General features: G+C 52.4%; 2 protein-coding genes across 2 annotated transcripts; both read left to right on the plus strand.

The window, feature by feature from the left end:
- The first annotated feature begins 9,930 nt into the window (after window positions 1-9,930).
- On the plus strand, window positions 9,931-36,747 carry LAPTM5 (lysosomal protein transmembrane 5). The gene is made up of 8 exons (XM_052663737.1): window positions 9,931-10,077; window positions 26,330-26,423; window positions 27,270-27,346; window positions 28,989-29,123; window positions 29,825-29,947; window positions 31,086-31,181; window positions 34,016-34,108; window positions 35,360-36,747. Exons 1-8 carry the CDS (start codon window positions 9,991-9,993, stop codon window positions 35,447-35,449), a joined length of 795 nt encoding a protein of 264 aa, XP_052519697.1. The 5' UTR covers window positions 9,931-9,990; the 3' UTR covers window positions 35,450-36,747.
- Window positions 36,748-52,596: 15,849 nt separating this feature from the next.
- Window positions 52,597-62,157, plus strand: MATN1 (matrilin 1). The gene is made up of 8 exons (XM_052635875.1): window positions 52,597-52,696; window positions 54,419-54,765; window positions 55,884-56,106; window positions 57,021-57,146; window positions 58,121-58,537; window positions 59,693-59,845; window positions 61,436-61,516; window positions 62,108-62,157. The coding sequence occupies exons 1-8, from the start codon at window positions 52,597-52,599 to the stop codon at window positions 62,155-62,157; spliced, it is 1,497 nt and encodes a 498-aa protein (XP_052491835.1).
- The last annotated feature ends 7,575 nt before the right edge of the window (window positions 62,158-69,732 follow it).

Below are 69,732 nucleotides of genomic sequence, written 5' to 3' on the forward strand. Positions count from 1 at the left end.
ACTAAGATCATGGCATCCGGTCCCATCACTTCACGTTAAATAGATGAGGAAACAATGGAAACAGTGAGAGACTGTTTCCTTGGGCTCCAAAATCACTGCAGATGGTGACTGTAGCCATGAAATTAAAAGACACTTATTCCTTGAAAGAAAAGCTATGACCAACCTAGATAGCATATTAAAAAAGCAGAGACATTACTCTGCTTATAGTCAGGAACTTTACAAAGCTCTGTATAGTCAAAGCTATGTTTTTCCAGTAGCCATGTATGGATGTGAGAGTTGGACTGTAAAGAAAGCTGAGCATCAGAGAATTGATGTTTTTGAACTGTGGTGTTGGAGAAGACTCTTGAGTCCCTTGACAGCAAGGAGATCAAAGCAGTCAATCCTAAAGAAAATCAGTCCTGAATATTAACTCAGTTAATTTGCACTCAGCACCAATACTTTGGCCACCTGATGTGAAGAACTGACTCACTGAAAAAGACCCTGATGCTGGAAAAGATTGAAGGCAGGAGAAGAGGACAGAGGATGAGATGGTTGGATGGCATCACTGACTCAATGAACAAGAGTTTGAGCAAGTTCTGGGAGTTGGTGATGGACAGGGAAGCCTGACATGCTGCAGTCCACGAGGTTACAAAGAGTCAGACACGACTGAGGGAGTGAACTGAACTGGACAGGGGTGGGGTAACTGAACTCAACTGGATGGGGTGATACTTACCTTTCACTTTGTATCTTTTTGTATATTTTAAAGTTTATGCATGTTATCTATTAAAAAATAAACTTAAAAAAGTGAATGGTAAGAGTTTTACTTTACCCATAGGGAGAATGTACTCCCAGAAAACCCACTCTCCCCTGGAATCCTCAGTATTTTAGTCTGTAAAGTGGAGACAAGAACAGCAACCTCCCAGAGTGAAAATGAAATGATGCGTGTGAAAGGCCAGCCCTCCAGAGGTGCCCTGTGATGCTGCCCTACCAGTTTCCCTGGACCTTATCAGTACCTTCTGTCATCCCTGGGAACCCCCGGAGGGGGATAGGACTCAGCCCCCTACCCTTCCGAGGCAGGAGCACAGGGCTGTGTTACTTGGCAAAGCAGCTTGGGGGTGGGGTGGAAAATGTCAACATCAGATTAGCCCTGATGGGAAATAGCACGCTTCTCCAACCACAAACACCCCCACATTTCCCTCCAGTGCAAGGGGGTTTTGGGGGAATGGGGTGGGGCTGAGGCTGGTGATACAAGTGACAGCTTCAGGCCTTGTACCCCCAAGGCCTCGTACCAAGAGATCCCTGGGGTGGGGGTGCAGAGTGTGGTCCTCAGGCTGCCTTGCTCTGTGGGATCCGGAAAAGCTCGGCCTCAGAGAAAGTCTTAGCTTCCCTGGGGAGCTGCAGACAGAGCCCCTGATTAGCGGCTGCCAAAGAATGGAATTTGCAGGCCGTAGGAGGCCACTGAAAGTTCTTGAGCCAGACAGGAATTGTTTAGAATCAGCCTTCAGGAAGTGTGGTTGGCAAGGGTAAACGTGATGAGTTGGGGCAGGTATAAATGCTTCAGAGGCCACCTGTACAGTTCAACGTCCTAATCATTATCTTATTATTCATGGCAATTTTGCCGGAAAAGTCGTCTTATTGTTATACCCATTTTACAGATGAGAAAACTGAGAAAGGCCGTTAGACTAGACCTAGGTTACACAGCTTACCAAGGACAAAGAGGGGTATGAACCCAGACTTGTCCTCCTCCAAGGTCTGCGGATTTCCCCTACGCCTGATGCCTCTCGAACTGAGGGTCTAGCTATTTTTAGACCACCGGCGTCATCTCGATTATGCCTTTTACTAAGAGGTGGTATTGTCACCTGTCCCTTTGATGCTATTAATAATGCTGTGAGTATTACTGGCCTCTCCTTTCCCCGGTTGGGTTTTGGCTGGAATCACTGGGGCTGCCACCTGTGACCACAGGCTCGAGGCAGCCCCGACTGGCAGGAGGCCCCACTCCAGTTTTTTACAAGTGGTGGGTTGGGATCTAGCTGGCACCCTCCATCAACAGCCCCTTGCAGACTGGGCCTTTGTCTTGCTCACTGCTTGACCCCTGAGGCCTAGCACAGGGCCTGGCACACAGTAGGCACGCACTAAGTGCTCGTCAAATGAACTCACACACGAGACCTGTCAGATTAGCATTTCCACACTGTCCCCTTGGAGGAGGCACCAGAGCAGACTGAGGTTCTCTGGACCATAAGGCCAGCGTGGATGGGGCTGCAGAGTCTGAACACGGCATCCTCATAGGCACAGTACTGGACTTCAGGCACTCGGGCAGACTCTGTGGGAGGAGGTGGCCTTCAAGTCAGTCACATGTCCCACGTGGGCTTCTCGTCATTTGTCCAGTGTTTCTAATGGTTTTTAATGTAATTCAGAATCAATGGATAGATAGCATAGCAGGGACAGATAATAATTCCATCTCGAGCAAAAGGGATGATTGAAATGTATATGTTTTGAATATATTTTTGAATATATTTCAATTATCCCTTTTGCTCGGAGGTGGTATTATTACTTGTCCCTGCTATGCTATCTATCTATCCATTGATTCTGAATTTGTGGCCTGGACCACCTCCTCTTCAGACATTTGGAGGAGGACAGAGGGCCCCAAAGAGCAGGTCTGACAGCAGACCCAGCCCTCTGAAAGCCTTCAGGCCAAAGAAACACCTTCCCTCCTGGGAGAGTGTGGGAGCTGGGCCGGGGCACCAGCCCTCAGAGCCTGCTCAGCCCCAGGGGCGGGGAGGGGGGCCCTTTCCCTTCTGCCCCAGCCTCTCTCCACAGGTAAGTCCAGTGGGAGGTGGTGGTCCTTGGGCCCTGTATGTGGGGATGGAGAAAGGCAGAGCAAAGGGAGGCTGGATCCACAGGGCTTGGTGACTGGGAAGAAGTGAAGGTGAGGGGGAGGTGAAGGGGTGTTGTGTGAAGGGGAGGCCGCGGGGGGTGTTCACACCCAGAGGGCCCTCTTTGTGGGGTGCTGAGTACAAAGGGGTGTGTGGGGTCTGAGGCACAAAGGGGGACCTGGGCAGGAAGTTAGCAGCAGCTGGGGTCCCCAGGACAGGGACAGTGGCCTGGGATAGCAGCCGTGGTGGCTGCAGAGTACAGTCTGGCCTCTGCTGGCCCGGCTTCCCAACCTGCGCAGCGTCGTGTCCACCGCTGGCAGGGAGAGGCCGCGACCACAATCGGGCCCTTCAGCCACAGGCTGTCTGGGCACAGATCTTTCAGCAGTTGCTTGAGATTTACTGGTGGCTCTGAAAGGGCTGCAGTCAGGAGGTCTGGGCCAGGGCCCCCCAGCTGTTTACCCAATGCCGAGAAATTCGAGGGCAGCAACAGCCCAGTCAGCCTGGAGGGTGTCCAGGCTCTGGGAGCGGTTTCTTAGAGTAAGTAACCTGCCTGGCATTGGGGCCTGGCTGAGGAGGGCCAGGCCTTAGGGAGGATGACTTTGGATCCCTCCCTGATGTTATAGACAGTGATACAGAGGTTAGCGTGGGTAAGTGATTGTCCCAAAGTCCCACAGAAAATCTATTCTCTAGTTGAGACCAGAAGCCAGGCTAGCAGAGGCAGCAGAGCACAGTGATTGAGAATTATTTCTTACTGAAATGACCTTGTTTTGCGGGTCCTTGTTTACTTCCTGTCTCCCTTATTAGAATGTTCACCCCATGAGAGCAGGGACCTTGTCTGTCCTGTCTACTGCTGTGTTCCAAGCACCCAAGGCTTGTGCTCCAAGCCTCTAGCTGAACACATGAATTAAGTCAGAATTCCTGGGTAGGCTTCTCTTTCTTACAGTTCAAGATGGCCAGAGAAAGGGAGTTCAGGGCTGATACACAGGTTTCATGATGCCATCAGGGCCCCAGGCTCTTTCCATCATTCTCCTCAAGTATTCTTAGGGTATGACGTTTGTCCTCATGCCTCCAAAATAGCTGCTGCTCCTCCAACCACTAAGCTTGCATTCTTGGCAGGAACAGGGGAGTTAGGACAAAGGGTAGAGAGCGAATACTTATCAAGTCTGTCCCTTTTTGATCAGCATAATCATAGTTTTCCTAGAAGTCCATTAACAGTGCATTGGCCAGAACCAAAGTCCCAGTTTTCAGTCGTCCTTTATTATTATTTTTTAAATCTCTTGTAGTGACTTGGCTCTTAGCAGGCCCTATCAATTTTGTTGTTTGGTTGTTGTTGTTTTTATTTGATTAAGGAAAAATCCCCTAACTTGGGGAGATGCCCTAATGAGGTCATTCTTATTGTGGGGTTAATGGCAGGTGTGCAACTTTTCAGGGACCTGGATCTTTGAGGTTCTTTTCAAGGGTGGGGTTGACAGCTAGAAGAAGGGAGATGCTGCCGGAGACTGATGCTTCACAGAGATTACCCTCCAGTCCTTACAGCAGCCGTGAACACAGTATGACAATCCCCACTCTATAGACTCAGAGTGAGAAAGAGGCAGATTGGAGACCCAAGAGAGAAGAGGAGTTGGGTTCCTAGATCTGGGATCAGTGATCTTGTCCCTGTAGACAGCATCAGTGGTACCCCTGGTCTGGGATGCTAGACTTTGGGGAATGCCCAGAGCTGACTTTCTGCCAGAAGGCAATGGCATGGCTCTTCCTGCTATTTCCAGCCAGCACCCTTTCTGAACGCAGTGCCATCACCCTAGAGCCTCCTGCTCAGGAGTCTTCTGCCCACAAAGACCAGAGCAGCACCGACAGATCTGTATATGGTGTGATTGTGCCCCTGGGGGCAGCCAGTGACAGTGGGATTGCTGGCCAAGAGATATCCTCTATGATGGAGTGTTAGACAGACAGCTTCAGGGCCCCTGCCTGCCTTGAGGACTGACTTGCTGGTCATTGGAGGGCCTGCTCTCCCTAAGTCCAGGCCTTTGGGCTGTGGTAGCCAGGCTGATCCTCTGAGGTCAAGGCCTGACCCCCTTTTACAGGACAAGGGAGCAGGGGAGGGATATCAGGTTGCATATTCAGGCTGTGGGTGCTGGTGAGTCTGCTCAGTTGGAAGCAGGAGAAGGGGAAGATGGGATATGTGGTTTCTCATATTTTCCAGACCACTGGCCTTGGCCCTGCAGGTCCCAGCTCCAAATCTCAAAGGCAGGAGTGAGATGGTGTGGGCTGCCAGGAGGGAATTACAGACCAGTGGTCTGGCAGGAAGCTTGACCTTGCGGCCTGGGCAAGCCACAGAGGGTACCCAGGAGCCCCCTGGGGAGGAGAGTTCTGGTGAGTTACCCGTGGTTGCACCACTCACATGCTTCCCAAGCCGCTATCCCAAAGTGGGACCCCACTTATGGTTCTGCTGCTGCTTGGCTGTGTGTCTTGTGGCAGGCCACTCTCCCCTCAGGCCTGCCAGAACCATACCAGCAACTTCACTCTGCCTTCCTCTTCAGGCGGGGTCTGGGTCAGCTAATGATAGAAATGATCATCAAAACAATCACAATCAAAATAGCTCCCAGCATTAGGGCTTTCCTGTGAGCCAGACCCTCCAAAGTGCTTTACCTGGTTCATTGAAAGGACACAAGACTCCCCAGTTCTTTGTTTAAATATGAAACCTGATAGAGTCATGGCTTTTATTTTTACCTCCAGGCATGTGTGTGAAGAGGGAAGTTCCAAAGATGTTCTTCTGGCTTCACAAAGAAAACCCGCAAGTAACTCTGCCTTTGAGGAAACAGAGGTGTCCATTGCAATATTAATATACCACAGCAGTAAATAATTAAGCAAGGCAGCCAACCAGAATTAGAGACTTTTTCTGGATGAAAGGTGACTTTCTAGGATATGCGAATCATCCTTGAAGTCAGGGAGTCTTCAGAAGACTCTTCTGAAAGAAGTAGAACTTAGGAGGACAGTTTCATAAGCAGGTTCATCTCTGCAGAGATGTGGAACATTTCTTCCTCCTTATTTTGAGGAGTTTGGAAGGCGTGAAATTTTCAAGGGTTCTACCTGTTAACAAAGGGAGTTTAAAGAGTAGCCTGGAGGAGCGCAAAACTTGGTAATGGAAGAGGACAGAATTGGAGTCGGAGCATCTGCAGCATTGTCAGCTGAGTGGGCATTTTCTTCTTCTCTCTCTCTCTCTTTTTTTTTGCCACATGGCATGTGGGGTCCTAGTTGCCCCCACTGGGGATCGAAAACATACCCCCTGCACTGGAGGCACAGAGTCCCAACCACTGGACCATCAGGGAAGTCCCTACGTGCATTTTCTTATTTAATCGTCACAGATGATGAGATGGGTGTTATCATTATCTGCACCCTGTGCAGGAGGAAACTGAGACTCAGAGAAGTCCATGACTTCGCCAAGATCACACAGCGAGGAGGTCAAGGGCTGCACTTGTGAAGATGGGGACTGGGGCTCCCACGGCGATGGAGTGTACTGTGATTCCAAAGGCAGAGACTTCCGGGTTGCATTGTGGACTCTGCTGAGTAGCTGTGTGAGTTACCTGTTGCTGCTATAACAAATTGCCATAAATGCAGTGGCTTAAAACAATACACATTTATTATCTTATAGTTCTGGAGGTCAGAAGTCTGAAACAGTGGTCACTGGGCTAAAAGCAAAGTGTCAGCGGGGTTGCATTTCTTTTAGAGAAAATCTGTTCCATTGCCTTTTGCAGCCCCTTGAAGCTGCCTGCATTCCTTGGCTTGTGGCCCCTTCCCTATCTCATGAGCCAGAGGTGTAGCATCTTCTAGTCTCTCTGCCTGACTCCGATATTCCCACCTCCCTCTTTCACTTTCGGGGATTCTTTAGATTACATTGGGTTCACTTGCATAATTCAAGACAACCTCAAGATTCCTAACTTAATCACATGTGCAAATTCCGTTTGCCATCTGGGGATTAGGACGTGGGTACCCTTGGAGGGCCTTTATTCTGCCTACCACAGTGGTCTTGGCCAAGGGACCTAGTTTTGGGATAATAGCTATCCCTTCCCTAGGAAGTTGGAGGGAGTGAAAAAAAAGAGGATCAGATTTCCAGCCCCCAGGAAATTACTGAAGCTCCACCCAGGGACCAGCGTGTGCTGGAGGCTGGCCATCCAGTGAGGGATAGAAGATCCATCAGAACTCTGATGTTTCCGGAAGGGAGACAGACAGTGCTTGGGAAATGCCACCTGCCCACAAAGCACATGTCCCTTACAGTCACTGGACCCTCCTGGAGGCATGTCCCAGGACTCGGCATAAGACAGATTAGAGTTCAAATTTCAGCTCTGCCTTCTCCCAGAGGCTTGGGTGTGGTTGAGATGGGGGAGTAGGGTGGGCCGGAAAGGGAGAAACAAACAAGACGTGTGCACGTGACCTCATTTCATCTCCACTGAGGTGGAGCTTCTGCCTCCATTTTGCAGATGTGGAAACAACAGCTCAGACAGAGAGATTAGGCGCCTTGTCTGAGATCACATAACCACTGTGGGATTTCTCATGCGCCAGGATTCCCAAACCGGCGACGCCCTTACCCTCTCCGAGGCTGTTGGCCGCGTATGCCTGGCTCATTGGCTGTGGCTCCTTGATAATTTTCTTTAAATCAACTTATTGCTTTTTTAAAAAAATTAAATGCTTCTGTTTTAAACTGAGACTTCATATTACTCCCATAAATGGAAATTAACAGAATCCATGGGGTAGTTTATGTATATTTTTATAATGTACATGAAAATGAATATTTATCACCATAAAAATGAAAAGCATTCATCCCTATGCCACGTACAATGAGTTCTTGGCTCCATTAGTACACTTGGCCTTCTCTTTGGGAATTGACTCCATACCTGCTCTGGTTTCACCAAATCATAATATTATTCATGGCTATCATTTATTGCAGTATTAAATTTTCAAATGTCTTCCCAGCACCATTAAATCCAGACTCGTCGGCCTGGCCTCAGGCCTCTGCTGTCCTCATCTCTGGCAGTCTGGACTTGTTATTCTTGGGGAAAGAAGGGTTTTTCTTGCTGTACTGGCTACCCAATTTTGCTGGATTGCAAGGAGATCCTGATCCTATAGGAAATCAGTCCTGAATATTCATTGGAAGGACCAATGCTGAAGCTGAAACTCCAATACTTTGGCCACCTGATGCAAAGAACTAACTCATTGGAAAAGACCCTGATGCTGGGGAAGATTGAAGGCGGGAGGAGAAGGGGACGACAGAGGATGAGATGGTTGGATGGCATCACTGACTCGATGGACATGAGTTTGAGCAAGCTCCGGGAATCGGGAATGGACAGGGAGGCCTGGCATGCTGCAGTCCATGGGGTCACAAAGAGTCGGACACGACTGAGCGACTGAACTGACTGAACTGATTGGTTACCCAGCTGGGAGGGGCTGGGATTTGAACCCAAGGCATGAGCCTCTGAGCCAAGCAGTTAACCTCCACTCTGTACCACCTTTCTATGATACCTGGTCTCAGCAAGGCCTGTAACAACAACAAAGACAGGCTTGAAAATTAAGTAGGGAAGGGCTTGGCTGGGCCACCCAGGAGCCCCAAACCTGTAGAACCCTTTTTGGTCTCATTGGCAAAGAGAAAGTTTTGATCAAGACCCCCAGCCAAATTCTGTAGGTCTAATAGAGCAGCTTCTGCTGAGAGGGAGGAGCTAGAGACCTTTAATAACCTCTCCTGGTGTATAAATGATAGGCAACTGTCATAACCAATTCTAACTCTGTGATCTCATAAGAGGCTGGGGCTTCATGGCAGGTCTGCTTAGTTTCTCCACTGGAGGAAGCTTCACATAGCAAGTGAACTCTCAGTGTCTGGACCAAGCAGACTTCTTGCAGGAATTCTGCAATGCCTCCTATTCCCTTCCTTTATTGCAACACAGATAGTTTCTCATCCGAGAAGGGAGTATAGATCCCAGTGTAACTTGTTTAATAATTTCAGTAGATTCATTCCAGCTTTTCCTAAGAGTGAGGCAGAAAAATCCCTGATTGCATGGGAGCATCAGGGGCCTTGAGGCTTGCCAAGGGGAACTTGATGGTGGGTCCCCCAGATTGCTCTGACGCATTGATGACCCAGCTGTGGGAAGAGCCTAGCCCAGGACCTGACACCCAGTTGGTGGGTTTGTTTAGTAATTATTCTTGTCCTGGTTTGGGCTTCTCTCTGAGGCTCAGGTTAGAGTGAAGACACTGATTTCTAGAACCAGTCAAGCATTAGTTCAAATCTCCATTCCTCCACGGGTAAAATGTGTAGCCTCGGGCAAATCACTTCCCCTCTCTGTGCCTCAGTTTCTTCATCTGTAAAGTAAGGATAATAGTACCTCCCTGAAAGGGCTGAGGAGAAGATTAGAGGAGTGTTTAGCCTCCCTGATGGCTCTGAGGGTAAAGCGTCTGCCTGCAATGCAGGAGACCCAGGTTTGATCCCCGGGTTGGGAAGATCCCCTGGAGAAGGAAATGGCAACCCACTCTGGTATTCTTGCCTGGAAAATCCCACGGACAGAGAAGCCTGGTTGGCTAAGGTCCATTGGGTCGCAAAGAGTTAGACACAGCTGAGCAACTTCACTTGAGAGGATTAAAGGCATGGATCCAGGACCATGCTTAGGAAACACTAAACAAGGCAGGGGACACTAAGCAGTAGCCATTTTTGTAGCTGAGCAGACCTGGGTGTGAGTCCTGCCACCAGCACTAACCGCTGCGTGACTTTGGGTGGATGCCTTGACCTCTCTGAGGGTCTAACTTCTGTCCGGAAATGGGGTTGATAAGAGTCCCTGCATCCAAGGATGGTGGTGAGCATCCTGTCAGCGGGGTTTTGTGAGTGAAACTGCTTAAAACCCAGCCCTGAGCCCTGGCAAACAGCAGGCGGTGGAGATGTAAGGGAAGCCCGGAGTGGCAGCGGCGCCCCGCTGTCCTACTCGAGGCAGCCCGGGGCCCTTCCCCTGCCGCCCCGCCCCAGCTGTGACGCCCACACCCCTGCCTGTCTGAGGGGCAGGAAGGAAGTGAGGAGGGCAGCCGGCAGCTTCCCCTTTTCTGCCCCTGCTCCAGGCTCCTAGTTCCTTCCCCGTCAGTGCCTCGGAGGAGGGGAGGCAACATCATGGCCCCCCGCGCGGCCGCCATCCGCCAGACCTGCTGCTGCTTCAATGTGCGCATTGCTACCACCGCCCTGGCCATCTACCATGTGGTGAGTGTGCTGGAGGCCCGGGCCCTGTGTGTGTGTGAGACGGAGGGAGAGAGCCCCACCCCCCATCTACTGAACCCCCTTGAATGGGAGGATCGTGGCTCACCACCTCTTCGGAGAACCCCGGTCTGTCCTTTCCATGCTCTGGGCCTTGGGGTCCCTCTCTGTCCGAAGTGCCTGCCGGGGGTGAGGTTTGGGGGCGGGTGGAGCTCTGCAGCAGTGGCAGGAGTGGAAGGAGGGGGTCCTTGTTCTAAGCGAATATAGCTCCCATTCTCTCTGAGGCTCAGTTTCTGCCTCTGTGAAATGGGACCTTCAGCTCCATAAGCTCATTCAGGAGCAAACAGCTCCAGATGTGAAAGTGCTTTAGAAACCCGGAATCTCAGGAGGAACGTGAGCCAGGAGTGTTGTCAGGAAATGGGGTCAGGTCACAGGCACAGCTGTGCCGACTCTCCCTGGGGCCTGGGCCACTGGAAGGGATGGGAAGCGGGAATCTCCCTTTTGTGCTTCCAGAGGGGACAGAGGGGCCTGAGTCCTCTTGGTTTGGCTTGCATATGAGCAGGGTGACTGGCCTGGACCTGGAGACTTGGGCCAGTTGAGGAGGAACGGGCCCCTGGTACCCCTTTGGAGGCTGGTGCGCACAGCTGGATGTTGAGTCTTGTCTCTTATAAACTCAGAGTGACTGATTCTGGGCAAGTCATAGCCCCCGGGGGCCAGAGGCTCCCCCTCTGTCTAAGTGGCTGAAGGTTGGGGTTCTCTTTTTGGGCCCTGTCCAGACCCATCCCCCCAGCCCACAGCTCTGAGACACACGCAGCTCACCAGACCCAGCTCACCCTCCCTCCCAGGGTGACTCAGGGCCTGTGGTTAACAGTTCTTTTATGAGCCTGGAAGGGCTTCCTTAAAATTAGCCTGAATCCGGCAATGCTGTGGTGGGCTGCTATAAACTGTTCAGACCTGGTTGCATCTGCTTCCTGTTGCAGGCAGAGCCGGCAGGGCTGTGGCCAGAGCCCAACCTTCAGAGCGCTGGTGCCGCTCAGGGTTCAGCACAGTCTCTGGATCTGGACTCTGGTGTGCCAGTCCTGGCCTCATCACTTCCTACTTGTGCAGCCTTGGGCCACTTACTTAACCTCTATGAATGTCTGTTCCGTCTAAAAAAAAAATGAGCTTGAGAATAATAATACCTCTCTAATGGGGTTGTTGCGAGGATCAAGGGTATAAATATCTACGAGGCACGTAGTGGGAACTATTACCTGACAGGTTCAGTTCAGTTCAGTCGCTCAGTCATGTCCGACTCTTTGCGACCCCATGATTCGCAGCACGCCAGGCCTCCCTGTCCATCTCCAACTCCCGGAGTTCACTCAGACTCATGTCCATCGAGTCGGTGATGCCATCCAGCCATCTCATCCTCTGTCGTCCCCTTCTCCTCCTGCCCCCAATCCCTCCCAGCATCAGAGTCTTTTCCAATGAGTCAACTCTTCACATGAGGTGGCCAAAGTACTGGAGCTTCAGCTTTAACATCATTCCTTCCAAAGAAATCCCAGGGCTGATCTCCTTCAGAATGGACTGGTTGGATCTCCTTGCAGTCCAAGGGACTCTCAAGAGTCTTCTCCAACACCACAGTTCAAACGCATCAATTCGTAGTTGAAGTTATTATTAGCAGGGCCTCAGACACAGAGCCTGAGGCTGGCACACCCATAAGTCAAGTGGTCAGATCCCCAGAACACTGGTTTTGGGCGGAGCTCAGAGGTTGCTCCGTCAGGCTCCTGCCAATGTGAGAGTGATTCTGAGAGAAGTGAAAGGCTCTTGACTGTCCCCAGACCAAGTCCTTAGGGCCTCTTCAAGCTCTGAGATTATATCATGTTCTTGGAAACACAGTGTCCTAAGAAGGGATGTCCCCGTGGGAAGCAGGCCACTGGGTCTCTACCCTTGCTCTGCCGCTAACCAGCCATGCAACCTTGGACAGGCTGCTTGATTGGGGCTCAGTTTTTCCTTTACAAGATGATGGATGAGGGGTGTGGACTGGCTCAATTGCCATGCGTCCAGGGCCAGGAAGCTCCTGTAAGTGAGCACCCTGGGGCACGCGGCCCTTGCTGTGACCTGGGAAGACTGTTCTGCGTCTGTTCCGGCAGCTGCTCTCCGTTTCCGCCGATTGTTGCTATGTGGGCCCCAGCAGCCGCTCTTGTGGCACTTGGAGAAACAGGAAACACGGGCTTTTATGTCACAACTTCTGCTGTCTCCATGTTAGTGACTGATTTGAGGAAAAAAAAGAAATCCCTGGGCAGGCCGAGTCAAATCTACTTGCAGGCTGCAGGGCCCAGAGTCTGCCTCGCAAACCCCTGACTTTGTGACTTGAGGTTTCCTTCTGCTCATGCCATCCGAGATCCTCACCTGTACACAGTGATATGACATCAGCCTCTGCCCACAGAGCTGGAGAATGTGTGCGCGGGTGATCAGGAAGCCTTCTTGGAGGAGTGCCACTGGCAGACGTGTAGTTTGGTTATGGGGAGGGTGGATCTGGGATGGATAAGTGTGCAAAGCTGTGGAGGCTGAGGACTGTGGCTTGTGCTTGGGACCCTACACAGACCAGCTGGAGGCTTTAGGTTGGGGAGTAGGAGGTGGGAGGGGGTTGGATTGATAAGCTAGAGGTTGGGCCTTCACAACAGGGCACTATTGATATTTGGGGCTGGTGCATTCTTTGTTGTGGAGAGTGAAGAGTATACTGTCAGATGTTTAGCAGCATCCCCTGGCCTTTATTTACAAGATACTAATAACTCCCCACCAGCTGTGATGACCCAAAATATCTCCAGACACTCTGAATGTACCCTGGGCGTGAAATCACACCCAGCTGAGAACCACCATCTTTCATGTGGGTCATGGGGAGCCATGGGATGTCCTAGAGCAGAAGGCAGGAGAACGGAAGAAAAGTCTGGAAGCTGGCTCGGGCAGTCTTCTCTGGGCTGGGATGCTTGATTGACTCCAGTGGGGGATGGTCCTCCTGCCGTCTCTGTGAGAGGTTTTGCTCCTTCCCAGAAAGGGCAGGGCTTTCTCTGTGGCCTGGCAGTCACGTAGCAGGTGTACTGTCAGGGGTCTGAACATCTGGATAGAAAAGTAGAAGCTGCCCTCCAGATGTATTGATCACCTAGACTGGTGTCATCTGGAGCCATTCGTGGGTGACAGCCCTGCACACGGAGAGCTATTCGTGGACTGGGCCCCTCTAGGGAGGGTTAAATCGGGCTCTTGGCATCCTGAGACAGTGCCACCGTTTATTGAGTCATCGGGGCGTTATTACTGCAGGACCTCCACGTCCAACGGCCGGAGGACCTTCTTCCCCACTTCCCTGGGTTTGTGCAGAGGATTCCCTGGGTCACAAATGATTTTTGACCCAAAGTGGCACCCCTAGAGGAGTCAGAGAACTTTCGTAAATTGGTCTCTTTGGTTCTGGTTTATCTGGCAGCCCAAAGCATGTCTGTCTCAAGTTAATGGCAGGAGATAAGGACCCCAGAAGACACTTTTGCCCAGAAATATCTCCCTCCCAAGGTGCCTGGAGTTCCATTAGAAATTCACTGTCTGATAAAAAGCTTCCACCCACGGTGATTGCAGCCCCGTAGGGAGAGGATTCACCGAAACAAGCCCAGGAGGAAATGAGGCTGGTGCTGGCCTTGGCTTGTCTCTGGGTTACAGGTTGTGAAAGCTCTGTTTGTTGTTGTTGTTTTTTTTTTCCTACTTTTCTGTATTCTCAGTATTTGCTACAATGAGCATGTATTACATTTTAAAAATAAATATTTTATTTTAGAACAGTTTTGGATTTATAGGAGAACTGTGAACAGAGTTCCTGTATACCCGCTTTCTGGGTTCCCTGATTGACAGCATCTTACATGACGCATTTGTCACAGTTGATGAGTCAGTACTGATATACTATTATTAGCCGCCAGCCAATACTTTACTCAGATTTCTTCAGCTTTCCCCTAAGATCCTTTTTCTCTTCCAGGATCCCACGTTGTATATAGTCACCACACCTGCTTAGGTTTCCCTTGGCTGTGATCGTTTTCCAGGTTTTCCTCATTTTTGATGACCTTGACAGTTTTGAGAAATATTAGTCACGCATTTTGTCAGATATTCATCACATGGGACTTGTCTGGTGGTTTTCTCCTGGTTAGACTTGGACAACGTGTTTTGGGAAGGAGATCGCAGAGGTGAAGTGCCCTTCTCCACACTGCACATTGAGGGTATATGCTTGCACGTGTCTTACCACTGTTGATGTTGACCTTGGTCACCTGGCTGAGGTCCTGTCTGTTGTGTTTCTCCACTGTAAAGAGACTGCTTTTCCACAAGTATTCTGTTTGACTTACAGGTCTGCTGGCAGCAGGCTCCATGTCTGAGGCACTGCTAATGAAGCACTCAATCTCTATTACTTGAAGGACCCTCTTGTCAATGTGGATCCGCTCTCAACATGTCTTTTTTTTCCATGCCCTGCCCCAGGCCAGCACACGCGCCTGACTCTTTCATGGCCTCTGTCCTCTAGGGGTTCCAACCTACCAAGGAAAATTTGTGATAATGGTGCTGAAGGATAACAGTGCTGGCTCAGATGGGGGCACAGACGAGCTGCCTTAGCTCAGCCCTGGTGTAGAAGCTATGGGTTTCTCTGGTTGCTCAGTGGTAAAAAAATTCTGCCTGCAAGGCAGGAGACACAGGAGACATGAGTTCGATCCCTGAGTCACACAAGAGACATGGGTTCAATCCCTGAGTCAGGAAAATCCCCCAGAGGAGGAAATGGCAACCCACTCCAGTATTCTTGCCTGGAAAATCCTTTGGATAGAAGAGCCTGGCGGGCTACAGTCCATGGAGTTGGAGTAAGAGTTGGACTCCACTGAGCACGCACTAGGTGGAGGCTGGGGATTCAGGAAAGGCTTTTGGGAGGAGGCCTGAGTGCTAAGCAAGAGCAGGACTTTGCTTGAGAACGTAGAGGAAAAAAAGGGCATGCTGGCCGAGGGGGCAGCAGGTGAAGCTTTGGAAGTACTGAGAAGCTCATGGAGCTGGGATGGAGGGAGCGATGTTTATGAGGTGTGGTAGGGGAGGTTGCTGAGGTCAGCAGGGGTAAGAATGAAACAAATCTCCGGCTTCTTTCATGGATCTCTGCTTGCCCTAGTTCTCTCATTTCGTAGAGGAGTGAACAGGCTCCAGAGGGTCCCTGACTTGCTCCAGGTCACACAGGGATGTGGGGGAGGGGCTTGCTCCAGACCTCGGCTACCAGCACACAGGTGTGTGGGATGAGCCCACGGGTGCACAGATGAACTCCTTACCTGGTCCATGGCCCGGGGGTGGTCCGTCTGTCTGAGAGGCCCTTCTCTCACCCAGCGTTCGTTTCTTCTTCATGGTCCTGCTCATGGGAAGCTTCCTCCTCCAGGAAGCCCTCCTGTTTGTCCTCCTGAGAACTGCAGTGCCTCCTCTCTCTCTGCTCCACTTTGGGGCCTGAAAAGATTGTGGACTTGTCTCCTCCACTCACTGACAATGTGACTGAGCAGGCAGTTGCCTTTGCTGTCTGGGCCTCAGCTTCCTATCTGTTAAATGGGTCCCTGTCTCAAGGGTGATGGTTTTGAAATATTGAGCTGATGTGGCCCTACAAGAGACGGGGGCTGGCAGGCAAGAGCCCAGTGTGGGCTGTGGGATGTGACCAGAGGCCACTCCCCTTTCTAGAGCTCATCTGTTTAGAGTCTAAAAATAGGTCCTAACTGTTAGGTCCATCTGTTAGAACCTCTGCCTTCACGCCCAGTGGCCCCATGCGGGGCAGAAAGAACTTGCTCTGTATGCTGCCTGAATGGTGGGGGAGGCCAGCGGGGGTAGGGTGGGAATCATGGCCCCTCTCCAGAGCCATGGCCAAAGCGCCCTGGTGGGAACTCAGTTGTGCTCCCCATCTCCACGGTGTGCACCCTGCCTTCTAGCTTATAAAATGTCAGAGGCCTTCAAGGGGCCCCCTGGACCAACTGGGGCCAGTGTGGGGTGGCAGACAGGGCCTTCTGGGGAGCAAAGTTAGTTGGGCTCTTCTTGCTACCCCAGGCCTGGTGGGCTGAGTGATGGTGGCCAGTCATCTGTGTGAGGTGGGCCTGGAGGGCCAGACCCCAGACTGAGCCTCGTCCCATCCCCACTTCCTGGTTCTCAAGCCCAAGGAAAGAGAAAGAAAGAGCTTCTGGGAATGGAAGGTGGTGAATGGTGGTTCCATCCATTGAGGGTCACCTTGGCTGGAGGGACCCACTGTTGTCAGAGAGCCATACCAGCCCCGGGGAGGGTTCTCCCTGGTATAGGGGCTGGGGCCTCACTCAGACCTGGCCCTATGGCTGGAGGGCAGGGCCTGGGTGGGCCAAGGTTCTCGGTCAGCACCCTAGTCCAGAGCCCCGCCGCACCCCCCCAACCGGAAGGGAGGCTTTTATTTTGAGCCCAGGGCAGTGGCTCAGAACCAGGACTTCTATCTGAGGCCTGCATTGGCCTCCCAGGGGACCCCACACCACCGGGGGCACAGAGCCTTTAATGAGGCAGGAAGCTGAGCAGGGAGCTTGCACAGCGGAGGTGCTGGCTCCCCGCCTTGCAGACCTCAGCCCTGCTGCAGGCCCAGTGGGTCCCTCTCCTTCTCCGAGCTTCAGTTTTCTCCCTCGTCAACTGGGGGCCAATAACCATGACCGGCATCGTCAGAGACTCAAAGGGGACCAAGTGGGAGACCCAGCGAGTGCCCCACAAATGGGAGCTACCTCTGGGGAAGAAATTTGACAAAGGAGGAAATTGAGGCTTGCACAGGCCAAGCGACTTTGCAGCCTGGGGTAGATCCAGAACAAGAGCCCAAGAGTCCTGCTCGAGGCCCAGGCTTCGCTGCTACTGCTCCAGACCGTGGCGGGCGAAGGGCAGGCTTCTTGGTAGCCATGGAGTTGGATTCAACAGTAGTATCCGGGGAGCATTGTTCTTAGAAACACAGAGCCCATGTGCAAAGATGCAATCTCTATTTCACCTGTAAAAGGAGAAGGAATTGATCTCTCCTAAATGCTCCAGTCATAGTAACACCTATTATCACAGTGGGGGCGTTTGCCCTGAAGGTAAATAAGGAATTGATGCTTTGTGGGAATAGTTTGGGGGTGTTCAGACAGTGAAGGGGGATGGGAGCGTGGACTCAGCTTGGAGGTTCATTCTGAGCCCCCAAATGGGTGCCCATAAAGGATGCCCACCCCCCATCCTCCAAGAACAGCAGAGACCCCCTGGGATTCACCGGGTCAGAAAGCTCACCTTCAGTGCCTCTTCCTTCAGGGGAAGGCTTGCCCTCCTGTCTTCTTTCACAGGGGCAGGTCTGAAAGGTCAAAGGGCAGAGGGCAGAGGACAGGCCTTGCTGGGCCTTCACACTTGAAGCACAGGCAAGGGACGGGGCTCAGAGGTTGATACACTGGTTTTCCCGGACGTGGGCCCAGAGCGAGCTGCTCCCATGCTGGCACTTTCCACTTTCCCCTGCGGGATAATGAACCATGGGGCGTGCAATCCCAACCATGTTCTCTGCCAGCTCCCGACCTGTGCGTGAGCTGTTCCTTTTTTCCCTGGAGTGTTCTTTCTCCCTTTTCTGCCAACCTCGCAGTCACATCCCTGGAAAACCACATGTCCCCTTAGCATCTTCTGCATCCCTCCACCAGCCCAGCCACCCAGCAGCTGCTGCCATTTTCTGGGGGCCTCCTGTGTGCCGGGCATGTGCTGAGCCCAAGTCGCAGTTCCCCAAGAGAAGCTTCTTGCAGTTTCCTAAACACACCTCATCCTTTTCTGCTTTTGCTGTTCCCTCTGCCTGGAAGACCCTTCCCACTGCCCTTTGGGGGAAATCTTTAGTTCTCACCACCTCTCAGAAGCCTTCCTGGAGCCCCGACTCCTAGACCCTGAGTTCTCAGCGTTTCCCCCTATCTCAGGGTGGCTCCCACCTCCCCCTGTGGGGGTCCTGGGGGTCCTGTGGTCTGGCCTGGAGGCCTGAAGGCCAGGGTTGGCCCTGCCTGATTCATCTTCATCATCCCCAGGGCCTGACATGGAGTAAGTGAAAGTGAAAGTGAAGTTGCTCAGTCGTGTCCGACTCTTTGCCACCCCATGGACTGTGGCCTATCAGGTTGCTCCAACCATGGGGTTCTCCAGGCAAGAATACTGGAGTGAGTTGCTGTTTCCTTCTCCAGGAGATCTTCCCAACCCAGGGATTGAACCCCGGTCTCCCGCACTGTAGGCAGACATTTTACCGTCTGAGCCACCAATAGAGGGAACTGACATGGAGTAGGTGGCTGCCAATCTCAATTGTATTTTACTTTTGCAAACCTTTTATTGATGCATAATTTCTATAAGTGCATGTCTTGATGACCTTTTTCAGGGAGCAACATCCAGGTAACCTCCACACTGAGAAACAGGACGGGACCAGCCCCCAAGGGCCTCTGGTGGGGCTCGTCACTATGCGGCCCTCATTGACTTCTTTCAACCCTTGTAGTTCTAGAAGCACCTGGGGATGAGTTTACACATCACGGGCGCTTCTTTTCTCTCAACACTGTGTTTGTGACCTTTTTCTGCATGACTGTGTGTATCCACTTTGTTTCCCCCTTGCTGTTTACTATTTCACTGCATCAATATATCAGAGTATGTTTGCCTCTTGTAGGGAGGGGGAAGACACTGGGGCTGTTTCCAGCGTGGGGCCCTTACAATGGGCACGGGGACCTGTGGCTTGGTGTCCGCCCTAGGCACAGTCACTTGATCTTTCTGAAGATCAAGTCTTTGGTAGCAGACGTCTGTCAACCTCATCTGCTCTGCACAGCAGCCCTGCTAGTGGGTGGGGCCTTCTCTGTGTTTTACAGACGAGGAAACCAGGAAACCGGGCGCAGAGGAGTCGAGGGGCCAGGTGGGGCGAAGGAGGGGCAGTTAATAGGAGGAGGGGGCAGGGATGGGAGGGAGGCTGGTGCACCTGGGCTCCCAGGGAAGTGAGGGGGCCTGGATGGGGCAGCTGCTGAGCTGTGGTTCTGGGAAGGCGCACTGTGATGGTATCTAGGCCAGCTGGGGAGGTGTCTGGGGAGATAGCGCTGGCAGAGGTGGGAGGGGGAATGGCCCCCACCCAGTTGCCCCTGATAAGCTGTGACAGGAAGTGTGGGGTGGGGTTGGGGGAGGGAAGCTTCCTCCCGACGATGATGCATCTGGTTCTTTTCTCCCATCCTCTGGCCAGACAGCCCCAGGGGATCCCCCCCTCCCACCCCCAGGGAAAACAGGGTGGGTGGGTGAGGTGGAGGGGAGTGAGCTTCAGGGAGGGGCGATGACGATGATGATGATGGGAAGGAGAAAGATAACAATAATGACAGCCTGAACATGCAGGAGTCCATGAGCTCCTTGGCCCCCAGAGACGGAGGACCCGGGGTCAGGTTGGAGCAGCCCTGGAAGGCTGGAAGAACTGTGCGCTTGGGACCGGTTTCCCATTGTGCGAACCGCTTCATCTCTGTTGGCGAGGGCGGAGGACAAGCCGGGGCCTGACTCCTTGTGCAACCTGGGCTGAGGCACCCACAGGCCCCGTTCTCCTCGGCTGGAAGCGGGTCAGCAGTTCTGACCTCACAGACCTGTGAGGAGGAGTCAGTGGAGTTAACAGACAGGAAATGGCCCAGGCACCGGCTGTCACATAGCAGATGCTCACTGAGTGTTAGATCGCTCTGTCAGTTTTACCCCCGGCAGCTCAGAGGATAGGTCTCTGCCTGCACGCTTGTGAAAGGGTGGGTCCTAAGCCCCCTCAGGAGGTCTGAGAAGCGGGACTCCCATTCTTGACTGGGAAATGGTGCTTGATACCCAGAGTCAGGGGATCTGGTGTCATCAGCACCATCGCCGTGATCTTCGTCACCACCATCATCACATCATGCTGTCAGGAGTGCCGTGGACATCAGCAGCAACAGCATGGCCTGACAGTCTTTGCAGTTATTAATTACAATTCCCAGCAGGCCTGTGGCTCCCTCCATCACCACCAGCCTGCCACCTCCACCGTCGCCTCTATCATCACTGCCCATAGGATCATAAGCCAGCCGCAGGGCAGCCAGTCCCCGCCTCCCAGCTCCCGCACCATTGTCAAGCCCACCCGACCCCGTGTCTACTCCACTCAGCTGCGGCATCACCGCCGTTATGGCCCCGGCCATGTTCAGTGGTGCTCCCATACCCCTGCCCTCCTGGCCGCCTCCTCTCCTCCTACAACGGTAGGTTAAGGGAGTTAGAGAAGGCGAGGTTCGGAAAAAGAAGGAGACGGGCACTGTACGGAAACAGATCACCTTTAATGAGGCGAGAAGGGGCAGCAGTCAGATTAGCGAGCTGCTGCACTTACCCAAGAAAAGAGTTAAGTATATATGGCATGTATGTGGAAAGCTACTGTCTTAACGGGGCCTGTTCTTCTCCAGGGTTGTTCAGAGTAGTTCTCTCTTAAACGGCGATGGGCCAGAGGCTGGGACTGGCTGGGAGCTGGGGGTAATCAACCTTAATGTCCATTTTTTTTCTTCCTGAGAGAGAGTTCTTTGTTTTGCATAGAATGTTGGGGAGGACCTGGAGGGGAGTTTTAACTCCAGGCTGTTTTGAGCTGTGTACCTTTCCTTCAGCTGCCCTTTTATTTTAGCTCAGACTGTTGGTTTGCTCCTCAAAACCGCCAGGAAAACAAGCAGAAATTCTCCTGGCCTCCTGGCCACTTCCCCCATCACACGGCTTAGGGAAGTTGTGTGTTTGTTTTTGAGAAAGAAGAGCTGGGGTGGGGATGAAAGTGGGAACTGAAACCAGGGAGAAGGCGAGGGAAGAGGTGAGAAAGAGGAATGGAGAGCGAAGGCGGCAGTGGGCGGCTGAGCGTGGTCAGAACTCACGCGGCCACAGAGCCCGCGCCTGAGTGCGGTGTCTGGAGGACTCAAGCTGATTCTGACTCTGCAGTCTGTTTACTGTGTGGCCTTGGGCTGGCCACTGCATCTCCTTGGGCTCCACGTGCCCATGGGTGACATCCCCTCTCTCAGGGAAGAGTCATTCCTGTCCCCGAGTTTCCCTGGATCTGTCCTGCCGCGCTCCAGATCTCTTCCGGGAATGCTTTTCTCTCCTCTGCTGGAAAACTACTTCTTCAAAGCCATGATCAAGCTTTTTCCTGTTTGTGAAACCTTCCCGGGGCCTTCCAGACAGCTACGATCAGTCCCTTGTCAGGGACTCTCAGCCTCCTGCATGTCCCATGATGTGGCTCTGAACACTTTGGTCACCTGTTGGGTTCCCCTGGGGACTGTGGCACCTGCAGGCCAGGGTCAGTGACTTTTCCAGACAGGGCTGGGAGGTGGTGGGTGCTCAGAGAGTGTTTACTGGATGAACAAACAAGGGAGCAGGTGTATGCCTGCCCAACAGTGTGTACTGATGGGCACTTGCTGTATGCCAGGCTCAGGGCTGGAGGGCCATTTGACCGATAGCAGCCCTGCCAGGCCGGTCCAGTTATTATCCCATTTCCCAGAGGAGGGGACTGAGGATCAGAGAGGTTAGGAGCTTGCTCAAGGGCACAGAGCCGGGGTTGGGGCAGGGTCACTTGAGTCCAGCACCCTGGCTCTTAACTGTGACTGACCAAAGATGCTGCGAGGGGAGAACAGGTGGGCAAGTGAATGCCGTGTGCCCGGGCACTGCGGGAGGAGAGAAGCCCCATTCCTGTCCCAGAAGGGCATGAATCACGGCCCAGGCGGGCGCTCAGACTCAGGGAGAGGACAGCTCTGCTCTGGTGGGAGGAGGGAGATCAGGGGAAAGGGAGGGCCAGGTGGCCTGGGTAGTCTGGACTCTTGGGGTTTCCTGGCCTCTCCCAGCTTATGCAATAGGTAAGTCAGGTACTTTCTGGAACTACAAACAGCTCTTGGTTGGGGACTTGGGTGGAGCAGTGAGGACTTTCTGATGAGTGGGGTACGTTCCGGGGTGGGAGACGCTGGGCAGCCTGGGTGTGACATGCCATGGTTGGCAGGACTTCAGTCATTCCCGTGAGAATGGGGGTGACTCTCTTCATTGACTGGAGGGGATAAACTGTGATCAGGGAGGAGCCAGGACTTGGCCAGGGTTATCTAGCCGTCAGACAGTGGGAGAGGCCTCTTCTACCCCAGCTGTTGTCCCTTGAGCTGTGGGTGTGGGGTCAGTGGCCTGGGGAGGGTGGGTGGATGGTTGGTGAGACCAGGGCTGGGCCCCAAGTCAACCACTCAGCCTGGAGTGGAGCCTGGACTCTGGGAGCCCAGGCAACAGGGTTCATATACCAGCCAGGCCACGTGACTCAGGGCATGTGAATTTTCCTCTCGGAGTCTCCATTCCTCATCTCTAACACGGGGAAGATGTTGGCTTTCTTGCAGGGTTTTGGGAGATGGTGGTGCAAGCCTGTGGATACAGGTCTGAGCACAGAGTAGGTGCTCAGGGAATGTCAGTTCCTCTCCACTTCATCTCCTACAGAACTGAGGTACCTATCTTCCTCCTGGATCAGGGACTGGTGTCTTCCATTGATGGTCAGAGGCCAGCCGAGGGTCTGAGTCAGACTGAGGTTGCTCTGGGGTTGGTTCCTGCCTCTGTGCGCCTCCAGGTTCTTATCTGGCAAATGGGGACAGGGTTATCACTCTCCTACAGGATGGTCGGGTGAGAAGGTGAAACTGGGTAAAGGAGGAGCTTGGTTTTAAGCACAGGTGGTTTTTTACAAAAGTGGAAATGCTTCTAGTGTCTGCTGCTGCTTCTAGCACAAGCTGTGGGAGGTGGAGGAGGCGGCAGAGGGAAGGGGAGGAGGGGCCCTGCTGGCTCTGCTGGGCTCTCGCATGGGAGCGGAGGAGGGCAGACCTCAGGCAGAGCCAGGAGGTGGGGAGATGCTGGGAGGACACTGGACAGGGGAAGAGAATCAGATTCAGTGCCCATTGCCCTGGGGTCCTGCAAATGATCAGCTGATAGGCCTTGGACAAGTTACCGGACCTCTTTGAGCCCCACTTTTCCCATTTGTGAAATGGAGGTGGGAGTATTACGACTAGTCCCTTTGCTGGATTTGGGAGGATCACAGGGATGGTGTGAGTGGTGAACCAGGCGTGGAATCAGGCTGCATAAATGTCTCCCCTCTTCGCTCTCCTTCCTGGGGTCCCAGGATATTCAAGAGGGGGTGGTTGAAGAGGGGTAGTTAGGACGCTAGTGGCAGGATTGCTGACGTGGCAGCAGGGCTGTGGGAGAGTGTTAGGGCCAGAATTGAGAATCTCGGGAATGGTTTGTGGGTTGGCACCGGTTTCCAAAGTGGGGTGATACCCAAGGTAACTGCTGGGGCCTCAGAATGACAATATTAAAATTTCTAAAATTTTCAATCATGTTCTTTATTCATTTCTGGGTATGTTGTGTGTAGGTTTTATGATGTTCACTCTAAACCAGGACGGCAGCACATGGGTATAATCTGGAAATCAAGCAACAGAGAATAGTGTGTGCAAAGGGTTTTATTGACACGGGTACATGGTCAGAATATCTGAGCCCTCTGGAGTCAGGAAAAGCAAGGCCCCGAGTTGACTTGGGATTGGGGTGTGTGGGAAGGCATCAGGACAGCCCTGGGACACTGGGACTCCAGGCTCCTCTTTGTCCCCAACTTGCTGTGTGTCCTTGGTCCAGCCACCTAACCTCTCTGAGCTTAGAAAATGAGCAGAGGGAGTTTACAAAAGAAGTGGACAGACTCTTTCTAGCAGCTAGATGTCGAGACTGTCTGATTCTGAGTTTCGTCCTAGACTCAGACAATCCTGGACTCTTGGGACTTCAAAGGGCTTCCTGTTATCACGGCTGACAGATACTCATGCGTTTCTAAGCCCGGCTGTGGCGAGTCATCTGTGCTCTGCTTGCACATTCCAGGGAACCCCAGAGCTTACCATCTTTCAGGGTGCTCTGTTCTGTCCTCAACTGAGCCATCACTTGCCTCCCTTTCTCTTTCCCTCGTTACAGGGGAAACTGGGGTAAGAGGGGCTGGAACTCCAGTCTTCAGGAGGTGAGGAAGCAGCCTTTCTCTCTCCGAGCTGCTTCCTGTGGGTATCAGCCACAGCCCCCACCACATCTGCCTTCTGCTGTGAGGTGCTTTCCACCCTTCTGGTGAAACAAAGCCTTTTTCACCAGGTAAAGGGGGCCCATGTCAACTCACACCAGCCAAAAGCAGCTTATACTTGCTGAGCACCCACTGCAGAGCTTGAAGCTCAGTGCTTTGCAAATACAGTCCAGTTTACTTCCCATTAAATCCAGTGCTTGCCAGTTTCCAGGTGAGGGAGTTCGGAGAGGTAAAGTGACTTGCTCAAGGTCACATAATGACCTGGATTTGTATCCATCTCTGCCTGACTCTGGAGCCCAGCTTCTCAGCAGTCTTCTTTGCTGTCCCTTTCTGGCCCCCTGAACAGGATGTAATATGGCAGGAAGACAAATTGAAACCTATGTCTGAGCTAAAAAAAAAAAAAAACCCATCACAAGTCAGCCGGGGGGAAACAGATGGTGAGTGTCTAGCTGTTTGTCAGCTGAGCATCAGTTACTAGTGCAGGGCCGCCTAGAAAGCCCATGCAAACTCAGGCCATATTAATAGAGGTAGGCCATCCACTGCAAGGGAGGAGACAGTCTTTTTCACAGTGTGGTCAGATGGCACTGGAGAAGTGTGTGTGTATGATGGGGAGAAAGCTTGCTGTAAGGACATGAACTCAATGAAGATTAAGTTTGCTGTGGTTGGAAGCATTCAAGTAGAGGCTGCATGGTACAGGATCCCTGCCTTAGAAGATGGAGGGCAGGGATAAGGTGACCTCTAAGGGCCTTTGAAACAGCAGCTTTGTGGCTGAACCACACCTCTTGCCAGGACCACAGCAAAACTCATGTCCATCAGGTTTGCCCCTTCTCTGTCATTCTTAGCAAGGGTCCCCTGAGGAAATAGGGTTTATCCGTTCATCCATCCATCCATCTGTTCATTCATCTATAGCAGCTAGAACAGTGAGCGAGAGAGACACAGTCCTTTCCTCAGTTCAGTTCAGTCGCTCAGTCATGTCCAACTCTGTGTCCCCATGGATTGCAGCACGCCAGGCCTCCCTGTCCATCACCAACTCCCAGAGCTGACTCAAACTCATGTCCATTGAGGCGGTGATGCCATCCAACCATCTCATCCTCTGTTATCCCCTTTTCCTCCTGCCTTCAATTTTTCCCAGCATCAGCATCTTTTCCAATGAGTCAGCTCTTCCCATCAGGTGGCCAAAGTATTGGAGTTTCAGCTTCAGCATCAGTCCTTCCAATGAATACTCAGTACTGATTTCCTTTAGGATGGACTGGTTGGATCTCCTTTCTGTCCAGGGGACTCTCAAGAGTCTTCTCCAACACCACAGTTCAAAAGCATCAATTCTTTGGTGCTCAGCTTTCTTCACAGTCCAACTCTCACATCCATACATGACCATTGGAAAAACCATAGCTTTGACTAAATGGACTTTTGTTGGCAAAGTAATGTCTCTGCTTTTTAATATGCTGTCTAGACTGGTCATAACTTTTTTTCCAAGGAGCAAGCGTCTTTTATAATCCAGAGAGAATAATAACAACAACAATAATAGCACAGACTGTGCTTATTATTTGTCAGGTACTTTAAATGAATCATGCCATCTGGCCCCACTACAACCTTATGAGATGAATATTAGTATTATCTCCATTTGCATATGAGGGTTGAAAAGCCAGGAGGACTGGGATTCATAGATCAGAGACTCCCAGGTCTGAGTTGATGAGCCCAAGAACTTGAATTTCTGTCATGCTCAGATGCTGTGACTAAGATCCCGTGATGTCCAGAGCCTGTCATTATAAAAGAGGGTACATGGCAGGGGCCCAGTCCCTGGTGAGAGCCCTCCATTTCCCCCACTTCCTCAAGCCTGACCTTCAGTAGCCACAGTTACCGCTTTGCTAAGAACTGGGTGTGGTTCTAAGCGCTGTCCTGTGATGTTCTCCTTTACTCCCCGCATTAGCCTCCTTAGGTAGCTATCAGGATTATCCTTATTTTACAGATGGGGAAACCGAGGCACAGAGAGGTCAAATCATTTGCCCAAGCTCACACAGCTAGGAAGGAGAAGGAGGGTTAAGAGCTTGAGCTGTCTCTCTGTCTAGGCCACACTGTATCCAGGATGCCCCACTGCCCGGCATTCCACCTCCTCCAGGACCTCTCCTTACAGGCCCTGACTGCACACTGTTGGGGTGGAAGCGGTTGGTGGTGGGACTGTGGGGACCCCGGCTCACTGATGCTCTGTTCTGCCCCCAGATCATGAGTGTGTTGCTGTTCATTGAGCACTCAGTGGAGGTGGCCCACGGCAAGTCCTCCTGCAAGTTCTCGAAGACGGGCTACCTCAGGATTGGTAGGTCCAGGGGAAGCCAAAGGGTGGGGAGGGGCGCCGGCCAGGGGTAGGGCAGCTGGAGTTGAGGCCTTGCCACTCGTCCTTTCTGACGTCTGCAAGTGGAGAAATTCCCACGTGTCTGTACGAAGTCTCCCGGTGTGAGAGCAAACAGGAGGGTGCTAGGTGGCTCAGACAGTAAAGAATCTGCCTATGGTGCGGGAGACCCGAGTTCGATCCCTGGCTCAGGAAGATCCCCTGGAGAAAGGGAATGGCAACCCACCCCAGTATTCTTGCCTGGAGAATCCCATGGACAGAGGAGACTGGTGGGCTACAGTCCATGGGGTTGCAAAGAGTCAGCCATGACTGAGTGACTGACCCACTTTGCAATCCTAACCAGCCTTTCTAGGCTGGACCAGTGGCAGTGGCAGCAGGACTCTCCCCTGCTTAGCCCAGACAGGCGCCCATCACTCTGCTCCTCACCGTGGGCTCCAGCCCCCTCTCTGGTCTCACCTGTCATCTCTTTCTGCTCCCACCACACTACCCTCCCCCTGCTGCACCCACCACACTGAGCTGGGCCCTTGTCTCGGGGTCCCTGCCTGGCCTCCTGGCTCACGGGCCACCTCCTTAGAGGCCTCCCCAGGGCCCTGACACCCTGCTCCCTTTCTTCCACTGTCTTTGTTACCTGAAATGTTCTGTTTGCAACTTGGTAGCCTCTCAAGACTGAGAACAGCAGGAGGGCGGGGCCTGGGCTTTCTTGCTTACTGGCATAGTGCCCACACCAGAGGTTCCCAGAGTGTGGCCCTTGGAACCCGGAATGCCTCCCTAAGGGGCACTTCTGGGCCCCTCACCTCTCTCTTTGCCTTTCAGCTGAACTGGTCTCCAGCTTCCTGCTTATCACCATGCTCTTCATCATCAGCTTGAGCCTGCTGGTTGGCGTGGTCAAGGTGAGGGCCTGATTGGGGAGGGGCAGGGGAGTTGGGACCTGGGGGGTGGGCATGGAACCCTCGCTGCCCTCCTGCCCTCTCCTATTCACACCAGCTACGTCAGCAGCCCTGGATGCTGAGAGGTGGGAGGCAGGTATTTGGTGGAGATCCAACTTGCACCCTGAGATCTTCAAACTTAGCTTTTGGAAGCCTCCCGCCTTTTTCCACGCCAGACCCCTTGGGCTGGAGGCCCCGGTTTCCTATGAACATCTGTCCTCCACAGGCAGGGGTGTGCTCAGCCAGCTGTGGCCACCACTCATCACTGACACTTAGGCTGAACTAGCTGCCAAACCACATCCTTTTGAATTGCAGATGGTGGCAAGGAATTTGGTAGAGAGAAAAGGAAGGGGCATTTTGAGGCCTAGGTAGAGGGGAGGAAAGCAGTGGATTCTGTAATCAGTGAGAGGAGCCCAAGCAGAGGGGAGGGTGCAGCTGCGTCTAGCTCAGTGCCACCCAGCTAGCGGATGAGAGAGACGGGCTGTGGCTCAACCTCCTGCAAAGAGGAACCTGTCTGTCCCTTGGCACCCCCAGGAGTGGGCAGGAAGCCAGGGCCCAGGTCACACAGTCATTGGAGTGGGCCCCGGAAAGAGAATCCTTCCTGGGCAGACAGTGGGCCGGGCATCCCAGGGCCAGCAGGGTGGGGTGGTGATTTGGTGCTGGTTTGGAACGTCTCCACCTTGCTCCAAACATCACTGTTCACTCCCTAGCTAAGATCACTCTCTCAGAAGCCCTGCATCCCAGGGAGGGTTTTTGCCTTGGTTCCTGGTGGTTCCTGGGGGGTTGTGCAGAGACACAAATGGTCCAGCTAAGAAAATGGATCCGATCGTCCCTGAAGCCTCTGAGCTTTAGCCTGGGCTGATTCGGCTGCCTCCTGAGCAATTTTGGATAACCACATGAGAAACCACGAAACCACCTTTTCTCTGATTTTGTCCCTAGCTGTGGGTTCCTATGAATTAATACTCGTCACAGTGGTCACTTGCTTTCAGTTGAAGGAGAGGGATGTCAGCCTCAACCTCCCAGGCCCTCTCACTGTGACTGAACATCCTGGGAGGCACGCTACCCAGAGGTCAGATCCATTGTTAAAACAGCACAAGCTTTCTTTTTCCCACCTTCAGGCCTTAGCTCCTGCCAGCCCTGCTGCCTCCAATGACCACCCCTTCCCTCCCTGCTTCTTTCCAGCTCTAGTCCCAGTGACTCCACTTCTAGGAAGTCTTCTCAGATTCCTTTTCATCTGTCAAATGGACACAAAGTCTTTCCTTCTTGGGTTCTTAAGAGCGAGTTGAGGCAGACCTGGGTCCTAGAACCCCAAGCACTTGTCTCTGTAGATGAGGACCGCTCCTGGTGTTCCTGCTGTCTCCCAGGACACCGAGACTGCTTACCCTCAGGGCCTGGGTCTTGCCTTCTCCCCATGTCTAGACCCTCGCTCAGAGGAAGGCATGTGGATCCCCATGGGGTGACCTCAGCCGAGCTGCACAGATGATTTAAGAGAGCATCAGGTTCTCAGGGAGGGAAGGGAGCTTCAGGCCATGGGGTGCCGGAGACCCTCAGGCTGCACAAGACAGCTTGTGCAAGGGACCCCAACCATGCTGGGCTTGCCTTTCAGAACCGGGAGAAGTACCTGCTGCCCTTCCTGTCTCTGCAAATCATGGACTTCCTCCTGTGCCTGCTCACCCTGCTGGGCTCTTACATCGAACTGCCTGCCTACCTCAAGTTCGCCTCCCGGAGCAGCAGGCGGGTGGTGAGTATGTCCTGTGTCCCTGTCCCGTGCCTCCCAACCTCTAGCAGGGGAGACAGAGAAGCTTAGGCTGGTGAGGGTGGGAGCCCACAAGGCCCCTTTCTAATTGGTGAGATTGAGCAAGTCCCTGAGCCCCTTCAAATCACCCTGCATTTCTTCCTGTAAAATGTGTCTGAGATCATGTCTCAGCCATACGTCGAAGTATTAATTGGGGAATGCGTGCACAGGGCGCGCATCGTGTGGTAAGCATGGAACAAAGGTGAATTTACACCATAGGAAAGGGAATGCCCCATTTCTGCCCCGAGCTCCTGCTTTGTCCCTCAACCACATTGAAGAAAGCAAGGGAAAGATGGTGAGCATCTTTGGTGGGGATGCCCATGACACTTGGTGCCAATCACTGAGTACTCAGCTTTGCAGAGTTGCTTTCACACTTCTCCTGACTATGGCCTTTGAGGAGACTGACAAGCTAGACTGCAGATGACCCTGGGCTGGGAGTCAGGACACCCTGGTTCTTGTCCTGGGTTCATTACCCATGGTGGCAATGTCTGAGGAACGAGCTTCCGTGTCTTTCTGGGCACCATGGACCAGAGAGGTGTTGATGTTTCTGGCTGGCAGTCTCTCAAACTGAGGGTCCACTGTGTGCCCCATGGTACCCAGGCTGTTGGGTTGGGGCTGACTTGCTGGTCTGTCTTCTTCCCCCAAAGAGCCCCTCCAAGGTCCCACTGATGACCCTGCAGCTGCTGGACTTCTGCCTGAGCATCCTGACCCTCTGCAGCTCCTACATGGAGGTGCCCACCTATCTCAACTTCAAGTCCATGAACCACATGGTGAGTCTGAGCTGAGGGCTCGCTGCCGTCACTGATGGTGTGGCCTTGAGCAAGTTGCTTCCCCTCTCTGTGCCTCAGTGCTTAGGCTGGGTTCTCTGAAAGTGGAGCTGGGTGGGGAGATTGTTGTGCGAATGATTTCCTGAAGGAGAGTTCTCAGGAAGAAATCTGAAAGGAGCCAGGGAAGCAGGTTAGACAAAAGGAAGAAGTCAGGCAGATATTGGCTTTAGGAATAGCCCTGCGGGATCCCAGAGGGCACCCTGCAGTGTGAACTGCTGTGCAGAGATGGTGAGAGTTTCTCATTTCTCTCTAACAAATGATCTGCAAACCTAGTGACTTAAAATAATAAGCAACTGATATCTGAGTAGTTTCTGAGGATCATGAATTTGGGAGTGGCTTAGCTGGGTTGTTCAGATTCAGGGTCTCTCTTGAGGTTGCCTCCAGGGCATGTGACTGTGGCCGCCGAAGGCTTTTCTAAATCTGGAGGATGCCCTCCCAGGCTGGCTTACTGGCATGGCTGTGGGCTCTTTGCCTTGGTTTCCGACTACGTGAGCCTTTGAGACGGCTGCTTGAGCATCCTCATGTCGTGGCTGCCAGCTTGCCCCCAGTGAGCAGCCAAGTGAGAGCAAGGAGGAAACAGCCATGGGGTCTCCCAGGTCACACTTACCTCTGGCACATCCTATTGTCTGTGAGAAGTGAGTCTCTAAGTCTAGCTCACACTCGAGGGCGGAGTGTCAAAGGATGTGTGCACATATTTGCATATTTGCACAATTTGCATATTGTCCCCCCAGAGCAGGACCTTCCATCAACCAGTCCTGCTGTAAGCTGCCCCTAGGGGAGGGGACATGTCCCCCAGGTGTTTCAGGATTAGGTAGATCTGTCAGCCAAGACAACCCTCCGGAGAAGGACATGATGGGGACAACGGGGGGTACCAGCCAGATAAGGGTCATCTGGATGAGCATCAGCTGCATTTGCCTCTCTGGGTTTGCTCCCCTGCCAGACAGGGCTAGCACCGGCCTCCCAGGGTCCTTGCAAGGGTCATCTGAGATAATGTGTTCCTATGTGTGTGGAGAGCTGGCTTTTATTCCTGTTAGAGCTCCTTAGGGCAGAGGCACTGAAATGGCTCCCAAATCTGTTACAGAATTACCTCCCCAGCCAGGACGGTATGACTCATAACCAGTTCATCAAGGTGATGATCATCTTCTCCATTGCCTTCATCACTGTCCTCATCCTGAAGGTGAGTGGTCCCCGCCCCATGGCTCAGGAAGGGGTGATGGGTTTGTGCTGCTCCAGGGCCTCCTGTTAGGAGGCAGGGAAGTGTGTCTGCCACGTCTGCCTTCCCTGCTGTGGGCTCCAAACTCCAGCGCTCCCCACACCAGCTCCTCTGACCCCACATGGGATCCTCAGGGACCCCCAGTTTAGAGCAAGTGGGCTGTGAAGACCCAGCTGTGTTTGTCAGGGACTTAGTGTGTGACTCAGAGAAACCCTGATCTAGCAGAAAGAGGAGCTATTCTGTCTGGAATTAGATTCAGAAAGACCTGGATTTGAATCCCAGCTTTCCCCTCTGTAGCTATACGGTTGGTTTTCAAGTCAGTTCTCTCTGGGTCTTGGATCTCACCTGTGAAAGGTGCACCCTGTGTCTTGCATTGCTCATGTCAACAGTTTTATGTGATTCAGGCACCAAAATGTAGACAGGTCCTGAGGTCATATTATTAGAGGTTTGGTGATGAGAAAGACTTTTAATTTCATGACTGCAGCCATGAAATTAAAAGACGCTTACTCCTTGGAAGAAAAGTTATGACCAACCTAGAAAGCATATTCAAAAGCAGAGACATAACTTTGCCAACTAAGGTCTGTCTAGTCAAGGCTATGGTTTTTCCTGTGGTCATGTATGGATGTGAGAGTTGGACTGTGAAGAAAGCTGAGCGCCGAAGAATTGATGCTTTTGAACTGTGGTGTTGGAGAAGACTCTTGAGAGTCCCTTGGACTGCAAGGAGATCCAACCAGTCCATTCTGAAGGAGATCAGCCCTGGAATTTCTTTGGAAGGAATGATGCTAAAGCTGAAACTCCAGTACTTTGGCCACCTCATGCGAAGAGTTGACTCACTGGAAAAGACTCTGATGCTGGGAGGGGTTGGGGGCAGGAGGAGAAGGGGATGACAGAGGATGAGATGGCTGGATGGCATCACGGACTCGATGGACGTGAGTCCGAGTGAACTCCGGGAGTTGGAGATGGACAGGGAGGCCTGGCGTGCTGCAATTCATGTCGCAAAGAATCGGACACGACTGAGCGACTGAACTGAACTGATGAGAAAGAGGAAGGAGATTGGTTTTATTTTTCTCAGGAGCAGTCAGGCCCGGAGGACAGAGTTCCAGTTCTTAAGAGATATGGTGACAGACAGGAGTGTGTTAATTGTACCAATCTCTAAAAACATATTGATTGATACATCTCTGGTCAGTGACGGGGTTCCCTGGTGGCTCAATGGTAAAGAACGTGCCTGCAATGGTCAGTAACATTTGAGTAACGAAAGATATATTAATACGTCTCTGGTCAATAATGTGTTAATAGCAGCACAACAGGAAGGTGAAGGGGCAAGGAAACTCTGCCGTCTTAGGGAGTCAGTGAAACCAGGGCAGTTCAGCTTGAGAAAGAAATGACTCAAGGGGGATGTGATCACTGTCTCCAAGTACCCGAAGGACTCTCATGGGGATTCTAGAGGCCACAGAGGGGACCTGTGGCCGGAAGCCACAGGGAGGCTGATGTCGATTCAAGAGAAGGAAGGGCTTTTAAAAGCGTTCTTTTCTGATTGTGAAAGTAACATATGATCGCTGTAGAAATTTAGAAACTACCGATGAACAGAGAGAAGATGATCAGCCCACAACCCACCGCCTCTGAGAGTAGCACCTCGGAGATCTGGGTGCATTTCTGCCCCCCCGTTTTTTTATGGGTGGTGTTACCAGACATCACTGCCTCCTTTCATCTGAGGCCCTGAGCAGTCTCTGCTCTCACTTAATGCCAAACTGGAAACAGCTTCACTCCTTTTAACCCTTCCTCAAAGGACTGAGCTATCACAAGTGCATTAGTCATGCTCAGTGAGAATATTTCTGAAGGCTGGCGGGGACCCAAGTAGGGGTTCACATCATACACGCTGCTAGAGAAAAACTGTCCAAACAGAACTCCATCCCCTCAGCCCTCTCCTATTATTTTCATCCAGTGGGAGTGGGGGGTCTGTTCTCTGTTAATACGGAGACGTATTAACACATCTTAGGTCTGCCCAACTCTGCCTCAGTGACCACCCTCCACCTGCTTGCTTTGCCCTGGCCCTTCATACTTCATTTTTTCATGGCTCATCTTATTTATTTCTTCTCCCTCCAAGTCTCCATCATAGGACTCCATGAGGCAGTGGGCATCCCAGACACCAGGACCCGCTCTTCTTCCTTAGAAGGCAGTTTAGGGGCAGAGAGAGCCTTACTGGCTCTTGTTCCTTGAATGCACCCTGGGGACTTCACTCCCTACCCTGGAAAACGTCTCCCCAATTCTTACATCAATTGCTAAGAGAAAACTATTGCTCATGTCATCTGACAGATATATACATCTGTACATATAATTTTTATGCGTCGATAAACATAAAACACTACTGTGTACAGTTTGGTAATTTGCTTTAAAAAAATCAACATATCATAAGCGATTTTGTAGAAAACTTTTTGGCTGTTAGCTTTGTCTCAAGAGGGGTGGTGCCACCTTAGGAGGTGGTGAGTTTCCTGTCCCCGGGGTGAAGAATCAGGATCTGCAGAAGTGTTGCCAGAGTGGCTGGAGGGTAGCTCAGAAGCCTCCAGAAACCTCCTCCCTGTGCTGAGTCTGTGGGGCAGTGAAGAGGGAAGCACCTTGGATAGCTGAGACTGGCAGGTGAGGCCCCCTCCAGCCAGAAGAGGCGTCTGAGCAGCAGCAGTTGAATATGGCTTTGGGGATGAACTGGGGCTCCACAGGAAGCACCTAGCGTCTGTCCCAGGCCTGCTGGGGTGGTGAGAAGGGGATCACGGAGCGCAGCCTGACCTGGGCCTTTTTTCCAGGTCTACATGTTCAAGTGTGTGTGGGGGTGCTACAGACTGATGAAGTGCACGAGCTCGGCTGAGGAGAGGAGTGGCTCCAAGAGGCTACAGAAGGTGAGCCTGCTGGGCAGCCAGGCCCCAGGTCTGCCACCCACTGTATCACTGAGGGCAGGTCTCTCTGCCTTGCTTGGTCTCAGTCTCTCCACTGGTAAGACGAGAGCTGGACCATAAGAAGTGCGCAGACCCCTTTCCACTCGCATTGTCTAGGATTCAATTCATTCATTCACGCACTAAACATTTTCTGCCTCTTCCTCTTTCTTGGCCTCACATCCAACCCTTGGGATGTAGAGAAAATTAAGATGCCACCCTGTCCTGGAGGAGAGCATAGTCCAGAGTGAACCTAGACGTGGAGATTCAGTGATAACTTGCAGAGAAGCACAGGGGCAATGGGAGCACAGAGGAGGCACCTAGCCTCATCTGGGGTTTCAGGGAAGGCTTCCTGGAGGAGGTGGCATTTGACCAAATCTTAGACTGTCAGTTGGTACAACTTAGCTGAGAAAGGGGAAGGGATCTTCCAGGAAGAAGGGCGAAGTGCACTAAGAAGCAGCTGATTGGAGAAATGATGCAAAATTGCAGCTGGTTTAAGTTATTGGAGGCTCACTTTCCTCATCTGTAAAATGGGGATTGTATTGGTTAAGACTTTTTTTGGGTTGCTTGTGTCAGAAACCCAACTCAATCTTACTTATGTTAAAAAAAAATAGGGAATTTATTAGCTTATAGAACTTGAAAGTCCAGTGTAGGTCTGGTTCAGGTACAGCTGAGACCTGATGTCCAGTGATGATTTCATTTTTAGACATCCCTATCTGCATGGTGACAAAATAGCTGCCAATAGCCCTAGACTGACATCCCACCCTCTAAGTAACCCTGACAAAAAGAAAGACATTCCAGGAGCATGTCTGGTTGGGCCAGCCTGGGTTACAAGCCTATCCCCAAACCAATGATGGATCGCCAGGGAGGATGAAATTCTACTTTGAGTGACCACTGCAGGTCTCATGTCTACTCCCTTAGGTCAGAAGGATGATCAGTTCTGAAAGCACATGGACTGAGAATATTTTCCCAGGGAAAACGGTGGACTGTTCTCAGAACAAGGGGGCTAGATGCTGAACAGGCAGAAACAAGTCTGTCTGCACCTGTCTTGTTCGTGTAATGCCTAGCACACAGTTAGTACCCAAAGCATGCTAGTCGTCATCCTCATCATCATTTTCATCATCTTGTCAGAGGTGGGGGTTGGAGCCCCTTGACCCTGGGGTGGGATTGTGGTCCCAACTGGTCAATTCTCAGGCCTCGTCTCTCTGTCTCTCCCAGGTGGTCCTGCCATCTTATGAGGAAGCCGTGTCTCTGCCATACAAGGTTCCGGAGGGGGGCCCAGCACCACCCCCGTACTCAGAGGTGTGAGGCTCTCCAGGCCCCAGCCCTGGTGCTGGGAGGGGCGGAGCTGCCTCGCAATCCGCTTCTTTGCTTTGGTGGCCCCCGTGGCCTGGGTGAACCACCTGGCTGACTTCAGGACTGTCCGCTTGCGTCCCCCTCGCTGGCCTGCTTTTCCTGCGGGGCCTGGGAGATGCTCACAATGGGTCAACCCTTTCAGGCTGGATGATTCCTTGGGTCTCGAAAATTCAGTCCAACAGCCCTTGGCTTCTTTCGATCAGCTCTGGCATTGGTCTACACGATTGCTCTTTCTAAAGTCAGTGAGTTTGGTTGTGTAACGCCTCAACTTGACCAGTTTTACTAAGGGGCTGACGAATCAAAAACAAGCTTGTCAGTTAGTGAAAATAATGTGGTCAAACAACAAATTCCATTGCACTGATTTGTAAATAGTTGTCAATTCACAGAGCAGTTCAGTCAAGTAGTCATCAGTTGGTCCTCCCCACCAAATACGTATGTCCAACTTCTTCCAATAGTTGCTTAAACAATGATTAAGTCAGCCAACCCTCAGTTAATTTAGCGATGACATTCAATAATAAAAAAACCCCTCAAATTAGCCCCCAAACCACTCGGTTCAATCTAGTCCAATAACCCAACTGCCTGCTGTGGTCAATTCAGTCCTTGTGAGTCCTGAATAATTGTTCATTCAAATGAAAATGCAGTCAGGCATTTGCCAAAATGGGAAGTAGCAGTTGTTTTAATCATCAAACAGCCCCTACAGACACACAATAGGTTTGCTAAAGAGTTGTCATCCTCAACAACGAGTCACTCACGGCCAGTGTGGTCACATAGCCATGGGTCCTGGGAAACGGGTGTCCTCAGCTGCGATCATCTCTAGGAACGCACTATCAGCCCATCCTGCAGCCTGTCCACCGCCAGTTAGCTGTAGGCCACCCAGCTCTGCCTGACACTTGGGTCAAGCAGAAATTCAGCCCTGAAATCAGGCAAATGCATTTGTTGGACTAAATCCACAGGTTAGTTCAGTCAAAACAGGCAAACCCTTTGTGGGCACAGACCCAGCCCTGGGGGCTTATGTTGGTGGGGCCATAGGGAAGGCTTTGGTACCAGTACCACCTCTTCTGTCTGCCCCTGGGGGCCAGGATTTCTGAGGGCACAGATCCAAAGGTGGAGAGAAGGCCACAGAAGCAGGTTCTCTGGGGTCTGTAAGGGGGGTGCAGAGGGAGAGGGCTGTGCAAGGGGCTCCCCACCAACACCCCTTGTGCCACTGCTTTGTGTGATGGGGAAGAAGTTTTAATAAAGCAGCAACACGCTTCTCTTTGGCTCATGTGGTTCCTAAAATATGGTGTGTGGCCAGGGGTGGAAAGTCAGCCTTCATCACTCCAACACACACACACACACACACACACACACACACACACAAACTGTTCTTTCAGTCCAGAAACTCACAGGGCCAATGTCCAGGTAGGGAGTGTCATGACCTGGCACTGTTTCTGATCACCAATCATGGACCCTGTAAACACCCTCAGGTTTCCCAGACACGGTATGAACTGCACTCACCTGGACAGCACCCGCCTGGAGCCAGGTCCCATGCTGGGCACTGGGGTGACCACAGTGGATCTGAGTAGCCTCCAGTTACCCTTCAGTCTGGGTAAGAGGAGGCAGAAGCATAAATGACTGTAAATAGCCTGTAATGACTATAAAACCATCATGGGGAAAGTCTGAGGGACCCCGTCAGCCAGAGGAGACTTCTTGGAAGAGGTTTTGCTGAGCTGAAGGAAGAAAGGACAGCAGTGAGCGCAGTGGGGAAGGATGTTCTGGGCTGAAGTGGCAGAGTGTAGAAGGCCTTGTGGAGCGGGGAGAGGAACTAGAGGAGGCAGCCCAGTGTGGCTGCAAGTCAGGAGGAGGTTGGCAGTGTCTTGGGGCCTGGGTTATGAAGAGCCTTTGTGTATGTCAGGGTTCTTTGGCTGCAAGCCCGCTCTAGCTAACTTCAAGTGCCAAGAAGGGCACTTATAGGAAGGAGACGGTTGCAAGTAACAGAAAATTTAGTGAACCAAGTTTACTGAAAATACCAATCAGAAATAAATGGTGGTCGTGATGTTTCTTGGCTCACATAAATGAAAATCCAAGGGAATTTCAGCTTCAGGCATGGTTGGATCCAGGAATCAAAATCTTCAATAATCTCTCTTTTCCCACGTCTAGCCTTCTTCCTTTCAGGCTGAGCTGCCTGAGGGTGAAGCTGGCGGACAGCACTAGGCAGTCTGAGTTGGGCTGTGTCACCAGCACCGCAGGAGACCTAGCAGAACCGTGGATGCCAAGGCAGGAGTGTGGGCTTATCCTGGGGCAGGGGACTCCCTGAGGGCTTTTGGGCAGGGGAGTTACAGGATCGGACTTGGGTTTTAGGAAAGAAGAGACCAAATTCTGGGACCCGTAGAAAGGTTGGTGATGTCCCCCTAGAGGGAAAGAGAGAAGGGAATTTGAGGTGTGCTCTCCGTCTGTTGGAGTTGTCAGCTTTTCTTGAGACTGGCAGATTTCTTCACGGATTTTACCTGCTCTTTACCCAATGCCCAAACAACTGATGAGGCGAGGCTCTAATGGAGATGGACAGCAACCTTCCATTTGTTCACACATGAGGGAACTGACGCCCAGAGACATCAAGTGACTTTCCTGAGGCCACACAGCAGTCAGGGGTTAGACTAAGCACCTTTTATTCTCCTTGCAAGTGCAGGTCTAAGGGGTTGGGGACGCAGTCTGTGTGAGCTCTTGCTTCTTATGAAGATTCACATGAAGAGAGCCCTCCCCTCCAAGAAACCCCCAGCAAGTGGTAAACTGGGGGCAGAGGTCACAGGAGGAGGGGACTGGCCTTGCCTGCAGCCTGTGTCTTCATCAAAAAGTTGTCAAGGGGCAGTGGCTGTGTGTCCTGAGGACAAACGCTGAGATGACACTCCCATCCTCCTTCTCACTCCCACCCCTGGCCTGAAGCCAAGCAACTGGCAGAGATGTGTAGTGGAATTGTGCCCTGTGGCCAGGCGGCTGTCGGGGAGTGGGGGGACGCTGGCCCGAGGAACAGGAAATAGCTGGGTTTGGGGAAGTCACATGGCCCGGGCCAAGCCAAGCCAGCCCGCCATCTCTGGGCAGTCCTCACCGCAGCCCCATCAATGCCCCGTTTGAAGCTTGTACAGGGACCCTTTGACGGGGCCGGGTGACCCACTGAGAGGGCCTGTTTGAGCTAGCTGCCCGGAGAGGAGCTGGCCCCAGGAAAGAGGGGCTGCGTGCGGCTGGGCAGGTGAGGGCCGCCCAGACGGGCCGCCTCTAGGAGGGAAGGAGGGCTGACAAAATCAAGCCCTGTGGCTGAAGGGAGGGAACACCCGTTTCTCAGGGCTGTGACGGTGGCAGGAACAGTCACGGAGTGAGCTTAGCCTGTCATCTCTGTGACTCTCCCACTGGCCTCACAAGCAGGCCCCACACGATGCTGCTTCCTGAGGCTCAAGGTGGGCAAGTCCAATGTCACCGTCCAAGTCACCAGCAGTTGAGGGCTGGAGCTGGGCTTTCACTCTGACATGCCTGATGGAGACTGAGCTTCTCCCTCTGGTCCTTCCTGGCCCCCCTCGGCCACCTTGCCGGTGATCAGAATGATGGCGTGAGGATGACCTTGGAAAGTCCTTTGAAGATGGGGACAGAGGCATAATTACCCTTGCATGCCTGGCACTGAGTTCAGGCCTGGCTCCAGAGCCCCGCGCTGCTTATGGTAGAGACTGGGGGTCTGTTGTGTGTGCAGGACCCAGACGGATGGTGACAGGGAGGTGGTCCAGGTGAGGTACGTTGGGGGCACAAACTCAAGCATGGATTCGCTATGGGGCTGGATAGATTCATGAGACATTTGGGAAGCAGGACCTGCTGGGCAGAGGTGAGGAAGAGGAGGGTAATGAGATTGGTGCCCAGGTCTGGAGAGCCTTTAGGATGGTGCTGCCCAGCTCTGAGCTGAGGACACCTGAGAGTGGACAAAAGGAGGTGCAATCAGCTTTGTCTGCATGTGAGTTACCTGGGGGACCGCGTGATGGGGGTTGCTCAGGGGCAACTGCGTCCGCAGGTCTGGAGGCAGGAGCCTGGAGGAGGAGGGGTTTAGGATATGAGTGCCACCCGTGGACATGTGAGTGGGATGTCATGTGGGTGGGGTGTCATCAGGGTCGTTTTTTAAACTGACTTTTATTGCAGTGTAGCTGCTTTACCGTGTTGTGTTCCTTTCTACTGTACAGACAAATGCAACAGGCATACCTACCCATTTATCTCCTCCCAGCTGAACTTCCCTCTCACTTAGGGCACTGCAAAGTAGAGTTCCCAGTGCTTTACAGTATATCCCCATCATTTGTCTATTTCATCAGGTCAGTGAAGTTCAGTCGCTCGGTTGTGTCCGACTCTTTGTGACCTCGCAGACTGCAGCACGCCAGGCTTCCCTGTCCATCACCAACTCCCAGAGCTTGCTCAAACTCATGGCCGTTGAGTCAGTGATGCCATCCAACCATCTAATCCTCTGTCATTCCCTTCTCCTCCTGCCTTCAATCATTCCCAGCATCAGGGTCTTTTCAGATGAGTCAGTTCTTCGCATCAGGTGGCCAGATTACTGGAGTTTCAGTTTAAGCATCGGTCCTTCCAATGAATATTCACGACTGATTCCTTTAGGAGGGATGTCTATTTTTTACATAGCATCAATAGTGTATATGCGTCAATCCCAGCCTCCCAGTTCCTCCTGCCCAACCCCTCTCCCCTTTGGTATCCATACACTTATTCTCTATATTTGTGTCTCTTTCTCTGCTTTGCCAATAAGCTCATGTATACCATTTTCAACAGGGTTCACAGAGGTGTTAACCCATCAGCAGGATGTAATGTTGGCCCGTGGCCTCCCAGGGCATGCTCTCACGTGACAGCACATGCCCCCTTGCCCTGTCCAGCCTCTGGCTTCCAGCCTTCGTGACTGCTTGTAGGGCCTGAGACCGAGACAGCAGTTGGTCGGATGACACATGGGAGACAGTGGTTCCCATACCCAGGGGCTGTGACCTGAAGGGGCCATAGCCGGAAGGGCAACACAGCGGCACTGCCGCAGCCTGGGGTGGTGGGAACGGGCACCGCTCCCACGGCCGATGTAGAGCTCTGCCCTGCTTATGGGCAAGTTCTCCATATTGTGGGGAGGTCTGGGGGAGCCCAGCAATTCATGCCCAATCTGCCCATGAAATCTTCAACTTGGGGACTCCCCTAGCGGTCCAGTGGTTAGCACTTCTGCAGGGAGCCTGGGTTCAACCCCTGGTTGGGGAACTAAGATCCTGCATGCTATGTGGCACGGCCAAAAATAAAACAACAGAGAGAGAGAGAGGGAAAAAAAGAAATCTCCAGCTTGTAATGAAATAGTCTTAACTCGCAAGGTGAGTAGTTCCCAGGCGTAAGGATGCTGGGTCTGGGTGGTGTGCAGGCACCTATTCTGCGTGTGCAAGGCAGCTTCTGTGGGTCTCTGTGGCCCCTGCCCTCCTGGATGGGCTCTCTGGAGCCAGCACTCACATTCCAACCTCTCCCCTGGGACTCCAGGAGGAAGTGGCCTCCTTAGCCAGCAAGGGCGTTTCAACAGGCAGTGGGCTTGGCAGGGAGCGGCCAACACAGCGGGGCTGGAGGCTTAAATAAACAGAGTCCATCTGGTAAACAGTTTCCCTGCTCCTCCCTGGTCCAGGTGGTTAAGCAGGACATTGACCTTGACGCTTCCTCTGCCCACATGCTATGGGGACAAGCCAGGTTGGGGGACAGCCTAGGCAAAGACCCGGAAATGTTGATCACAGGTCAGAGGGTGGTTCCAGTCTGGAAGTCTCCCCTTTGAGAACTCACAACTTACGACAGACACCACAAGTTGTTCAGCCTTGTCCTTCTTGCCAGGGCCAAGTTGCTGACACTTTATTTGGAGGTGGAGCTGAATTCTAGTCCGAGGGTTTGGGGAAAAGCCAAGGTATTTTAAGGGGCTACAGGTGGAACCGTGGAGGGAAAAAAATGTCACTGTGCACCTTCCCAGCTCCTCTGCCCCAAGAAGTGATGTCAGGTGTCATAAGGGGAGGGTGGGAAGGAAAGGTTCAGATGTTCCTGGCATTGGGCATCCTTACAGAGGCTGTGGGCTTCCCAGGTGGTTTACGGGTAAAGAATCCAACTGTAATTCAGAAGATGCAGGAGATGGGTCAGGAAGATCATCTGGAGGAGGAGGGCATGACAACCCACTCCAGTATTCTTGCCTGAAGAATCTCATGGACAGAGGAGCCTGATGTGCTACAGTCCACAGGGTTGCAAAGAAGCTACTAGCAGGCACGCATGCCCAGAGGCTGTAGGTGGAACAACCTCGACACTGTAACATTCCTCTGTTGCCCATGGTCACTGTAAGAACAGGGCCAGACCTTGCTCTCAGGTGATCACATTCCACAGGTTGCTTCCCCAGCACCCTTCATCACTGAAGGCACTGCAGAGGGAAGGGTGTGAAGGCTCAGTAAGCACTATGCAGATTTGCTATAATTAACACCTAGTCCTTTCCTTGTGACTCAGCTGGTAAAGAATCCGCCTGCAATGAGGGAGACCTGGGTTCGATCTCTGGGTTGGGAAGATTCCCCAGAGAAGGGAAATGCTACCTACTCCAATACTCTAGCCTGTAGAATTCCATGGACTGTGAGGTCTAGGGGGTCACAAAGAGTCGGACACGACTGGGCGACTTTTCACTTTCACCTCCCCATACTGACCCTGAAGCAACTTTGCCTGAACTGAAAAGTGCTGTATTTCTTTCTTTCTTTTTAAGATCTGGTTTTTATATCTTGGGGGCTTCCCTTGCGGCTCAGCTGGTAAAAATCAACCTGCAATGCGGGAGTCCTGGGTTTGATCCCTGGGTTGGGAAGATCCTCTGGAGAAGGGAAAGGCTACCCACTCCAGTATTCTGGCCTGGAGAATGCCATGGATTGTATAGTCCATGGGTTTGCAAAGAGTCGGACATGACTGAGCAACTTTCACTTTTATATTTTTGTTAGATATAGGCCTAAATGTGGCATTTCTGGAATATAAGGTTCCAAATCAATTTTTAATTTTCTGAGGAAACGTCATCCTTTACATAGTGGCTGAAACCATGTACACTTCCACCAACAGGGAACAAAGATCCCTCTTCTTCCTTATTCTCACAGATGTTTGGGTTACCTTGTCTTTTGAATGATGACCATTTTAACAGGTGTGAGGAGATACCTATGGTTTGATTTGCATTTCTCTGATAGTGCTGTTGAGCATCTTATGTATCTGCTGGCCACTTGGATGTCTTCTTTGAAAAAAATGTGTATTCACTTCCTCTGTCCATTTTTGAATCAGATTTTTTTTTGAAGTACAGTTGATTTACAATATTGTGTTAGCTTCAGGTGTATAGCAAAGTGATCTATACATTTAATTTTTTCAGATTATTTTCCCTTATAGGTTATTACAAAGTATTGAGTATTATTATACAGTAAATCTCTGTTGTTTTTCTACATTATATACAAATGTGTATCTTTTAATCCCATACTCCTAATCCTTTCCCCACTTTTTGGTAACCATTAAGTTTATTTTCTACGTCTGAGTCTCTTTCTGTTTTATAGATTCATCTGCATTATAAAAATGTCATATTTACTTGTCAATCCCCTGCCCCTTGTTTGTTCTTTTTTGAAAATTAATCAAATTTTTTTTAGCTAAGCTGGGTCTTCATACTGTTCATGGGGTTCTCAAGGCAGGAATACTGAAGTGGTTTGCCATTCCCTTCTCTCAAACTAACACACAATCGCACTCATCTCACATCTCACATGCTAGCAAAGTAATGCACAAAATTCTCCAAGCCAGGCTTCAACAATATGTGAACCATGAGCTTCCAGATGTTCAAGGTGGTTTTAGAAAAGGCAGAGGAACCAGAGATCAAATTGCCAACATTTTGCCAACATCATTGAAAAAGCAAGAGAGTTCCAGAAAAAAATCTATTTCTGCTTTATTGACTATGCCAAAAGTCAATTGACTTTGACTTTTGGCATAGTGTGGATCACAATAAACTGTGGGAAATTCTGAAAGAGATGGGAATACCAGACCACCTGACCTGCCTCTTGAGAAATCTGTATGCAGGTCAGGAAGTAACACTTGGAACTGGATATGGAACAACAGACTGGTTCCAAATAGGAAAAGGAGTACATCAAGGCTGTATACTGTCACCCTGCTTATTTAACTTCTATGCAGAGTACATCATGAGAAACGCTGGACTGGAAGAAACACAAGCTGGAATCAAGATTGCCGGGAGAAATATCAATCACCTCAGATATGCAGATGACACCACCCTTATGGCAGAAGTGAAGAAGAACTAAAGAGCCTCATGATGAAAGTGAAAGGGGAGAGTGAAAAAGTTGGCTTAAAGCTCAACATTCAGAAAACGAAGATCATGGCATCTGGTCCCACCACTTCATGGGAAATAGATGGGGAAACAGTGGAAACAGTGTCAGACTTTATTTTTGGGGGCTCCAAAATCACTGCAGATGGTGATTGCAGCCATGAAATTAAAAGACACTTACTCCTTGGAAGATAAGTTATGACCAGCCTAGATAGAATATTGAAAAGCAGAGACATTACTTTGCCAACAAAGGTCCGTCTAGTCAAGGCTATGGTTTTTCCAGTGGTCATGTATGCATGTGAGAGTTGGACTGTGAAGAAAGCTGAGCACCGAAGAATTGATGCTTTTGAACTGTGGTGTTGGAGAAGACTCTTGAGAGTCCCTTGGACTGCAAGGAGATCCAACCAGTCCATCCTAAAGGAGATCAGTCCTGAGTGTTCATTGGAAGGACTGATGCTGAAGCTGAAGCTCCAATACTTTGGCCACCTCATGTGAAGAGCTGACTCATTTGAAAAGGCCCTGATGCTGGGAAAGATTGAAGGTGGGAGGAGAAGGGGACCAAAGAGGATGAGATGGCTGGATGGCATCACCAACTCAATGGACATGAGTCTGAGTAAACCCTGGGAGTTGGTGATGGACAGGGAGGCCCGGCGTGCTGCAGTTCATGGGGTCGCAAAGAGTCGGACACGACTGAGCTGAACTGAGCCGGGTCTTCACTGCTGTGCGTGGGCTTCTCTCTAGCTGTGGCGAGCAGGGGCTGCCCTTCAGTCAGGGTGCGCAGGCCTCCCACTGCAGCGGCTTCTCTTGCTGTGGGGCGTGGGAGCTAGGCACACAGGTTTCAGGAGCTGCGGCGTGTGGGTTCAGTAGTTGTGGCTTGCGGGCTTAACTGCCCTGCTGCATGTGGGATCATCCCAGACTAGGGATTGGACCCGTGTCCCTTGCATTGGCAGGTGGATTCTTTAACACTGGACCACCAGGAAAGCTTTTCTCTCCCCCTGTTCTATGCCCACATATATTACCTAGGGTGGGTAGAATTCTAAGAAGCCTCCAATGACCTACGACCTTGTCTAGTTCTCTGCCCTCAAGTGTGGGTGGATTCTGGGATTCCGATCAGACAGTCACTCCTGGCTTAGGGTTATCTTATCTGGCAAGTTGACTTTAAGAAAGGGAGATTATTCTGGGTGAGCCAGACCTGATCAGTTTGATCTCTTAAAAGGGACTGGGCTCTTCTGGAAGAGGGGGTTCGGCGTGGGAGAGATGTGAAGGGTGAGAGGCCTTGGGGAGCCTGCATAACAGGGAACGGCAGGTGGCTCCTGGAAACTGAGCATCTCCTGTGTAAGCAGCCTGAGCGAGGCCGGGGGAGGGGAGTGGAGGGGGGAGGTTCAGTCTGACAACCGCAAGGAACTGAATCCTGCCAGCCACAGTGTGAGCTTGAAAGAGGATCTTGAGATCCAGAAAAGAAGAACAAGGCCTAGTCTTGACTTCAGCTGGACTTCAGCCTTGTGAGGGACTGGGAACCCAGACTTCTGACCTTCAGGAACTGTGAGGAACTTTGTTTGCTATGTTCAAGCTGCTAATTTTGTGGTAATTTGTTACACAGCAAAGGGAAAAGAATGTAGCACTCCTTCCCAGTTTGGAGGAAGTTTTATTTTTCCTCTTCAATGTCTAAGTGGCAGCCACACCAATGATCTTGCGCCTCTCAAGTCTTGGTCAGGGTAGACGCAGAGTTTTGAAACTGAAGAGTGGAACAGGTGAGCCAACCACTGTTTGCACATCCTCAAATGCTCTTCTCACGTCTCCAGACGCTCTGCTTTGAGGGAAAATAGCAGGGATGTCAGGCAGCCAAGAGAGAGGTTAGATACCTCAGAAAATGAGGGAGAAAATATATTCCGTTCTGCTAGCTAAAGCATTATATTACATTCAGAGCTCCGATTTTTTAAGAGGGAAAGAGACAAATTAAAATGCTACTGGGAGCTGGCACCATGTGCTGAGATCCATGTGTTGTAAAGGATAGTTTTAAGAAATGAAGTTTTCATTAGAGAAGAATTGACTCAGTAGGGGTGTGACCATGATCTTCAGGTTGCTGAACAGGGTACATGGGGGAGACAGGCTCACTCGCTCTCTTAGCTGGATGGACAATACTTTGGGGGATCTCTAAGCTCCCTGCGGAGAAGGCAGTGGCACCCCACTCCAGTACTCTTGCCTGGAAAATCCTGTAGATGGAAGAGCCTGGTAGGCTACAGTCCATGGGGTCACTAAAAGTCGGACATGACTGAGTGACTTCCCTTTCACTTTTCACTTTCATGCATTGGAGAAGGAAATGGCAACCCACTCCAGTGTTCTTGCCTGGAGAATCCCGGGAACAGGGGAGCCTGGTGGGCTGCCATCTATGGGGTCGCACAGAGTCGGACACGACTGAAGCGACTTAGCAGCAGCAGCAGCTAAGCTCCCTGTCCAAGAGGCTGAACACCATAGGCTGGACATCAGCTTCCCAGGGACAGAGAGAGAATTTACGTTTCTTATTGGAGGCTGGGTGAGATTGGTGCTTTAGTTATAGCAGAACCACCTGGAGAGCCTAGAAATACAGGTTCCCTGCGTCTGGGATGGAACCTGGGAATCTGTATCCTCTTCTGAACTATCTTATCCAAACTGTCTGGATAGCTTGGGAGCAACTGAAGGAAATACAAAACAGAGTGACTTGCAAGGGCATATGAACGAGAATTATGCTCAGCACTCCACAGATCCCAGTTGCTCTTGGGGTCCTGTAGGGGCATGTCTCTTTCGGCCTTCACTTGGGGGTTCTGTTCTTCCCCACCCACCGGCGGGCCCCAAAGCTTTGCCTTCACTTTGCTTAAGTTCCCCCCTGCCCCACCAATGCAGATCCTGAGACACAGACTTGGGTGCAGGTTGTTTTTTGGGAGGTGGTCCCAGGGAGTACAGTGAGAGCAGGAGGGAAGCAGAATAGGGATAGAAGCTAATAAAAATGTGCAGTGATGGAAATTTCCTGGTGGTCCAGGGGCTGGGACTTGGAGCTCCCCATGCAGTGCGCCTGGGTTCGATCCCTGGTGGGGGAACTAGATCCCAAATGTTGCCAACTAAAAGTTTCCATGTTGCAAGTAAAAAATCCCACAGCTGAGACCTGGGGAAGTCAAATGAATAAAAGTAAATGTTTAAAAAAAAAAAAGTGTGGTGAGAGAACATAGAGGAGGGAGTGACTCGTTCTGGGGCAGAGAAGAGATGGGGAAGGCGGGAGGCCGGGAGAGAGACTGGCAACTGTCTGGATTTTGAAGGACCTTAAATGCCCAGCTAGGTCTGAATATTCATCTAGAGGCGATACAAGATCATCACAAGGTATTTTGCCTTGAGAAGAGTGACAGAGAGTGTCCTGCTCACTAGATACTCACTTCCTGCCCCTGGAGTCACTCCTTCCCCAGGCAGAATCCAGTGACGTCCTTTTCTCTCTCTTGTCCGTGTGGCTGGAGACAAAAGGCTTGGACTTGATGGGTTAGCAAGCGGGGGGCAGCTTTGCAGAGGGCCCATCTTGGACAGCAAGGAGATCCAACCAGTCCCTCCTAAAGGAGATCAGTCCTGAATATTTATTGGAAAGACTGATGCTGAAGCTGAAACTCCAATACACAGGCCACCTGATATGAAGAACTGACTCATTTGAAAAGACCCTGATGCTGGGAAAGATTGAAGGCAGGAGGAGAAGGGGCTGACAGAGGATGAGTTGGATGGATGGCATCACTGACTCGATAGACATGAGTTTGAGCAAGCTCCGGGAGTTGGTGATGGACAGGGAGGCCTGACGTGCTGCAGTCCATGCGGTGGCAAAGAGTCGGACACGACTGAGTGATTGAACTGAACTGACTGAGGCCTGAGTGCTTGCTTGTTACTGTCACTTAGCCTGTTCTCTGCTGACTAATACAAGAAGGCACTCTGAGAACCATAAGCACAGGTGTGGCCTGCAATACCTTTCTTTCTCCACTGTCCTCTGACACTGGCGTTGAGAGCCCAGCTTCACAGACGAAGGGCAGATCAGCGGGGAGACTCATCTAATGCCAAGACAACTGGCAGGCAACAGGACTGAGCCTCAAGCCCAGCTCTGTCTGCTGCCAAGAGCTTTTTCACTTCATAGTATTTCTTAAAACCTGGCATGAGCACCGGTGACAGAAATCAAGATAATTTTCCGTGACATGTAGATGAAAAAGTTAAGTTTAATTCGTTTTGAATTTATTTGAAGGCATATTGGAATAAACATGTAATCTGTACATCAAACCAATGATTTCATGGCTACCATTTCAAATTAGGAGGATAAATTTTTGCCCAAAAGTGAGCTTTAAAGTTAGAACAATTCATTAACAAAAAAAATAGTAAAGGTATGCGTGCTGAAGAATTGATGCTCTCAAGCTCTGGTGTTGGAGAAGACTCTTGAGAGGCTCTTGGACATTAAGGAGATCAAGCCAGTCTATCCTAAATGAAATCAAGCCTGAGTGTTCATTGGAAGGACTGATGCTGAAGCTGAAACTCCAATACTTTGGCCACCTGACGTGAAGAGCCATCTCATTGGGAAATATCCTGATGCTGGGAGAGATTGAAGACAGGAGGAGAAGGGGGCGATAGAGGATGAGATGGTTGGATGGCATCACCGACTCAATGGACATGAGTTTGAGCAAGCTCCGGGAGGTGGTGATGGACAAGGAAGCCTGGTGCGCTGCAGTCCGTGGAGTCGCAAAGAGTTGGACACGACTGGGTGACTGAACAACGAGAAGTGTGGATCCAGTAAATGGTGATGATGGTTTGGAAGGAGGAAGGGGACAGGCACCCGCGGATTGCACTGCTTCGAGAGATACCCAGCTTTGCTCTTCAGGAAAAGAACTGAGCCTGGGGCACAGGATGGGGAGTCCTGCGGGCCTTCCCCTGACCCAGACTCTGCCCAGAGGCCTCTCGGTGGACCACTCTGTCTTGGATAAAACACTGAAGGCTTTAAGTCTCTGGAAACCCGAGGTGTGTGAAAACAAGGAGAGGGAACGGGGGAGCCCTTCACGGGCTGCCTGTCTGACTTTAGGAGCAGCCTCGGTGAAGGCGCCTCAACACACTGTTTCTCCTAGGCCAAGACCGGACACACTGTTCCCCATTCTGATTCCTGGGGTAAAATGTTTCACATTTTAAAAACACAAATATTTAGTTTCTTTCCTCAATGTATATATTTAACATCCAGGTCTCCTCCCCCTCCCCAAGCTCCCGCTATGGAATGTTAAAGCTGCCCCTTTGGGGGAAACCCATCTCCGTCCCTGAAAACCTACCTGTAGCATATTTCTGTGGCTTCACTAATGAGCAAAGTGACACAGAGAAGGCGCTTGTGTTCCTCCGAGGAGCCCATAGACCTGCCATTCAGAGACGGAGCTGAAAGAGCTGTTTCACGGGCCCAGCCGCGGCCCCGGCCAAGAGGGCTTTGTACCCTGTCCACCGGGAGAGGGGCGGTGGGGGGCGAGGAGACTCCAGCTCACGTTCTGCTCGTCCACCTTCAGGATGAGAGTGGTGGGGGACACTCGCTATCGGTCACCATCGCCCAGCCTGTCTGACCTTTGCTGGTTAACATGGGAATAGACCCAGTTCTTCACCAATTCCTTCTTTTTATTCCTTTCTTCATTTGCTCACCAGAGGCCTGTGACAGGCACCAGGCCAGGCCTGGGGAGTCCACTGGTGACAGATAAGACCCCCGCAGGCAGGGACCTGATATCCTCTGGAGCAGGGTTGGGGTGGCGGTGGTGGACCAGGTCCTACATTCATAACACAATTTTGGGGAGTGATATGGGCCACAATGACCATGCCCTGCGGCATCTCGGGAGGATGGAAGCAGATTTACAAGCTGCAGAGAGACAAGAAGTCAGCGTCAACTGATTGCAGGAGGTGGTGAATTGTGAAAAAATGAAACTAAAATGAAAAGTCATTTAACTTCCTCATTCTTTAAAACAGGGGCAAAAGGGAATGAGACCTGATTTCTAAGCTCGGCTCTGTCTCTAAAGAGGCTGGGTGGCTTCAGGCAAGTCAAGAACCTCTCTGCGCCTGTTTCCTCATCTGACAAATGGGCTAACAGAGTTGGGCCTGCTGACCTCACAGGTTTGCTGGGGGAACAAAAGACGCAGAGTGACATAGTGAGTGATTGTGCCACATCACACGTACAAGGGACTGTTACCTTTATTATTCCTGAAGGTTGTGACAGTGTTGGTTGGATCAGCTGTGCCTGGCAATCACTTTTAAAAAAATGTCCGTACATTTCCTTTTATGGAGGTGTAATTTATATGGAGTGAAACCACAAGTCTTAAGTATTGGTAGTTATACCTCCCCAAAGATGACAATCCTTCAGCCCTGCAATCTCCACTTCTATCCTCTCACTGACTCCTCACACGGTCCCAGTGAGGCAGGCAAGCCAAGAGTTAGTATTCCCTTGTCATCTTGCATAGCGACAAGCTGAGGCTCAGGGAAGCTAAGTCACCAGCTACAAGTCACACAGCTGATGAGCAGCAGAAGCGAATTTGGACCTGGGTCTCTCAGATGGTCAAGCCCATGCTCTCTTTATCTCATCAACTACTGGACCTGCAGATGACACCACCCTTATGACAGTGAAGAGGAACTAAAGAACCTCTTGATGGAAGTCAAATAGGAGAGTGAAAAACTGGCTTAAAACTCAACATTCAGAAAATGAAGGTCAGGGCATCCGGTCCCATCCCTTCATGGCAAATGGAAGGGGAAACAATGGAAACAGTGACAGACTACTTTCTTGGGCTCCAAAATCACTGCAGATGGTGACTGCGGCCATGAAAATTAAAAGATGCTTGCTCCTTGGAAGAAAACCTATGACAAACCTAGACAGCATATTAAAAAGCAGAGACATTACTTTACCGACAGCAGTCATGTATGGACGTGAGAGTTGGACCGTAAAGAAAGCTGAGCGACAAAGAATTGAGGCTTTTGAACTGTGGTGTTGAAGAAGGCTCTTGAGAGTCGCTTGGACTGCAAGAAGATCAAACCAGTCAATCCTAAAAGAAATCAACCCTGAATATTCACTGGAAGGACTGATGCTGAAGCTGAAACTCTAATAGTTTGTCTACCTGATGTGAAGAACTGACTCCTTGGATGCTGGGAAAGATTGAAGGCAGGAGGAGAAGGGGGTGACAGAGGATGAGATGGTTGGATGGCATCATAGACTCAATGGACATAAGTTTGAGCAAGCTCTGGGAGTTGATGATGGACAGGGAGGCCTGGTGTGCTACAGTCTATGGTGTCCCAAAGAGTCAAACATGACTGAGTGACTGAACTGAACTGGACCTAGATGCAATGATGGGGACCCTTCCTGGTTATATTCCTTTATTTATAACCCTTTAGTTTTGCCTCATCTGTGCAGATCCTGGACTGGGCCCGGATGCAGAGATGAATCAACCAGACACTTATCCACTCATGGGTGAGACGGACAAGGTACAGAAGCACAGGGAAGGGGTCCTAACCCAGGGGAGCGGGGAGAGAGATGGGCATGGAGAAGGCACCTCCACCAGGCTTCCCCCATGCAAGCAGGGTGCCTGAGAGCTCTAGCCTGGGGCCCTCTTCTGGCATTGACACTCAGCTGCACTTAAGACAAATTACTTCAAAACTCTGGTTTTCAGTTCCTCATCTGGGAAGTGGGGGCAATAGTATTGGTTGCCTCAGAGGGTTATCCAGAGAATTCAATGAGATGGTTCATATAAGACTGCTTGCCCTGGGAGGTGGGCACCATTAGCATCCCCACCTTTCAGGTGAGGCACAGAGAGGTGAAGCAACCTGCTCACAGTCACACAGCAAGTAGAGAGCACACCCAGGTCATCTGGCCCCGAAGTCTGTGCTCTCAACCATCTTCCCTACTGCCCTGCTCCTAGTGTGCTGTGCTCAGTCGATCAGTCGTCTCTGACTCTTTGCAACCCCATAGACTGTATAGCCCACCAGGCTCTGTCCATGGGGATTCTCCAGGCGAGAATACTGGAGTGGGTTGTCCCGCCCTCTCTAGGGCATCTTCCCAACCCAGGGATTGAACCCAGGTCTCCTGCACTGTAAGCAAATCCTTTACCATTTGAGCCACCACAGAAGCTCGCCCTGCTCCTACAAGGGGCTCGTGTACCTGTTCGCTCCGACATGACTCTGAAAGATTGTTAGGCAGAGAGTGATCAGGAGGAGGGGGCAACATGGGCAGATGGTCCTGTGTGGACAAAGGCTTGAGGAGCACTCAGATCCAGGCGCGGATGAGAGCAGGGTGTGTGTGGAGAGCCAGCAGACAGGGCAGCCAAGGCTGGAGGTGGGAAACTGGGGCTGGAGTTGGAGGTGGGAGAAGTGTTGGTGTGGGTGGGGGCCGGGCAGGGCTGGGCTGTGAGGCTGTTGGACTCAGGTTTACCTGGGCTCAGTCTGGCAGCTTCGGGCCAGTGCAGGCTCTGGGCCCCAGAGGAGCCTCCCTCCACCCACCTGATATTTCCTGGATTCCAGCTGTAGCTTCTGCAGGCAAAGGAGCCCTTGTGGTCGGAGGGGCCGCTGGAGCCCAGGCGGGGAGACTCCTTCCCTCCCTCCCTGGCACACACACCTCCATTCAGCCTGGCCCCGCCCTCCAAGGGGGCTGACCCCACGTTAGTGGGGGGCCCGCCTGACTGGGAGGCTGGGCCAGCAGGCAGCGAGGTTGATAAGACCTGGCCCACACTGGCCCCCACAACTGTGCTGCTACTGCCCGCGTGCCAGAACCATGAGGGCGCTCAGCGGCCCCCGCCTCGTGCTCTGCGGCCTGCTCCTGCTGCTGCTGTTCCAGGCCCCATGCGCCCCTGGCCTCACCCCCCTGTCCAGAGGTGAGGGGACCCCGTGTGAGGTGGGGGATACCGGGCACTGAGACAGACAGAGGCTAAATGGTATCCAGCACGGGCGGGGTGGGGGGGGGGCAGGCAGGGGTGCCCCACAGGGCTGACCCAGGAGCAGACAGAGATGGTGACAAACACAGGGACCAGGGTGGGCTGACCTTGTCTGTTCTGTGGGGAGGGGGCATGGCATGAGACGGCTTCTCTGAGCCTGTCTCTGGGCTTCACAGCTCCCAGGCTGTCCTCAGGGACCAGGCATCCTGCAGCGACCTTGGTCTTCTGAGTCACTGACGGCACAGCCTTCTGTCACCTGGGGCTGCAACCAGGCCCAGGGCTGAGCTCACGACTCTCTGATGACTGCAGATCTGGTGGGGGGGTGCAAGATGACTTTCCCCCTTCCACCAGCCCTTCCAGCATATTCTGGACTGGGCTCTCCATGAGCTGTGCCGCTCTGAGTTTCAGCTGTGAAGACAGAGTCCTAGGATGCCCAGCTCCTCCTGTGCAGATGGGGAAACTGAGGCCAGAGAGGGGAGGACCTGTCTAAAACCACACAGTGAGTGAGCAAGCCTCAGAGCCTCGTGGCTCCTGGTCCACTGTCCCATTGTGTGGCCAATGCCCTCTCCATCTCTGGGCCTCAGTTTACCCATTTGTAGCCTCAGCTAAGTGGGGACCAGGAAGCCAAGCTGCAAGGTGATTTCTGAGGCCCCTTGAGGACCTCTGATGTCCGGGCCTGGGGCACCATGGCTGGGAGATAGGACTGTCTACACACCTTGTCTTTCTTGACTCTTCCTGCGTCCCTGCTTGGGAGTAGCCCAGATTTAGTGCGGGACAGAGTGCAGACTTCTGTACGGGCTGCAGGGCCAGGCCAGTGATAGCATCAAGCATTAAGCCTATCCTCCCCTCCAGGCAGATGAGAAAAGTGAAGCTTCAAAGCTGCCACGATCTGCCCAAGGCCACAGAGCTGGGACCCGGACTCCGTCTACCTCACTTGGGCTCGGTGTCCCTCCCAGCTCATGGTGCTGCCTCCCAGGCTGTCTGGAAAGGCGTCGTTCCCTGGGGGTGTGTCTTGGGGGCCCACTTGGTCAGACTGCCAAGGTGGCCGCGAGGAACTCCTGCTGTTTTTCCTGTTCTTAAATACCAGCCAGCAGGCTCTGCGGGATTGGGGCAAACTGGGTGCACTTTGCTGATTCTCTTTGATGCTCAGATGAAAGAGCCCATGTTGACGGATGCTGCATTGGTTTTCAAGGCTGTGCCCGCTAGAAGGCCAACCCTCAGTTCCCTCCTGCCAGGCAGGGCAAAGAGAATCCCTTGCTTACACTCTGGGCTGAAACCTGAGACGTGAAGGCTATCTTCTCCTTTGCTGCCTCTGAGAACCCTACATGCCCAGCCTTGAGCTGGCACCTTACACACATTTTTGCTTGTCCTCAAAGGTTTCTGTAAGGAAGGGATCGCCTGCCCATTGTACAGACAGGAAACTGAGGCTCAGAGAGCTGAGGGTGCCATTTGAACTTCTGTCTTTCCTATGGGCTGAGCTGGGGGCCTCTGGCAAGTTGCTTGCCTGGGTGTCCCCATACTGACAGCAGCACCCAGCCAGGCTGATTTATGTCTGGTCTACTCTGCCTGAGGCCTCAGGTCTAGACCTAAGTAGCCCCTGGTGCCCTGTTCCTTTGTCTTAAGTACTTCCACTCCATCCTCCCGACCTCTGCCCCTTCCCAGGGCACCTCTGCCGGACCCGGCCCACCGACCTGGTGTTCGTCGTTGACAGCTCACGCAGCGTGCGGCCTGTGGAGTTTGAGAAGGTGAAGGTGTTCCTGTCCCAGGTCATTGAGTCACTGGATGTGGGGCCCAATGCCACCCGCGTGGGCCTGGTCAACTACGCCAGCTCCGTGAAGCAGGAGTTCCCGCTGCGGGCCCACAGCTCCAAGGCTGAGCTGCTGCAGGCCGTGCGCCGCATCCAGCCGCTGTCCACGGGCACCATGACGGGTCTGGCCATCCAGTTTGCCATCACCAAGGCCTTAAGCGATGCAGAGGGTGGTCGCCCCAGGTCTCCCGACATTAGCAAGGTAGGGGCTCACAGGAACGTGGCAGCTGACAGCAAAGAAAAGATACAGCTAGGTTTTCAGGGCCAAAAGCCTTGGCCTCAGGAGGGGAGGAGATTGTACGAGGCCGCTCCCCAGGGGACCCAGGGTAGGGATACTAAAAATATTGCTGCCCCCTCTGGCTTCTTATCAAGAATCATCTCAGGGGGCCTCACCACACTCCCTTTCTCCAGATAAAGAAACATGGGTTCAGGAAGGTGAGCTGTATTTCTAACCCAGGCGTGTCAGGTCACTAAGACAGGGGGTCGGGCACCCAGGCCCAGGAGGAGACTGAGGAATCAGAAGCAGACTCAGGTCAGAAGCAGAAAAGCAGCCACGGGTCTGGATGCTGAGTCCCAGACTCCTACAGAGCAGTCTGGAGGACCCGACTTAGGGCAGGCTGGACTGGGGGTGGGTGAGGGCCAGGCTTGGCACCTGGGTCCCTTCTTGTGGCCCTTTCCCAGATACAGCACACAGGGGACTTGGGGGAGGCGAAGTGTTTTCTTCCCAAGGAAGTTAGCGTCTTGGGGAACGGAGGGAGAAAAGGGAGCATCTTCCTTCATTCCGTGGGCATCTATATGGGTACCGCCTCTCTCCCAGGGTATACAAGGGAAGATGGGCAGAAGAGAGGAGAAACTCCCACTCTTTAGCTTCTGCCTCTCTCTGGTGGCCGAAAGGTAGAACTGCACGGAGTTGAGTGCGGAGGTTTGGCCCTGCCCTCGCAAGCACCCCCAGGCTGAGGAGGGGAGGTGGCTCTGCCCTCAGAGGTCACAGAGCTGTCTGATGGAGAAGAAGACACCCAGAAGCCCTAGTCAGATGGAAGAGCACCTTAGCCACGCCTCTCACTCAGAAGAAACCTTTCTCCTCTTTCACTATCCCAAGTTCTTTTTCCCGGGCTTGATATTGGTGGTGGTGGCAGTCATATCCACCTGCCACGGAACAGCTGTGTGACGGGGCTTGCCACTCCGCCCCTCCGGGTCAATCTCCTCTTATGTCAACCGTCGTGGGGTGTTGGGGGGTGGGGTTGCTACTGGAGGACCAAGTGGCCCACTCAGCGTGGGGAGGGAGGCCAGGCCCTCGCACATTCCTCCTCTGCGTCGCAGGTGGTCATCGTGGTGACGGACGGGAGGCCCCAGGACAGCGTGCGGGACGTGTCTGCACGGGCCCGGGCCGGCGGCATCGAGCTGTTCGCTATCGGCGTGGGCCGCGTGGACAAGGCCACGCTGCAGCAGATCGCCAGCGAGCCGCAGGACGAGCACGTCGACTATGTGGAGAGCTACAGCGTCATCGAGAAGCTGTCCAAGAAGTTCCAGGAGGCCTTCTGCTGTGCGCGGGCGGCGGGGGGCAGGCGATGGGCCAGGCTTCGGGTGGTGCTGGAGGAAGGGAGACTGGGGGGAGGCGATCGGGTGTCTGGGCGGGGCCAGGGCAGGGGCGGGGCTGAGAGTGGACCATTGGGGGCGGAGCCTGGGAAGGAGGCGGCCTATAAGGGGCGGGGACTGAGATTGAGACCATATTGGGGGCGGGGCCAGGGCCTTCTCTGGGCTGATCCCCACCCAGTCCGAGGTTGAGGGACTTGGGGAGGAGGTGCCGCTCAAAAGAGGTTTTCTTTTTTTTTTTTCTTTTGGAGATAAGAGTCCTGGCAGGGAACATGGGGAGGGCCTGTGCTATTTGGCTGCGGGGTGTGTATGTGAGTGTGTGTGGTGGTGGGGGGTGGAGGGTTGGGATGCCAGAGTCTTCTGCGATGTGGGAAGGTCTGAGGGGGCTTGAGCATTGGGGTGGAGAAAGTTCAGAACCTTTAGCGGGGTGGAGGGGCAGTGCAAGGATTCTTCTCAACGTGTAAAACAGATCTAGGAAGAGCCTGAATCTAACTGTGAGAATTCTAGGCCATAATGCACAGCACCACAAATCTGGTATTTCGCGAACATTTGTCGCGCGTCTTCTGTGTGCTGTGCTCACTGCTGCATGTTTCGTTCTGGTCATTTGGAAGACAACAGGGGACAAGAGGGACTTAGGCCCTGCCCTGTGGCCTATATCATTTCAGCAGGAAGCTTTAGTTTATCATCGGCAATGCCACCGTCTCCAGGGATGTCAGCCCGGCTGCAGTGATGCTGGCCTGGGTTGAGGGTCTGGAACCCCACCCGGGTGAGGGCCTGAGTGTCCCTGAGTGTATGAGGGGCCATCCTGGCTGAGATAGCCAAGGGCCGGTGACCGTGTGATTCTGTCTCCTCTCGTCCCTGCAGTGGTGTCAGACCTGTGTGCCACGGGCGACCATGACTGTGAGCAGGTGTGTGTCAGCTCCCCGGGCTCCTACGCCTGTGCCTGCCGCGAGGGCTTCACCCTGAACAGTGATGGCAAGACCTGCAATGGTCAGTGGGCTGGACACAGGCAGCCTGGGGAGGGTGGCAGGGAGGGGATGGGGCCTTGGCCAGTCCCCAGGAAGCCCACCCGAGCCTCCCTGCTCCTTGCCTCTGGACCAGTCTGCAACAGATGTCTTCTGTGGACTTGTGGACAGAGAGGGGGAAGGAGAGGGTGGGATGAACCGAGAGAGTAGTATTGGCATGTATGCACTCCCATGTGTAGAGCAGATAGATAGCTAGTGGGAAGCTGCTGTGGCTTCCTGGGTGGCTCAGTGGTAAAGAATCTGCCTGCTAATACAGGCACTGCAGGAGACACAGCTTCGATCCCTGGGTCGGGAAGATCCCCTGGAGGGGGAAATGGCAACCCCCTTTAGTATTCTATCCAGGATAATCACATGGACAGAGGAGCCTGGTGGACTGCACAGTCCCTGGGGTCATAAAAAGTTGGACACGACTGAGTGACTGAGCAGGCAGGCAGGGCAAACCGCTGCAGAGCACAGGGAGCTCAGCTCAGTGCCCTGTGATGCCTAGAGGGGTGGGATGGCGGGTGGGTGGCAGGGAGGCTCTAGAGGCTGGTGTATACATATAGCTGATTCGTGCTGTTGTACAGCAGAAACTAACACGACATTGTAAAGCAATTGTCCTCCAGTTTAAAAGAAAGAGATATCTTCTGGAGTTCGATGTTTGCAGTTCTCTTCTCACTGTTCCTCTTTCTGCCGCTGTGGATGGTGGGTTTAGTGTGGTGGAAGGAGTTATATACTCTTGAACTCACATCTTGGTGCCACTACTTCTGAGTTGTGTGATTTAACCATGTTTAGAGCTTCAAGTTTCAATGCTGGAGCTTAGGCTTCCCAGAGGGAGTTTTGAGGCCCAAATGGGATGATCTTCTGAATAGCTGTTGGGTGTGGTGGGTACCCAGCCACTGGCTGGGATGAATGACTGTGTCCTTAAGCTTTACCTCCCTGCCTTCCTACCCTCTGCAGTCTGCAACAGTGGTGGGGGCAGTTTGGCTACTGACCTGGTCTTCCTCATTGATGGGTCCAAGAGTGTGCGGCCGGAGAACTTTGAGCTGGTGAAGAAGTTCATCAACCAGATTGTGGACACGCTGGATGTATCGGACAAGTTGGCCCAGGTAGGGCTGGTACAGTACTCAAGCTCTGTGCGCCAGGAGTTCCCCTTGGGCCGGTTCCACACCAAGAAGGACATCAAAGCAGCCGTGCGGAACATGTCCTACATGGAGAAGGGCACCATGACCGGGGCTGCCCTCAAGTACCTCATCGACAATTCTTTCACTGTGTCCAGCGGGGCTAGGCCTGGTGCCCAGAAGGTGGGCATTGTCTTCACTGATGGCCGGAGCCAGGACTACATTAATGATGCTGCCAAGAAAGCCAAGGACCTTGGTAGGTGCTGCTGGGACCGGGAACACCACCAATGGTCAGGGGTACACATGCAACAGCTCAGTTTCAGTTTAGCTTAGTGTCTGTTCTGATGAGTGCCCAAACCCAGGTTCCATATAAATGAGGTTTGTCCAACTCTTTCTTATACTGATGAGAAAACTGAAGCCCCAGAAGAGTAAGTGGCTAGTTCTCATGGTCTTTTGGTAAGTGAGGCTTGGAACTTTTCCAGTTGAATAATCCCAAGAGCACACCATCTGTTGGCAGGCAACCTCACTTTGGGACAGTCCTGAGTCTCAGCTTTATCACCTATTAAATGAAAATAATAGCAACCAGTAGATGGATATTATAAAGGTTACATGAAATTACAAAGTTCTCAGTACAAGGAGTCAGTACAAGTCTGATGTATGGTAGCATCTCAGTAAATGTTGATTTCCTCAATGTCTTTGTCCCAGGCATTGTGCCTGCAATTCCAGCATCTGCCACCAGGAGGTGACTGGTTTTGATTGCCTGGGCATTCCCCAGACAATGGCACCCCACTCCAGTACTCTTGCCTGGAAAATCCCATGGACGGAGGAGCCTAGTGGGCTGCAGTCCATGGGGTCGCTGAGGCTCGGACACGACTTCACTTTCACTTTCACTTTTCACTTTCATGCATTGGAGAAGGAAATGGCAACCCACTCCAGTGTTCTTGCCTGGAGAATCCCAGGGATGGGGGAGCCTGGTGGGCTGCTGTCTATGGGGTCGCACAGAGTCGGACATGACTGATGCGACTTAGCAGCAGCAGCAGCAGCAGCCTGTCCCTATGGTGAAAGTGAAGTGAAGTGAAAGTCACTCAGTTGTGTTTGACTCTTTGCAACCCCATAGACTATACAGGCCAGAATAACTGGAGAGGGTAGCCTTTCCCTTTTCCAGGGGATCTTCCCAATCCAGGGATCGAACCCAGGTCTCCTGCATTGCAGGCAGATTCTTTACCAGTTGAGCCACAAAGGAAGCCCAAGAATACTGGAGTGGGTAGCCTATCCCTTCTCCAGAGGATCTTCCTGACCTAGGAATTGAACCAGGGTTTCCTGCATTGCAGGCAGATTCCTTGCCAACTGAGCTATCAGGGAAGCTGCCTGTCCCCATAGCCACCATTATTCACCTTGTTCCTCTTGGTAGGCTTTAAAATGTTTGCTGTGGGTGTGGGAAATGCCGTGGAGGATGAGCTGAGGGAAATCGCCTCAGAGCCCGTGGCAGAGCACTATTTCTACACAGCTGACTTCAAGACCATCAACCAGATTGGCAAGAAGTTGCAGAAGAGGATCTGTGTGGGTGAGTGAGACCAGAAAGGGCACTGGTGGGAGGAGTAGGTGGGGCTCTGACGATACATGTGTGTGTCTGTTTGTGTAACCATCCCGGACTAGATATGGGTGGGGAAAAGAGGAGCTGGGATAGCATCATGACTTGGCAGAATTGGGAGGAGGGCTGACCAATCTGACTTTTCAGTTCAGTTGCTCAGCTGTGTCCGACTCTGCGACCCCACGGACTGCAGCACACCAGGCTTCCCTGTCCTTCACCATCTCCTGGAGTTTGCTCAAACTCATGTCCATCAAGTTGGTGATGCCATCCAACCATCTCATCCTCTGTTGTCCGCTTCTCCTCCCACCTTCAATCTTTCCCAAGCTCAGGGTCTTTTCCAGTGAGTCAACTCTTCACATCAAGTGGCCAAAATATTGCAGTTTCAGCTTCAGCAGCAGTCCCTTCCAATGAATATTCAGGACTGATTTCCTTGAGGGTTGACTGGTTTGATCTCGTTGCAGTCTAAGGGACTCTCAAGAGTTTTCTCTAACACCACAGTTCGAAAGCATCAGTTCTTCGGTGCTCAGCTTTCTTTATAGTCCAGCTCTCACATCCATACATGACTGGAATGTATACATGACTGGAATGTATACATGATTGGAAAAACCATAGTTTTGACCAGACGGACCTTTGTCAGCAAAATAATGTCTCTGCTTTTTAATATGCTGCCTAGGTTGGTCATAGCTTTTCTTCCAAGGAGCAAGCATCTTTTAGTTTCATGGCTGCAGCCACCATTTGCAGGGATTTTGGAGCCCAAGAAAATAAAGTCTGTCATTGTTTCCATTGTTTCCCCATTTGCCATGAAGTGATGGGAATGGATGCCATGATCTTCATTTTTTGCATGTTGAGTTTTGAGCCAGCGTTCTCACTTTCCTCTTCTCCTCTGTCTGATTTTTTACAGCCAGCAAACATGTACTGAATGCTCTTCCACAAGCGGCACTGTTCTCAGTGCTCTCCAAATGTGAAATCATTTAATCCTATTTGGTAGGAATATTGTTATCCCCATTTTAGAGACAGGAAAACCAAGGCCAGAGGGGTGGAACAACTGAGTAACTGGAGGAGCCAGGATTTGAACCCTGCTTCCTCTCCTGGTTCCCAGTGGTAAAGAGTGTAGATTCCCCAGTCAGACAGGCCTGGGTTTGCATGTTTGCTTTGACACTAACTAGCTGCTGGCTCTGGGTAAGTTGTTTTCCTTCTTGAGTTCTTCGTTTGTAAAACGGGATTAATAACAAACCCAAAGAGTTGTGGTGAGGAGTCGCCAAGATGACCCGGGGCCCCCGACTAGAGCGTCCTGCACGTTGTAGGTGGCCAGCGCTGGGGAGGCTGCTTTGGAATTCTTTATCGGGGTTTTTAGGGCTCAGGAAGACATTCAGGGGTCGCCCCCTCCATCTCTCCTGGTAGCTCTGTCTCAGGAACTCTACGTGTCTCTCTGCCTTCTCGCATCTCCCAGGCCCCACTCCGCCAAGGCACTCCAGTTCTGGCCCTGAGCAGTGACCACCTGCTTCCCTGGCAGGCAGTCACTCACCATCTCCTTTCCCTTTCCCCACTTTCTGCCCACGCCAGAGGAAGACCCGTGTGCTTGCGAGTCCATCGTGAAATTCCAGACCAAAGTGGAGGGGCTGCTGCAGGCCCTGACCCGGAAGCATATCCTTTCCCAGAAGCCTCTGTGAGGAGGGGATGAGGTCAGGAGGGCCCTGTGGTGGAGGGGAGGAGAGAGCCTTGCCCCTTGTGTGGTGGGGTCGGGCAGGCTCCTGCTGAAGACGGGCTGGATCCTGGCCTGGGAGGCTGGCCCTGGCTTTGGTACTGATGAAGGAGAGGCAGAAACCAAGAGCTAGAAGCTGGGCACACACGGAGTCCTGGACACACTCGGGAAAACGTGGTGCCTATGAACTCCGCTTTCTCAGGCGCTCGGTGACCTGCCTACCCACCAGACTCCTCTCAGATGGGGCTGCACCCCGCACAGCTCCCCGGGCTCAGGCAGGACTAGGCGGGTACCCAGCAGGCCTAAACCTGCACCTGGGCAGGGCTGGGCTTTCTAGACCCACCGTAACTGTCGGCTTGGTTTTGGAAAGCACCCTCCTGAGGGCCGTGGATGGGTAAGTTTTGACACTGGCGAAAGCACCCGCTATGGGGAGGGATGAGAGAAAGTCCTAGAAGCGGGGCCCCGAGTGCAGGTGCCACCCCGTCACTGCTCTGCTCCGGTCAGCCCTCGCCTCTCCTTAACTCCCAGTCCACTGGAAGCTGTGAGTAAGCGGCTGGCCATCCTGGAGAACAGAATCGTCTAAGGCTGCCTGTCCCCAGCGCAGCTAACGGAGCCCTGCGTGTGTCCCCTGGAGCCCAAGTGTAGTCTAGCTTTGCCAGTTCAGCGAGGGGGGTTTGGGAGGTGGGGTCCCAGGACAGGACTGGGCTTCCTCCTCTCTCACCCTTCGAGCCTGCGGGCAGTGTGCGTTTAAGTGTGTGTGCTGGGAGAGTGTGCCTGTTCGGGAGAGCGTGCATGTGTGTGTGTGTGTGTGTGTGTGTGTGTGTATGTGTGTGTGTGTGTGTGTGTGTGTATGCCCAAGGGTAGGCATGTGACTAGGAACATGAGTGAGAACGCAGGGGTGAGTGTGGAAGGAACTGCGTTTGCATTTTTTTTTAATCAAAAGCTTAATATATTCCTATTTTTTTTCAGTTCACTCTTTCTTGACTTGCGAGTGCTGTGAATTTCTTTTCTGGTTTCTCTATTCCCTTTTGAAAAACCATTAAATGTGATTTAATGTAAGCACTGAATGAGGCTGGTGGCTGTGTGGTCATTTGGGCAGCCGGAGGAAGAACTTGTGGGGGTGGCAGGCGATGACTTTGCTTGGAGGAACTCAGCAATGGTGGCAGCAGGGAGGATGGCCACCGCTCCCCGACCTGCGCATGTCTGTCCTGACTGTTCAGTTACAGATTCATTGATGAGATCTCTGTTCATCCTCCCAGCAACCTTACCCAGAACAGACTTGAGTCATCCCCATTTTACAGATGGGAAACCTGAGTGTCTGGGTGATGAGATGACTTGCTCGTTGGAGAGACAGGGCTCTTGAATCTGGGACTTTGAGACATCAAGAGAAAAAGGCATCAGAGAAGAAGGGCAGTGGCACCAGAGAGGAACATCCATCCATCCATCCATCCATCATTCATTCAGGCAACACACAAAGAGTCTATGGCCTGTGTCAGGTGGTGGGGAGCTGGTGGCCTGTGGGAAAGACACAGTCCCGTCTCTTCTGTTGGGCAGGGTGCCCTGTTACCCCAGTTGAGAGGTTTAGGTTGCCAGGGACCCCTGGGATGAGTGAGTGCGTGTGTGTGAGGTTGGTGATGAGCAGGGTTGCAGCCTGAGCCCGGGCTGGCCCTCTGCCCTCTGCCCGGCACCACACCTTCCCTTGGAATTTTCTCTCTTGCTTCTGGTCAGCAGCCTCAGCCCCACGCCCAGCACAGACAGTTGCAGCCTCCGCCTTGGGGACAGTACCAGGAAGGTCTTTGACGACCATGTCCCCCCGACCCAGTCCCAGATGCCACTGGAGTCTCATTCCCGTATCTCCCCCAGGGGAGCTTGGAACCCATTCTTGTTTAATGGACCACCTTTAGCATAAGTACTAGACTCATACTTGAGAGCTTGTAAAAGGCTTTTATAAGAAGCTCAGACCATCCTGAAAGATCTTCCGTAGAAGGAAGATCACGGAGGTAGAACTAACACCACCAGCAACACCCAGGAACTAACCTGTGTGTTGGTAAAATAGCACGACCTTCTAAGAGCAATGTAGAAGTCACACAGCCTTGCACAGCTTTCATCTTGGCACAGCCAAATTGGCAAAGCCCTGTTTTGTGCCAATCTCTGGATGAGGGTTTTTGCTTGTCTGAAGAGGCTCCTTGTCACAGCCCCTGTGGCGATTGCTCAGTCCATACTTCCTGCCTTCTGAGATTATCCCCACAACCCACCCGCAGCACGTCCATGGGGGCAGGGCAGCAGGGTCATGTGGATACAGGATAACCTTGCCTCCTGGACTCAGCTAATTGGTCAAAGGGGGTCACGTGACTCAAGTTGGGCCAATTGCTGCCTCTCTTCCGGGAATTTGGAAGTGTGGACCCTAGTTACCTGGCAGCTGCTGCTGGAAATGGGCACTCTCTCTTCCAGGTGTGCTGAAAGGCTGAGGTTGGTGGTTGCCATCCTCAGGAGGGAAAAAAGTAGCATTTGCTGAGTTGCTGATGGCCTTCTAGTCTAAGGCTGTTTCAGTGATTCGTTGCTATAAAACAAACCACCCCAAAGTCAACAAGCCACCTTAGTGGCTTGAAGCAACCACCTGATATTGTGTGACTCTGTGACTGCCTGGGCTCAGTTGGGTGGTTCTTCTGCTCCACCTGGTGTTGGCTGCGGCTGCAGTGATGAGTCCCCACCAGGCTGGAGTATACGGTGTGGCCCGCTCACGTGACTGCTGCCTCGGTGGAGACAGTTGTCAGACTGGGTCCCTGTCTTTGTCTGTCTCTCTCTCCACGTAGTCTCAGGGCCCTACTTTCTCCATATGGGCTCTTCAGCAGGGGAGCTGGACTTCTTACATGGCAGCTCAGGGCTTCCAGAAGTTTCTGAGGCCCAAATTGGCCCTGTATGACTTCCACCACATTTTCTTGGTCAAAGTAGTTATAGGCTAACTCAAGTTCAAGGGTGGAGAGATAAACTTCACCTCTTCTCCATGGAGGGAGAGTGACAAGGAATTTGTGGCCATCTTTAATCTACCACTTGGGGTCATTCACTGGCCCCCTACTTGGGCCTGGCTACCCTCCCTGCCTGGCCATGCATGAGATGCCCAGTGAACCTCAGCAAAGTTAAACATGGTCAAAGCACTTTCTGTTTCATGCAGTGCAAAAGCCCTGACTCGGCTGTCTCGTCACCTGTATCTCCCCCCAACCCGTGTGAGGCCTTGGTCTTCTGGTTCTCCACTTTCAATTCTGGGAAGTGACTAGAGCATCCTGGCTTCTAGCTCCTCAGCTGCCTGCTAACTTGGTGGAGCCTTTCACCTGAGTCCCGCAGGCTACAAGCATGGAAGAAAACTACTAGCTTTGCCTCCTGGTGGGGTTGTAGGATGTGAATAAGGAAAAAATAGGAGGCATTCAGTATGGTGCCCACCCACACTTTGCATCCAGAGTGGAGCTGGCATCACTGATGCCATCTGGGGGTGGTTTCCTGGCCTCAGGAACACACCCACACCTGTCAGCTCCTCAACACCTCCCTTGCTCCCATCTGGCACTGATGTCCCTTGAGATGCTGTGGCCACCTGGCCTCGAGGGTCTGTGCCACTTGCTGGGAAGCCACCCCAGAGGGTGCACCGTGGCTCCCTGCAAGCGTTCTGCTCCTCAGCAGGGAGCTTGGCCCCTCTGTGTTATGTTAGCAGGTGCCCATCCTCTGGCCCCAGCAGGAAGCCAAGGCGAGCACAGCCTTCCCTCTGCTGTGAGCGACAGCATGAGGCCCAAGGCTCAGGAGGCCAGGCAGGGAGGGGTACCAGCTTGGGGGCCTCTGGGAACAGTGGCCACTCCATCACACAGTCACTTGGCAAACTTGTACCACACCAATGCCAGGCCCTTGTCTGGGTGCTAGAGAGAGAGAGAACAAAAGAGACCGAGGGCGTGTTCATGGATGACCTTCCAGCCACACTTATTTCTGCCTATATGAACCTGCACAAGTCACCCTGTCTCCCTGCGGGCCTTAGTTCTTCATCTGTTAGATGGAGAGATGATCCAGAAGCATGGAATAAATGAGGAGAAATCTCCAAGGAAGCAGGTAATGTGCACTCAAAGACCAAAAGCTGTGGACACTTCCTTGATGAAATCAAAGAAACGAAGATAGCAAAATACCCAGGGGGAACCTCTCTGGCCTGGCAGAGACCAAGTATCCGGCCACGAGTTTCCAGGAAATGTCCCACGGGGAGGTGATGGCAGGTGGTTGTCTTTGGAGTCACACATCCCTGGTGTGAGTCCCCTGCAACCCCTTTGCCTTGAACAAACTCCTACTTTCTCTGATGTCAGCTTCCTCAACAGGAAGCAGGGCAACAGCACGCTTCTCCCAGCGGTCATCACCTAGGCCGACAGAGGGCTTGGTATGGGTGTGGCCAGCCCTGCAGGAATCCCTGGAGGAGGCAGCAGAGGGGGATTTGAGGGGAGTGGGAGGGCTAGACCTGTAGGGGAAAGCACTGCAGGGAAAACCTGGAAAGTGAGGTGCATAGGGAGGGAGAGAGGAGCTGAAAAGCGACATATTGCGGGGCAGGCGCGGGGGGCTCGGGGGAGGAAGGGAACGGTGAGGCAGGCTGTGGGGTTGCAGGGACAGTTCCTGTCTGATTGCTCCCTCCTTCCTTCCACATTTACTAAGCATCCCCAAAGGCCAAATGGCTTCCCAGGTGGCTCAGTGGAAAAGAATTCACCTGCCAATGCAAGGAGACACAGGAGACGTGGGTTTGATCCCTGGGTCAGGAAGATCCCTTGGAGGAGGAAATGGCAACCCACTCCAGTATTCTTGCCTAGAGACTCCCATGAACAGAGGAGCCTGGCAGGCTATAGTCCATGGGGTTGCAAAGAGTCTGACACGACTGAGCGACTAACACGTGCTTTCTTTACTTCTGGTCAACAGACCCTTTTCTTTAATAATTAAAGCAGATGTATAATGTTTGTTTGATAAGCCAATGTTTCTTTGATCAAGGGTGTGCCACAGGGGCTCATAACAGATGGTCCAGTCAAGTCATGCATGGGTGGGGAGGTGTCCTGGAAGAGGTGGACTTGAGCATGGATCTGGAAGTGGTTTAAGGGGAAGGTGAGAGGGGTGGTGGAGAAGAGCATGTCAAGAAGAGGGAACAGCAAGTGCAAGGTCCCTGAGGCAGAAAGGCACGTGGTCCTCCAAGGGTCTGGATGCAGCTCTACCTGGGGGAGTGGGGACAGTCAGGAGCAGGGATGGGGCCCAAGACCAGACTGGGCAAGGGCTCCATCTGTGGTGGGTGCGAAGCCATGGAAGTGTTTTAAGTGAGGAGGTAAAGGGACCAGATTTATAAATTATCAGTAGGACTCCTGTTTCTCTTACAAATCCTCAGATGGAGTGTGAGGTGGGCTGCGAAGAGACCTCAGCTGGGATGGGCACAGACCAGACATCCATGTCACATCCCTGAGCTGGGTCGGGTGCAGGCAGCTGACCTGCCTGTCAGGGTGAGGCAGTGAGACCTGGGCTGGTTCAAACGCTTAACTTGTAGGGAGAGTTGAGAAACTGCTTCTGAAGATGGTGCTGGAGGCCCCGATGAATCTGTGCAGTGACCCTCCGAGGCAGTATGACTGTTCCGTGTGATAGGACTTGTCCAAGTCAGTGGAAGAGCTGATTCCTTGGTTTATCTGATGACAAGGCTTTTCTCAAGAACAGCCCGTACTGAGCTCTGCTGGTTGTGATAATAGATGTCAAGCCCAAGTAGGCGCTCTGCAGACCCCAGTGAACTCCCCCCTCGACACCCCCAGCCCCGGCAGTCAGCAGGCTCATGGTCTGGCTGAGGGTAAACCTGGTCATGGAGGAGCCTGAAGCTGGACCTTGGAGGGCAGAGGGGGCAGGGTCGGACCCCAGAGGTGGGGACTGGTGGGGGCCAGGCAGGGAGTAAGGGCCTCCTCAACAGACTGGGGTTGGAGAAGGGGCCAGCCATAGAGAATGCTCAGAACCCAGTGCCAGGGAGGGCTTCCAAAACGAAGGCTGGGGGAGGCCACAGCTCAGAGGCTAGACCCAGTGGGCCTGACGCTGTTATGGTCAGGCCTGGCTTTGGTCCCAGTCCATGCTGAGCTGAGGTGGCTTGGGGACCTGGAGCCTCAGGGTTTTCTATGAAAGCGACAAATGGAGAAGGGTGTGTGCCCAGGATATGGCCATTATGCTGGGGTGGGGAAGAGGGACTGCTTCCTGTTTCCAACATTCCTGCCTGAGGAATTCTATGCCTGGAGGGAGAGTAAGACACAGCTGGCAGGAGAAGCAGTGAGCGCAAACACTGGAAGGCTGGTCCACAGGCACTCTGGGGCAGAAGAGGGTGTTAGAGCTCCTGGTGGCAAGTGACAGAAACTCTGCAGCAAGCAGCTGAAGCTGGAGAAGGGAGTCGGTGGGATCCAGTGGCTGAAGGTGCTGCAGGGAGTGGGATGGGGTGGGATGGGGTGGGATGGGGTGGGGTGGGGTGGGGTGGGGTGGGGGTCAGGTGCAGGGATCAGCAATGTTGTCAAGCCTCGGTCTCTCTCCACTCTTGACTCTGTTCTCCACCTCCACGGCCTCAGGCCCCGGCTGGAGACAGCCCATCAGCTCTGCACTGACCCTCTGCCAGCTCCAAGTGTGTGGCCATTCCTATAGTTCAGTCCCCTTGGGTCTGACTGGGTCCTCCGCTCACCCTTGAACCATTATTGTGGCCAGGGGGAGACAAGGCTGTGACTGGCCAGGCTTGGGGCTCTGCTTTCCCCGGTGATGGGTGAGTTGGCTGCAAGGGATTTTCTAGGTCCAGAAACCTGAGCTACCCAGGTGGCACTAGTGGTAAAGAACCCGCCTGCCAATGCAGGAGATGTAAGAGATGTGGGTTCGATTCCTAGGAGGGGAAGATTCCCCCTGAAAGAGGAAAGGGCAACCCACTCTTACAATTCTTGCCTGGAGAATTCTATGGACAGAGGAGCCCGGAGGAGCCTACAGTCCGTAGGGTTGTAAAGAGTCAGACGTGACAGAAGCGACTTAGCAGTGGTTCTTCAAGGAGGAGGGGTTGTGAGATGTAGGGGCCTGGAGCAGGGCAGGCAGAACTAATGAATAGTCCCAACTAGTGCGGGCAGGGACGCACGGAAACCCCTGCTGGAACAGCTCCCATGGATCACATCATTCTTCCCTGCATGGGGGGAATGGGGGTGGGGTGGGGAGTGAGCTCATAAAGGACCACGTCTCAGGCTCCAAGGAAGGCAGGGGCTGGCATCCTGGGATCTTTCAAATCCAAACTCTTGCGTCTTGCTCATCTCAATTCTGCCCACAGCTACTCCAAGTCCCCTTGCCAGTCTGCCCCCTTTCTGTGTAATTTCCCCCCATCTCTCTGCTTTCAGTTTGATTAACAGAAGGTTATAAACAAGTCCCAGAAAGAAGGAAAACCAGCATCTCCCCAGGGCAGCTGCAGTGTTTTGGCAGACTGCAAGTTACTCTGTAACTGATATTTTTGGTGTGTGTGTGTGTGAGTGTGTGTGTGTGTGTGTGTGTGTGTGTTTGGATTTTTGTATAGATAAACAGAGCTAAACTAATTAGTTTTTTTTTTTTTCTTTCTTTCTTTCCTCAGGTCGTGGCTGACAATAGGAGTCTCTTGGCCCCCCAGTGAATTGGTTACCAGGTTTCAATAAGGAGTTTGTCTTTGTAATTACAGTTCATTAATGGATTTACAAGGGAGGGAAGATGGCAAAGTCCGCTAAGGGGATTGTTTTGCATTTCTCCTCTTTTAATTACACGATTTTCTCCTGAACCAATGCTCTGTGAAAAATGGTAGAGGGTGGGGAAGTCCCAACACCCCATCTGTTCCAGATACAAATGCAGTTAATATGGGAGGAGGCAGGAGATGCTCAGAGCCTCCTGCTGCGTGGGTGCGCTGCCTCCCCATCCCAGCGGCCGCGTGGTGGGGGAGGGGAAGAGGGGAGAAAGGGAGGGGGCTCGGCTGCTGTCAAGCTATGCCGGCCTGGGGAGGGGACGGCTCTGGCGGGGGCACGGCGGCCTTTGCACATTTAGGATCAGAATCAGACTTAGATCACTCACTGAATTACCTTTTTTGGGTCATCCATTAGGTGCTTTGAAATATACACGCAATTTCTAATTCAAACTTCTTAGTGACCTT

Source organism: Budorcas taxicolor, chromosome 2 (genome assembly GCF_023091745.1).
Source record: "Budorcas taxicolor isolate Tak-1 chromosome 2, Takin1.1, whole genome shotgun sequence".
In the NCBI taxonomy this organism is placed as follows: Eukaryota; Metazoa; Chordata; class Mammalia; order Artiodactyla; family Bovidae; genus Budorcas; species Budorcas taxicolor.

Excerpts from the sequence above, each read along its gene's own strand:
- LAPTM5 (XM_052663737.1), top strand. The coding sequence starts at position 9,991 with ATGGCCCCCCGCGCGGCCGCCATCCGCCAGACCTGCTGCTGCTTCAAT. Across the intron at positions 27,347-28,988 it reads TGCTGGTTGGCGTGGTCAAG|AACCGGGAGAAGTACCTGCT; the intron begins GTGAGGGCCTGA and ends CTTGCCTTTCAG. Across the intron at positions 31,182-34,015 it reads TCACTGTCCTCATCCTGAAG|GTCTACATGTTCAAGTGTGT; the intron begins GTGAGTGGTCCC and ends CCTTTTTTCCAG.
- MATN1 (XM_052635875.1), top strand. The coding sequence starts at position 52,597 with ATGAGGGCGCTCAGCGGCCCCCGCCTCGTGCTCTGCGGCCTGCTCCTG. Across the intron at positions 54,766-55,883 it reads GGTCTCCCGACATTAGCAAG|GTGGTCATCGTGGTGACGGA; the intron begins GTAGGGGCTCAC and ends TCTGCGTCGCAG. Across the intron at positions 61,517-62,107 it reads GCAGGCCCTGACCCGGAAGC|TGGAAGCTGTGAGTAAGCGG; the intron begins ATATCCTTTCCC and ends CTCCCAGTCCAC.